The sequence below is a fragment of the Musa acuminata genome, chromosome BXJ1-5 (assembly GCF_036884655.1).
Source record: "Musa acuminata AAA Group cultivar baxijiao chromosome BXJ1-5, Cavendish_Baxijiao_AAA, whole genome shotgun sequence".
NCBI classification, from domain to species: domain Eukaryota; kingdom Viridiplantae; phylum Streptophyta; class Magnoliopsida; order Zingiberales; family Musaceae; genus Musa; species Musa acuminata.
This window is the reverse complement of record NC_088331.1, coordinates 43,148,056-43,219,911: the sequence shown is the minus strand read 5'-3', so window position 1 is coordinate 43,219,911 and position 71,856 is coordinate 43,148,056. Positions and strand designations below refer to the sequence as shown.

Genomic DNA, 71,856 nt, shown 5'->3' with positions numbered 1-71,856 from the left:
CAGCAATGAGGCAGCCATCCATGCCCAGAACCAGGTAAACTAATAAAAAATCAAAAGCAAGCAAGATTTTTTTTTTTAAGCAACTACTTAAGACTTTAGAACAAATTTTGCTCTTTCTAATACTTAATTACAGCTAGGGCATGCCATAGAAATAATTCATGCAGAGCTTCTACCGGAGGACAAGGTAAGAATTATTGGAGATCTAAAGGCCAGAGAAGGTTCTATAGCAATGATTGGAGATGGGATGAATGATGCACCTTCACTGGCCATGGCAGATGTTGGGATCTCAATGGGCATATCAGGTTCAGCAGTTGCAAAGGAGACCAGTCATATAACCTTAATGTCAAATGACATCTCCAAGGTCCCAAAAGCTATCAGACTGGCCAGGAAGACATATTTTACCATCATTCAGAATATTTTCTTCTCGGTGATAACTAAAGTGGTAGTCCTTGCATTTGCCTTTGCTGGCCATCCACTTCTTTGGGCAGCTGTCCTAGCTGATGTCGGCACATGCCTTCTAGTCATCTTAAACAGTATGATGCTTTTGCAGTCAAAAGACAAGAACAAGAAACATTGTGCAAGGCATGAACACAAATTGCCTGGCAGTCATGAACAATCACAGAGTTGCAAACATGGGCATAGTTGCCATGAGCATGAGAAGGGAGACAAAGAAAAGACACATGAGAACTGCATGAATCAAGACAGTCAAATTGAATCATCAATTGCTTCTCATTGCTGTCATGAGTCAGTGGCAGACAAAGCAAATGCAACTCAGGAACATTCAATCTTGATAACTGATGGGAAGGTGCAACATGGAGATGGATTGCTCAAAGAGAATACAAGCAAGAATGTTGCGTGCAGCCACAAGCCTGATATCAGGGAGAATTGCTGTGAGAGTCATGTCATTTGTAGTTCCTCCAAATTTTGCAGAGGCACAGACAAGGAAAAGCATGGTGATTGTTGCATTACTCACCGGCATGTGTGTGGGAAAGAACAACTAGGTTGTTCATCTTCACAGGGGATCATAGAAAGGAGAATGATCGGTGGGTGTTGTAATAGTTACAGGAAACGGTGTGGGAAGAAAGATAGCTGTTGTGCAAATGGAAATGTCCTACTGCCTGAGATCATCTTAGAGTAGGGAGGAGAGTGTAGGGCAGTTTAGGTTAATTTAACTAATGGTGTCCGTCCTCAATTGGATAAAAATTCTGGATGTTGTCTAGATATATAACAATTTGGATTTGGACTGGATGGAAGAAATTGAGTCATGGCTTTCCTTTTCTTTTTCCAAAATCAAAGGAGTTTACCCAAAGTTTCACAAAGATCACCAATTATTTTGTAAACAGAAATGAAAATATAAAGAGCAATTTGATATATGAGACTCTGCTAACTGAGCCTGGAACGAAGAGATGTTATCTTCATGACTATTGAACCTTTACACCTAAAACAAAGAAGCAATCTTACTGTGATTATATCACCCTGTAGTAAACATTTTTTTAACAAAGTTCCTGTTGTTCAATTGCTTACCCACATGTTTTTCGACAAACCATTGTTTTCTCTGTAGGTCTCTTTGTTAGACCTCATGAGGTTACAATTAGGTCATTCATTATCAGGTGCCATTAGGGTGCAATTTTAGCCAAGTCCATGACATTAGACAAGGGATTCAGGAGCTTCTTTAGAAGTTCAGCCATTTGTAATTAGAGCATACATGATATAAAAGATTAAACTTTTTAAGGAAATACAGACATTAAATAACCACATTGAAAAACTATAAGATGTCGCTTTCTCTGTAGGTCTCTTTGTTAGCCCTCATGAGGTTACAATTAGGTCGTTTATTATCAGGTATTTTAGCCAAGTCCATGACATTAGACTGGGGGGCCAGGAGCTTTTTAGGAGTTCAGCCATTTGTAATTAGAGCATACATGATATGAAGATAACCTTTTTAAGGAAATGTATACATTAAATAACCACATTGAAAAACTATAAGATGTCACACGAGCAAGTACAACCAAGAAACCTAATACCATGGTACAAACACTATTTACTAGTCTGACCAGTATTGACACTGTGATAGCTTTCTACCAACTGGTGTAAGAGCAACATAGGGGTAATCATTTGGTAATCCCCTTGTACAACTTGCATAAAAATCATAATATTATGGCTTCTACTATGATAATCACAACATTAACAAAAAAAAAAAGAGCATTTATCTTGATTCTTTTTAGTCACCTACAAGAATCATTTGTATCATAATGCCTAATAAAAAAATTGGTCTTTTTCTCACTATACTACATCAAAAGTTTGCTGTTTCTTTTCTAGCTCACTATGTATCATAATGCCTAATTTGAGTGTTTGAACTCCCAAAATATCATCCCCTCATGCTATAGTCATATAGTGCTACCTCTATCCAACCTAATGTACAAAATAATTCTTTATTTATATTCTCTTTTGAAAAATTATTGAATCTTTTTGTTTAACATCACTTACTCATTTCATCATATTTATCTCAATTATTCTTCACAACATTATTCCACAAAGAATGCCTATTCTTTTAATAATCTCATTTACTTATACAACCAGGAACATGCAACTCCATTTAAACTATCATAAGAAATATACATGTACCTTCGATCAGGGAATTGATCCATGGTACCAAAAGCTTTCTTGTAAATTTACAGATTATAAGTATTAGGTATATGTGTAAAGTAACAATGAGATTTTCAATTACAAACATTCTGCTGTGAGATGAATGTGACTCTTTGGTAGAAATCCATCTAGATCATTTCCCAAGTTTGAACTCATCTTATATTGTTCATGTGGTTATTACTCTCCAAATGAAGCTTATTGAATTCTCTAGACTTTTAAAGAAAAAAAAGATATTTTTTTGCACATCCAGAGCAAGACCAAAATTATCACAGAAGTGACACAAGGTTAAATGCAACATGTGCCAACTTATCAATCCACCCTTGTGATTCCTCTTGAATCATATACCTAAAGGGTGGGTCCGAGACGGACAACTACTATAGAAATTCCTGATTCATTAGATAGAAAGATCGCCAAGATTTTGTAACCCCCTAGCGAACCTATTTCAATTTTAACAGGCCAGACTTTGATTGTGGAGATTGTAGAATTACTTCATATCAAGAGATCAGATACTTGGCAATGTTTGTCATGACGTGGTATACCATCCGATACGGGAAGTATGTGTTAGTCCGACAGGAGACCGGTATGCGGACCACCCTGTCTCGGGCGGTTAGTGTTATATGACCTTGTATCACCCGATACGGGATCTATACCGAACAGAACAATCGAATTTCGATCAATACCGATGGGTGCCAGGATTCATCTGTTTGAACTAAAAACCTCTTTCTACTCTCCATTCATTCCCCTTTCGCTCTCTCTAACTCTTCTACTCTCTCAATCTCTTTCTCACTCACATACTTTCCTCACTCTCTCATTTGCACTTAATTAACTATGTTAATGTTGTGATTATTATTTTATCATAATTTGACCTATATTGCAACAAATTTATGTATTTAATGCCTCTTGTAGTGTTTGACATATTTATAATAGTAAAATAGGGCTAATTAGAGTTTATTTAAGTTTTTTAATGTTATGGCAGCAACGTGGATAGTAGTGCCTCAACCGATGATGGCGACAACGCCTGAGAGTCGATGGTCCTGTCTATACATTTTGAAGGTGGTCAATGGACCGAGGAGTAGTATTTTACGTATGCCACCCAATATTCAAATTATACAACTTGATGAGGTACTAGTCAAGTTTATATTGGGAAAGGGAAGGGAAAGGAAGTTGATGATTCTGAGCAGATACGATAGAGCCTACACGGCGTAGACATAAAGTGGAGCTCATCATATTCCTAGCCATCATATTATGGAGAATTTTACTGCCAACATCAGTATAATGATAATTATTTTTCTCAGAGAAACAGTACAGTAATCGACCTTATGATATAGAGTAGTAGATCAATGATGAAAATATAAGTTATGGTATTCTCCAACCTCTACAACAATACATGCCATGATCGTACTTGCCTTAGGAGCCGCCTCGAACACATGTGATTCACAATGATCAAACTACGACCATCATCACATTGATGCATTAATAGCATACAATGTATCATGTATCAGTATACTATGTCATGGGATCAATTTTAAGATTGGGTCCAACAAACATATCAAATTAATATACATATACATAGGATCGAGGACCCCGATCCATTGCCCATAGAGCCTTATCATTCTTTTTTGGTAGTAGAACTATGTATATTCATTGATCGATCCATTTATATTTGATTCATTTGAATCTTAAAGTTCAACTTGTAATCTAACAGTTTAACTCATTTCTTTATAGATAATTCAATATCAATGGAAGGATGATCCGGAACGTACCACAAAGCTGCTCCTCAAAGCCCAAAAAAGATGTCACTCGAGGATTGAAATTTCGTACCATATTGGTGTACCGAGATTTGCTTGCTCGGTACGGTACGACGTACCGAGCGGTACGCTTAGAAAAAATATAAAAATCAATTTTAGTACTGAGCGATACTAAATATATAAATATATATGTAATTAATATATAAAAAAAGATATAAAATATATATCTTTTTATATAAAAATATATATATAAATATATATAAAGAAGATTACCAAGTAGTAGCCTCATCATCGTCGCCTCGTCCTTCTTTTCCTTGTCCTTCTTCTCCTCGTCGCCTCATATGTGACCTTCGACGCCAAGGTGGTGAGGAGAAGAAAGACGACATCAAAAGGTTCTTCTTGCGGTGACAGTGGATGAAGGAGACTGTTCGGAGATGAAGAAGGTCGAGGTCTTCGCTGCCTTCCTCACGGTCACCTCTTCTACTGCTCTCACCGCTGCATCTCCTGATCCCCGTGCCTCTAGCTCCTCCTCCAAAGAGGTACGACTCTCTTCGTCGTTACCTCTTGGATCGGGATCGTCGAGGGAGGGAGGCGCCAGATCGGGATCGAGAAAGGGCATGGAAGATAAGTTTGCATCGAGGTTTGATGGGCTCAGGTTCATTGAGACACTGGTGACGACGCATTGGTGACTCCACGGTCCTCTTTCTCGATGCTTCTCCCTCTTTCTCAATGCTTCTCCCTCTTCTTTGATGCTTCTCCTTCTTCTTCGAATTCTCTCTTCTTCCTCGCCGTAGCCAGGCTAATACCGCCTGGTAGTAGGCGGTCTGCGTGTCGGTCAGCTGGCGGACTGGTAGGTACCGCCCGGTACGTGTGGCATGGAACAATATTAAAAACCCTGGTGTCACTTTCTTTCCTAATTTAGAATATTTTTGTTAAAATTATACAAAATTTATATTTATTTTCAGCTTTAAAATCTTAATCTATGTTTTTTCTATTTTTAGGTATTTTTGGAGATATTTTTTTGTCATTTTTCTATGTCGTCGACATGCCCCACCATTTTTTGTCATTTTTCTAGTTCAAACCAGTAAGGCAAACCTTGATACTTGATATATCAACATTGATTAGATCTAAGATCTATTATTAAATTGTTTATTCAATTAGCATTCTCAATATTATGCCCTGATGGGACTTAGAATGTCCACACTCTTTAGCATGAGATTTTGAGTCTCATGTGTCGACCATTTCACCATCAAAACATCATGAAAGTAAATAGTACTTCATAAATATGATATCTATCTAATATGATATATGAAATATGTGACAATGCTGGAGTCTAGAAGTAACTACTACAACAAAAGTTGTAATGACCCAACTATGGCTAAAATTAATAACATATTTTCTGCAATGGTGTTGAAAGCATATTGACTATTAGACAATACATTAGCCCATAATGCTCACATTTGAAATATTAGTAAAGATTTTTATATCAAAATATCTAAGTATCTGGGATGAGTTTCATGATTCAATATCACTTTCCAACAAATAGCTTCTCCAATAAAAGACATATACTTCACTTAGATACAGGTATCAAAAGTATGGACTCAAATACTGGTTAATACAGTATCCACCGATATTTATTGTTTCTTTTATTGTTTCTTTTTGATGAACACGAACTTTATGGGCAATACACTACCTATTATACCAATACGGTATTGAGCTAGCAGATTACGAAAACCAGCGTTGGACTGAGATTCAAATCATTGATCAAAATATGACCTTTGAAATGGAATCGGCAATGAGCATAGTCCAAAAGACTAGTTTATATGAAAATCGTCATACAAAAATCATCATTTACCAATGGGGATTCCCACATAAAAGGTAAACAAGTGGTAGAAATGGATTATTAGTTGCCTCAAATAGCCTCAACAATCAAGTAATTAAAGTGAGTGTCACAGGCTCAAATAGTCTCAAACATGAAAACCACTTCTTTGATATATAGATGTGAATGTATGATTAAAAAGGCTCGGAAAGCACAAATTTATGTTATTAAAATAAGAATTGAAATTTCCTGACCTAATAAGAACAATACAGTTATGTTTAACCATGACTAGACCTCCTTTTTTGTCAGTTTAGCTATACCAGAAGGACATATATATAATATCCACAGAATAAGAAATTGTCTCAACGTCTAATACAACAATAACTAAGTGTAGAAGGTTCACAAGCCAAAATGAGAAACAATGCAATCTAAGCCTATCAAATCAACAGGAACTCATTCTCCTCAAGATGAATGCATTGACCAATCTCAAATCTCCTGAAAGAATCCTTTACCAGATTAGATGCCAAGAATAAGACCCTTCATGTTTGGCTCACATCAAATCAATTCTTATTCTTGCAACAATTGACAAACGGATAAACATTCCAGGATGACCACTCACTATGTAAGTAGTATAACAGTTATAACCTCCATAACCCTTTAGTTAATCTTCTTTAAATGTGACTATTATAAACCCACAGCAAATTGAACCCAAAGCAGATGTTTGACTTTTATAATTTAGATGCCTTCAGATGTTGCAGCACTGTCAGTGCAAGGAATATATTCCTTGAGGAATTTCTTCAGCAGAAACCAGTCCAGTTCTCAATTATCTAATGAGTCCATGTAAGAATATGTAAAGTACTGCCTATATATACAAACAGAAATACCACATAGAAACCAGAAGAACAAAATTAGAGGCAATGAGTCGTTCAAGAAAGCATAGATTGAATGATTGTTCAACAGACTGGTCTGCAAGCGTGACATGAAGATGCAGAGAGTGGAATAAAGCCAAGAATGAGTTGCCAATATCTTAATGTAGAAGTCCTACGCTTCAGCTTGTTGGCAAGTCATTCTTGGCTGTAGTCCGCTCTCTACTTCTCATGCAAGGCTTCAGCAACTATGTGGAAGGTCATTCATCAACCATCTTCATGCATTGCAACTAAATAGGAGAGCTGCCAAAACCAATTATCGTCCATGTATGGTCAAACATATCTTCCAGAAAGAAAGAAACCACAATTTATTTGATTAGCTTTGATATGATTGTATTTTCTTCTTATTATTTTTCTCCTTTTCTTCTTTTAATTGGGTCCTATAAAACGGGACAAAGAATTATTATATAAATGAAAGCTTTAGTTTTCCCACATAACGTGTGTGCAGTGTGATGTCAAGAGTTCCCCTCGATGTAAGTCGGAGGACTCAAAGCAAGTCTTAGGACTAACTATTTAACCTTCTCCCCTCTCTTCCTCAGAATAGCCTAATCATCAGCAACCTCCATTGAAACCCTAACATTTTTGGAGCCCACTTGCAGCACAGGCTTGTGGATCAACATCTCACCAACTCCAGCTGATCAAAATGGTGGTTCAATGTCTCTCTCCCTCGACGAAATCAGTATACGTTTGAACTTGCAACACTTGTTCTTTCATTGTTAAGTTCAGATTTCTACAAATCATCAAGTGTATTATTGCATCCTCTCTCTATGTTAGCCTTTCTTTCTCTATCATCATTACCTACTGTGTTCCCCAATTCTCCTATCCCATCACCCTTTATGTCGTCTCATGTCAGGCATCATCAACAAGATGAAGCTGCAATACATCAAACTTAGGATCTTCATTGCAGGCTCCATATCTTGCACCCTCTTGAGACTTTCCCCTTCTGTCTAGTATCTTATTGCAGGCAACATACTTTGCACCCTCTTGAGACTTTCCCCCTGTCACTTGTGTGTGTTCATACCACCTGTTATCTTTTGCATATAGGGAAACCTAATAAAGCAAGCACACACCAAAAAAGTTTAGCATGAGCACTAGCCCATACAAATTGTGGAAGTATACATCTTTGTCGGTAAGTTAAGATTGCTCTATGAAGCACCCCACTGCACCCGGGTGCAGTAGTGAGTTCATACAATTTCAATCCCAGATTCATGTAGTATAGTGTCATGTCCATTGAGAGTTTAACAAGGCATCAAATCTATATATTACTGAGAAAAAAAGTTAAGATTTCAAGAGAGCATAAGATAAACACCAAATAATTTAAGTTACTAGAAAATGAGCCAATAAATCACAATGTCACATCTATTGAAATGAACGCTGCAAGAACAAAACTCTTTTCCTGGTCATTAAGTTCAGACACATTCTGGTTATTAGTGTCACATCCTGATTTTTTTTTTTTTTTTCATATATTTTCACACCGGCCAAATAAATAAACATCACTTTATTCATCATCTATAACCATTTATTACAATTCATTTATTCATCAAATTACAAATAGAAAAGTTAACTTCAAGAGTCATCCAAGTGGCTCTACCTAGCGGTAGAGGAATGTTCGCTCTCCACTGGAATCCGATTTAGTACTAGAGGGAGGCTGCTCTGAAAATCAAAAACAAAGAAAATTCAGCAACGCTGAGTAGGAACCCCAAAAGTCAAATCAAGATAAATACATGACCAAAATTCAATCAATCATCCCATTGGCGTATATCAAGTACCCGAAGGAGCACTCCCCCAACAGCGGATGGAGAGGCTTTATCCTACGGGATGAGTTTGTGTTCTCCCAACAGCGGATGGAGGCAAACTCATATCACACTCCCAACAGCGGATGGAGTGGTGTCCCACACCCGCCAAAGTGGGGACACGTTCCTCCCAACAGCGGATGGAGGAACCGTCCAGCCGCCACGTCTGACGGCCCGCTAATCCCCGAAGGGAATCGCCCTACCTGCTCTCGGCAGGAATATAATCTCACACTGGTCATATCCATTTCGGGATGAAATAACATATTTAAAACATCTCTTTCAAAAATCATCAATATCAAATAATATAAATTAACCCTCAATTGACTTGAACTCTAGTTTAATCGATTCAATTGAACTCGATTTACTAGAGCCTAACTGAACTGATCTCTAATCCTTATTTAACTAGTCTGGAACCACCCTAGACTAGTATAATTTAGACTAGATTAAGTTCAATTTAGGTTAAACTAACTTGAATAAGTCAATCAATTCGGAATCACCCTGAATTGATCAAGACTAATCAAGTTTAGTTTAATTCAATCAATATTTGGGCTCAAGTTCAACAATAATATTGGGCTAGATTGAGCCGGTCCATCTACTGGTCATGTGCATTATACATGATTGAGCATGCATTACATAAAACTGCTCCAGCCTTAGCCCATGGACTAGTCATAGCATATACCCATTAACAACATATATGAAAACATAATAATGCATTAAAAGATAGATGAAGAGAAATGTTTTAATACAAAGAAATAACATTCTCAATTTGACTAGAAATCATAAGACATTAAAAGAGGGACTAGGAGATAAGTTTTTAACACAAGGAAATAGCTTTCTAAATTCAAATAAAAATCATGTTTTCAACACATAAAATTTCAACATATTCTAGTCATATTTTAAATCATTCAGAATAATATATTTTAAAATTCAGATCAAAGAATATCAAAAAGAGATTTTAGATAACATATTCTAGTCTAACAAGATTTTAATCCAGATAAGATTAAAGATAAACTGTAATACAGAAAATATATCATATAAAACATATACCTTTTTAACATATTTAATTCTACAATAAAAACCTTAATCATGGGTTAGAGAATATTTTGAAAACTTTAACTGATTACTTTAATACAAAAAAATTTGACATTTAAAGAATTGATACACATTTTTCAAACTATAAAACTTTCAACATTTAAAGAATCAAAATAAAAGCTAAAACTTTTAAGAAAGGTAGGGAAAACCTACCTCTTGTCAATAGGGTGTAACTCCTCGTTCTCTTGTCAACAGGGTGTAACTCCTTGTTCCTCCCGCTGCCAGGCTCGACTAGGTGAGGAACGAAGGAGAGAGAGATCCCTCCCCTTTAAATAGGAGGTGAGCCTCTATTAAGGGAAATAAATTTTAATTTTCGTATTTATTTAATATAAATTATTTCCATTTAATATACTACCAAATATGATATCATCATATTTGGAATACTTACTAGTTATTTCCTTAATTCATATCAACAAACAAGGAAGTAGATTAGGATTTCCTTAAATTATAATAACAAGTAAGGAAAGAAAATCAATTCCTAACTTAAATATTTGATGTGATTACATTTCTCCCCTCCTATAGGAAATTTGGTCCTCAAATTTAGCTTACCTTAATAGAATAGATGAGGATACTGCTCTTGCATATCTTCTTCTCATTCCCATGTTGCCTCTTGGTCTGAATGGTGTTGCCAACAAATCTTTACCAAAGGTATAATTTTGTTCCTTAGAACATGTTCTTTTCTTTCCAAGATCTAGGTTGGTTGTTCTCTAAAAGTGGCATCATCTCGTAATTGTAGAGGTTGGTAAGATATGACATGTGATGGATCCCTGATATATCTTCGAAGCATAGACACATAAAATACATCATGGATACTAGCCAAAGCCGGGGGCAATGCCAATCTGTATGCTACAGGCCTAACCTTTTGTAAGATCTCAAATGGGCCAATAAATCTTGGGGCTAACTTTCCCCTTTGACCATACCTCATAACTCCCTTGGTTGGCGACACCTTTAAGAAGATGTGCTCACCAATTTCGAACTCTAGATCTCTTCGTCTTCGATCTGCATAACTTTTCTGACGACTTTGAGCTGTTAATAATCTTTGGTATATAATTCGAATATTATCAGCATCTTTTTGAATTAATTGAGGCCCCAAAAGCTTCCGTTCTCCCACCTCATCCCAATATACAGGTGATCTGTACTTTCTTCCATAAAGAGCTTCAAATGGAGCCATCTGTATGCTAGAGTGGTAACTATTATTATAAGAAAACTCAATTAGATGCAAGTACATATCCAAACTCCCACCAAAGTCCAAAGCACATGCTCTTAAGAGGTCTTCAAGAGTTTGTATTGTCCTTTCAGATTGGCCATCAGTTTGGGGGTGAAAAGCTGTACTAAACTTTAACTGCGTGCCCAAAGATTTTTGTAGACTTCCCCAAAATTTAGAGATGAATCTTGGATCTCTATCTGAGATAATGCTAACTGGCACCCCATGATATCGAATGATTTCCTTAATATATAAGCTTGCTAGTTTATCCAATGAATACTTCTTGTTAATAGGAAGGAAGTGAGCAGATTTAGTAAGTCTGTCTACTATTACCCAAATTCCGTCATATCCTTTCACAGTCTTGGGTAATCTTGTCACAAAATCCATAGTGACTTGCTCCCACTTTCATTCAGGAATCGAAATCCTTTGCAACTTTCCCGCAGGTACTCGATGTTCTATCTTCACCTGTTGACATATCAGACATTTAGAAACAAACTCTGTTATATCTCTCTTCATACCACGCCACCAATAGTTTTGGCGTAAATCTCGATACATCTTAGTAGTCCCGGGATGGATATTAAATTTTGATCTATGTGCCTCATCCAATAATTGCATCTTTACTGGATGGCTTTCGGGAACACAAAGTCGATTATGGAATGTAATAGAACCATCTTCGGCTTGGAGGAATTCAGGTCTAGATCCTTGAGCTATATCCTTAACTATCATTTGAAGATATGTATCTTCCTTCTGACTTTCTTTAACATTCTCCACCAAATATGATTGTGCCATCAGACACGCAAGAAAACCTTTATTTGTCTCCGATAAAAGTTTAAGTTTTAAGTCTGCCAACTCCGTCATCATAGAATTCCTTTGAATATTCATATAGGCTACAAGACTATAGGTATTTCTGCTTAAGGCATCAGTAACTACATTAGCTTTCCCAGGATAGTAGTTGATATTAAAATCATAATCCTTTAGAAAGTCCAACCACCTTCTTTGTCTCATATTTAAATCTTTCTGTGTGAAAATATATTTGAGACTCTTATGATCCGTGAAGATTTCAAAAGTCTGTCCATAGAGATAATGCCTCCAAATTTTCAGTGCAGAAATGATAGCTGCTAACTCTAAGTCATGAGTAGGATAGTTCTTCTCACGAGGCTTTAATTGCCTCGATGCATAAGCAACTACCCTCTCGTTTTGCATTAGAACGCAACCAAGCCCTTGTAGTGAGGCGTCGCTATATACTACAAAACCTTCTCCCCCCAAAGGAATCACCAATATAGGAGCACTGGTTAATTCCTTCTTCAATTCTTGAAAACTTTGTTGACATTTATCATCCCACATGAACTTTATATTCTTTTGTGTCAATCTGGTCAATGGTGCTACTATTTTTTGAAAAGTCTTCTACGAATCTTCTATAGTATCCAACCAAACCTAAAAAGCTTCTAATCTCTGAAACATTAGAAGGTTGCTTTCATTTTATCACGGCTTCAATCTAATGAGGGTCAACAGATATACCAGCACTTGAAATTACATGACCGAGAAACATAATTTTGTTGAGCTAGAAGTTGCTCTTGCTTAGTTTGGCATATAGTCTCTCTTGCCTTTGGACTTCCAAAACTATCTTAAGATGGTGTTCATGCTCTGCTATGCTTTTAGAGTAGATCAAGATATCATCAATGAACACAATTACAAATTTATCAAGATAAGGGTGGAACACCCTATTCATAAGATCCATGAAGGCAGTCGGTGCATTTGTGAGTCCAAAAGGCATTACTAAGAATTCGTAATGACCATATCTTGTTCTAAAAGCAGTTTTTTTTTTTTTTTTTTTTTAGGTACGTCTCCTTCCCTTATCTTCAATTGATGATACCCAAATCTTAAATCAATTTTCGAGTATACCTGAGTACCTTGAAGTTGATCAAATAGGTCATCTATTCGGGGAAGGCGATATTTATTCTTTATGGTCACTTGAGTTGTCTATAATCGATATATAGTCGCATAGATCCATCTTTCTTCTTCACAAATAGGATAAGGGCACCCCAAGGTGATACACTGGATCGAATAAAACCCTTATCCAAATGCTCTTGGATCTGTTTCTTTAACTCCTCCAACTCAATTGGTGTCATTATATACGGAGGTTTAGAAATAGGTGTAGTGCCAGGTAAGATCAATTGTAAATTCAATCTATCTATTTTGTAGTAGTGCAAGTAGATTTTCGGGAAAAACATCTGGAAAATCCCGTACAATGGGGATGTCTTTTAATATTGGCTTCTTAGATTCTTCTCCAAAAATAAAGGTCAAGTATCCCTGACATCCTTTGAGTAATAATTGGGTAGCACTCAAAGCTGAAATAATATAAGGGAACTTTTCCTGAATCCCAATGAACTTGAAAGATGGTTGATCTAAGGGTGAAAAGTAATAGTCTTCCGGAAACAATCGACACTTGCATGGTATGTTGAAAGTCAGTCCATACCCAAGATAACATCGAAATCTTGAAATTCTAGTATAATAAGATCTACTAGCAAATCATGACCTTTAATAGTAATAACACAGTTTCTATATATCTGATCAACTGTCAAAGAGTTTCCAACTTATTATTTGTATGAACACCTCTCCGAGTGCGTACACTAGTAGCATTACGACCATGAGCACCCCGAGTGATAAAACCACTAATCTTTGGAATTGGCTCTATTACTCTTATAATAGGTTAGAGACAATCATTGGTTAAAGTCAATCAAGGGACCTAATACACCTACAGGCCCTAGACCATGCTCTGATACCATAAAAATTGTCACATCCTGATTTTTTTTTTTTTTTTCATATATTTTCACACAGGCCAAATAAATAAACATCACTTTATTCATCATCTATAACCATTTATTACAATTCATTTATTCATCAAATTACAAATAGAAAAGTTAACTTCAAGAGTCATCCAAGTGGCTCTACCTAGCGGTAGAGGAATGTTCGCTCTCCACTGGAATCCGATTTAGTACTAGAGGGAGGCTGCTCTGAAAATCAAAAACAAAGAAAATTCAGCAACGCTGAGTAGGAACCCCAAAAGTCAAATCAAGATAAATACATGACCAAAATTCAATCAATCATCCCATTGGCGTATATCAAGTACCCGAAGGAGCACTCCCCCAACAGCGGATGGAGAGGCTTTATCCTACGGGATGAGTTTGTGTTCTCCCAACAGCGGATGGAGTGGTGTCCCACACCCGCCAAAGTGGGGACACGTTCCTCCCAACAGCGGATGGAGGAACCGTCCAGCCGCCACGTCTGACGGCCCGCTAATCCCCGAAGGGAATCGCCCTACCTGCTCTCGGCAGGAATATAATCTCACACTGGTCATATCCATTTCGGGATGAAATAACATATTTAAAACATCTCTTTCAAAAATCATCAATATCAAATAATATAAATTAACCCTCAATTGACTTGAACTCTAGTTTAATCGATTCAATTGAACTCGATTTACTAGAGCCTAACTGAACTGATCTCTAATCCTTATTTAACTGGTCTGGAACCACCCTAGACTAGTATAATTTAGACTAGATTAAGTTCAATTTAGGTTAAACTAACTTGAATAAGTCAATCAATTCGGAATCACCCTGAATTGATCAAGACTAATCAAGTTTAGTTTAATTCAATCAATATTTGGGCTCAAGTTCAACAATAATATTGGGCTAGATTGAGCCGGTCCATCTACTGGTCATGTGCATTATACATGATTGAGCATGCATTACATAAAACTGCTCCAGCCTTAGCCCATGGACTAGTCATAGCATATACCCATTAACAACATATATGAAAACATAATAATGCATTAAAAGATAGATGAAGAGAAATGTTTTAATACAAAGAAATAATATTCTCAATTTGACTAGAAATCATAAGACATTAAAAGAGGGACTAGGAGATAAGTTTTTAACACAAGGAAATAGCTTTCTAAATTCAAATAAAAATCATGTTTTCAACACATAAAATTTCAACATATTCTAGTCATATTTTAAATCATTCAGAATAATATATTTTAAAATTCAGATCAAAGAATATCAAAAAGAGATTTTAGATAACATATTCTAGTCTAACAAGATTTTAATCCAGATAAGATTAAAGATAAACTGTAATACAGAAAATATATCATATAAAACATATACCTTTTTAACATATTTAATTCTACAATAAAAACCTTAATCATGGGTTAGAGAATATTTTGAAAACTTTAACTGATTACTTTAATACAAAAAATTTGACATTTAAAGAATTGATACACATTTTTCAAACTATAAAACTTTCAACATTTAAAGAATCAAAATAAAAGCTAAAACTTTTAAGAAAGGTAGGGAAAACCTACCTCTTGTCAATAGGGTGTAACTCCTCGTTCTCTTGTCAACAGGGTGTAACTCCTTGTTCCTCCCGCTGCCAGGCTCGACTAGGTGAGGAACGAAGGAGAGAGAGATCCCTCCCCTTTAAATAGGAGGTGAGCCTCTATTAAGGGAAATAAATTTTAATTTTCGTATTTATTTAATATAAATTATTTCCATTTAATATACTACCAAATATGATATCATCATATTTGGAATACTTACTAGTTATTTCCTTAATTCATATCAACAAACAAGGAAGTAGATTAGGATTTCCTTAAATTATAATAACAAGTAAGGAAAGAAAATCAATTCCTAACTTAAATATTTGATGTGATTACAATTAGATGTCTACCCTTTCTCGAATATTTACCAATGCTTATTAACATGTGTCTATATTTCTGAATGCTTGCAGGCCCACGACGGTATCTATCGACAAAATAGTATCAAATCTATGAATTTAGAGTAACATAGTACATTCTTAATTTTGTTGGCAACAGAGTCAAATTCAGCCGAAATTTTCTACTACCTAGTTCATCCAATGACTGCTTGAACGAGAATGAAGGACCTGCCTCCAGCCATTGTCTGGGAACCCAACGCTCATGAGCATCACTACCATCTACTCGGTTCAGTATGTCCAAATTACCCCGAAGTTTGAAGAATGAAGAAATCAGAGGAGTCCATTACGTCCTTGCATTATCTATTCCCTCTTATATCCCCTTTTCCTTTTGCGTAACATCACATCGATCGATAAAGAATGCAATCATTAGAAACGATCAGCAATCAAAATCCACATTTTATCGTATGCCAGGGAAAGTAACTCACCGAGGAACTAAATTTGGGGCGCAATTCCTGCGTTAAGAATCTAATAGCCACAGGCTACACACACACACAGAATGACATCACCGTCCCGAGCAAGAGCAGTGGCGTCGTATGCAGTGCGGCGGGACGTGGACGAAGACGGCAGTGAACGGCGTAGCGGCGGCATGGATGTCCCAAGAGACACACGCAGCCTGATCTTGTGAACCGTTCTTTCGAGTTCTGCTTTAAAATCTGTACTAATCGAGAGTTTACTGCAAACACTTGATGCAATTGTACGTGTCGGCTTGCGGGTTCGAACCCTCGCGGGATGCCTTCCACTCATTACCCGTTCAAACCCGTAAATAAGAATATAAATATAAATATATATATATATATATATAAGTCATTTCTGTAAAACAAATTAATATAATCTTTTTCTCAAACAGCATTCTAATGTTAGTTTTTAATATTATTTTTAAAATAATAAAAATATTCTCAATTATTCTTTTATTTTATTTTATTTCTTTTTTTCAAACTCATTCAATTAAATCTGTATATATATATATATATATATATATGTATATATATATATACATATATATATATATATATATTACTTAGTTAAATGAGTCCAAAAAAAAATAGTTTATCTTGACACATATGTCAACGTTGCCAAAAAAGCATATTAAATTTGTCCAATTTTAACTTTTGTATGTAATTGGTCAACGACTTAATTGTACATTTAATCTTTATAAAAAAATATATAATAATAACAAAAAGACGTAAGTCCCAATCATCTTCTTACAAAGATCTAAGGTGTAAAAGGAAAACATCCTTAGGAATTGGTGTAAGACATCAATCAAAGGTTTTAGGACAGTTTCCAATTGCTTCAATGTCGAGACACAGACAAATTGGCTGCCCTAAAAGAATTGCATCCCTCATACACACAGTCTCATCTGCACTTCACACATTGCCTGCTGAATCAATCCAAAAGCTGTGGATTCTGTTCATAAAATATTCTAATCACCAGCTCGACCAAATCACATCTTCCTTGTGCCACTCAATGATGTATCAACTGCGGATGAACTGCACCTTCTCATGGATGAAGTATTTGACTGCAAGAGCAGTTCAGCCAATTAACAAGTATCTCTGGTTCATGCTGATCTCAGTGCAGCCACTAAATGCTTATAGAAGTCCCTGTCATGCTTATCTTTCTTTGAATCCGTGTGGTTTGAAGGTGGAAGAATCTGCCACTGATATGTGAGGAAGAATATGAAGCGGATGGCATAGTCTGACATGTCAAACCTGTGTAGGCAAGCATGAGACTCTGAATGCCATGGAACACTCATCAGAAAGTTCAACATTGCTCGTAAGTCTCATTTTGGCATTTCTATATTATGATAAACACAGCCATCATCTGACAGCATAGAAAAGAAGATTTTGTTCAGTGCTTTTTCCTTTGATCATGTTGGAGTGGCTTATCATTATCTGTGTCTACAAACAATGAGATATTATGGCACCCTAATTTAGTTCCACTAAAAAATGAGAGAAGATTTCAATTAGTTTGATGGGTTAAATTGATATATTAGTATTATTTTGAGCTTAAATATTTCAGACTAATTGTCTAAGCTTATAAAATCAAAGAAATCGATTATTAGAACAGATCGTCTTAAATGATCAAAAATCTCTGACCCAATTTATGTTTTTGACAGTGCACCCATGACTTTCATAGCAAGTTCTAAAGTAGTGTCCTTCCTAAATGTTCATCTCCTTCCAAGGCAGATGACAGAGCCAATGAAAGGTCCCTTCAGTTTCAAACACTAGATGACAATTTCCCCTACATCAGAAGGTGATTGATTTAAGGTGCTCCCAAGATGACAGGTCTATCAACTGCATGCAGAAGAAAACTCAGGAAATCAAGTTCAAGTCATTCAACTCAGTTTGGTTTGAGCTCCAGTTTTCTACAGAATGTCACATCATACTGTCTTCACTCTTCTGCTGCTTTTCCATCCCATCTCATTCAACAGAGTAACAGTCCATAGTTAGTCTCCTGAGGAGATGGGAAATAAGAAGGAAAAATGTTTTTTAGGTAGAAAAATGTAGAGCAAATACTAAAGGTAATTTGAATTAGAAATTAAACCAAACTCTAAATCAATGCTAAATTCAAGTTTTTCCATGAAGGTTAATCCTTGCCAGAAAGTGGTAAAATTGTAGAAATGGACTTAATGTATCAAAAAAAAATGTTTAATGGATTCTCTGCTTTTTTTTTTTTTTTGTTGTTGAGAAAATTCTAGTTTATTCAAACTTAAAACATCCTTTGTAATATTATCAAATATATTTAAAGTTAAAGGCTCAAAATATCATCAAATATATTTTTTTATAAATATTAGCTAACCTACCTAATAAGAATTTTAACCATTAATAACAATCCTCACCATTTATCCTTTGTAACAATAAAACTATCTTTCACTTATCATCTATTGTCAAAAGATGGTTAAGATTAATCATCGTTCCTCCTCTTACTATTTGTTTGTGATAAACTACAGGGATGTTTTTCTCATTTCCTATTATTTCTCTTGATTCTCTGTCTTCCCACATAAAAGTATGTCACACCCTTTTTCCATTGTATATTGCAGCCAACTTGATCCCACTGTGCTAATCTAATGTAAAATATTTGGACTATTTCTCAATCACTTTAGCTCTTTGGCCCCTGTTGAAGTATCACATTATTTTTCTTTTTAGAAAAGAAAACGTGAAACTCACTTTGCTCTCAAAGTCAAAGTCAAATGAATGACAAAAAAAAAAGCAAGAATACAGTGAGGATTAACTTCAATTTGCATATGATTAGGAACCCTAATCATATGCCCCCACATGCATAATAAAGCTGATGGAAAGTTACTAATATGATTAGGACTTTAATTAGCATTTAGATATGAGCTAATTACATATTACGTATTGTAATTAACTATCTTTAGTATTTTAATTTTTATATTTTCAAAAATAATATTAAGATTCATGTATTTATGAAAGTAAAATATTTAATCTTGTTTCTCGCTTATGTCGTCAATTTTGTCGACGAAAATACTACACGTACTTTATGATAAACGAAATAAGATAAAGTGAATATAGGCTCAATGATAAATTTTATGATATTTTTATTAATAAAATTGATGACGTGAGGCGAAATTGATTTCACTTTCATAAATATAAACAATCCAACATAATTTTTAAAAATATAAGAATTAGGATTCCGATGATAACTAATTACATAGATAATCTATAATTAACCCTTTAAATAAAGATATTTTCAAAGACAGAAAAACCCTTTGTTAATTGCATCCATTAATATCCATGAAAGCATCATTAGTAATTATTAACATTGTGATCTTTGACTACCAACTCCTACACCATTTCAAACAGGTAGGTGGAATGTGTGTTATTGCTGAGATCTAATCCATTGTTGAGAGGCAGCAGATTGGCACATCACACCCATTCCAAGTTACTTCCACATCTCACTCAGCTTGGATCATACATACTCTATCACCCCAACCCCACACGACAAGAAATTTTAACACACGCACACACACACCTATGAAGTGCCCAAAGTACCCTTCGTCCCCTCAAAATGTGCAGCTGTTTATAGTAGAAAATATGAGGTTAACATTGTCATTTCATTAGAAAACGCATGCAAGCAAAATGCACTGCACCGTCCACACGTTATCGACCCGTCCTTGGCTTTTTGAACGAGTCAACTCTCTCTCTCTCTCGTTCTCTCTCTCTATACCCGGTCTATCTTGCTGTGTAGAATATACATGTTGGATATCTTAACCAGTTCTTTCTCCCCTTCAGATTGCTCTGTCTTCTCCTTTTGTTGTTCTTTATCTCCTCGCTCTTCTCTCTCTTTCTTCTCTAAATCTATGTACTTTACGCTGTGTTACTAGATCGATCTCTCTCTCTCTCTCTCTCTCAATCTTTCTTGCAGTGCAGTATATACATAGTGTATATATTAACCTGTTGTTTATCCCCTTCACATATATACTTCTGTCTTATCCTTTTGTTCGTCTTCTTCTTCATCTGTTAGAGAGAGACTGAATTAGAGAGGGGAGAAATGGGGGGTTGTATGTCGTGCAGGGGAGCGAGGACGTTCAGCTGCGTGCGGGTGATCCACATGAACGGGTACGTGGAGGATTTCGAGGCACCCGTGACGGTGGGGGAGGTCACGGGGAAGCCGCCGACGCACGTGCTGCTCTCCTCGGCCCACCTCATCGCCTTCGGCTCCAACCTGCTCCGGCCCGACGACTGCCTCGAGCCGGGCCGCCTCTACTTCCTCCTACCCCACGCCGTCTTCCAGTCGGAGTCGTCCCCGGTCGACCTCGCCACCCTGATGACCCGGCTCACCACAGCCGCCAAGAGGGGCGGCGTCGCCGCGCCCCCCGCGGCGCCCCCGCCGCCTCCGAGCGGTCCCGTGTGGCTGGGGCTCGGCCGGGGCAATCCCATGGCGTCGCGAGCCCGGACGTGGCGCCCGGAGCTCGACGCAATTGAGGAGCGCTCCTTCGGTCGGTCCATGGGAAGGGACTCCATGAACAGCAGCATGCGCTCATTCATAGCTCCGGAAACCTGAAACGTGTAGGGTCAGGGGAACGACTGCTCTCTCTCTCTCTCTCTCATCTACTGTGGACTTAAAATGGTCAATTAAGTTTGCGTTCTTCCACCATATGTCAAGGGATGTTAGAGTTTGTTCTTTGTTTTGTCTTTCCAAGATTGAGAGCAGTAGAGAAGAGAGGACACACTGTGGTGAACATGAAATAGAGAAGAAACATGATATTTCCATGCTCCATTTCTTTCTTCTTGATCCTCCAATGGTGATCCCAAAGTTGAAATTTAGATATTGATTGCATCATATGAAAGCTAAGCTAAAGCTCCAACCTTTTGACTTCTTCTTCTATAGAGCTTAGTCAGATACATTTGTCTTCAATTGTGCTCATCTTGTTGGGTGTCACTTTGCTGCTGACTCTGTCAACACAGCAGATTACTATGTATCTGCTTGTCCTCAAGTGTAAGATTTATGAATCAATCTTAGTCTTCTTCTGTGATGTAATTGAGCTGAAGTCAACTACAACAAGAGCTGCTCTAACCTTCCACCACCCAGTAAAAGAAAGTTGTCATGCAATTCTCCAGGAAACAAGCATCACCAAATGGGTCTGGTGTGATCATATATGGCACTTGTGTAAATTAAATGATTCCTTTGCTTGTAGATTTGGTTTCTAAGATTGATTTGTTGGTTTCCTAATGATTGATAAATAGGTCCATCATAATGGACGACTATCAATTAAAGTTGCTTATGTGTTACTTGTCTCCCAAATAGTACCTCAGCTTGCAAATCCTTCAGAGTTAGTAGAATAAGTTATGTGCCATATGGAGCAAATGTGCCAGCACAAGCATAACCCAATCAAATCTCATATGAGTTGTGAGAAAAAGACAGTAACCGATGCTACCTTTAGCCTGCATTACCTCATTCATCAGCACACTGTTAACATGCAGTATTAATTTACAGCCTACTGGTTCGCACTTAATGACCTCAACAGACTCTCCCTATCGCTTGTGCTGAATGATTGTTTTGTGCCATAAAAGTGGTTGGGATGTCTTCACAAGTGGCAGCGGTGGCCTCTACTAAGAAATTGATTTGACCTTTTGTAGAGTCAAACACCAAGAAGCTAATGCATTTATTAAGAGAGATGTAGCAGCAGTACCTGCACCAACAGCAGAAAGAGTTAGTATCAAAAAGTCAATTAGCAGAAGGTCCAAGGTGAAGAATTTGGAAGTGTAAAGCTTCATGTTTATGACTTCAATCTTTAGAAGACTCTTGCATCCATCACCAGTTGTAACTCAATCTTGAAAGCATATGGGTTTGCAGGATGCCAAGTAACAACCATGGGAACTCCTGTTTATAACATAAATCAGCACATCTTGTTTCTGTCAGGCAAACAAAGATTACAAGAGCTGATCATTTTCTAATTTAACAAGCAGTAAAAGATCTAATGTCAAGCTGCAAACAGCCAGAAGAAATAGCCTATTCTTGAAATTCATGTCTATGAATGATGAAGTCCTCTATCCTGAGACAAGGTGTAATCCAACAGAAAGTGTAATCTGGGAGTTGAAGCAAAATAATTCTATCCGAGCCTATTGGATCACTTGGTCAAGAGATAAATCTTTCTTGAGTCATTAAGGTCTAACTTTCATGATCCTCCTATAGATGGTTTATTGAAAAACTCTAGCCCTGTTTGTATTCAATAATGTCCTATTTATTCTGAAAGGAAAAAGTCCATAAAGCATAGTTGAAGAAGCCTCCATATTACACTTATTTTGTAACCTCAATAGGTTACAGAAGATTAAATGCTTAAATGATGAAATATTCTTTTTAGATATTTTGTTAATATGAGATGTTGAGTTTACTAGTTGTCATATCCAAGATGACAACTTTGATAGTCATATTCTCATTGGTATTTGGGGTATAGAGTGTGATTGATTCTTCTCTCTTTTATTTATGTTTTGTTTCAGGAGTTTAAGAGAGGACCATGAGGATTCTCAAATATGTAAGGCTTAAAACCTTTCAGATGTGAATGTCTTATTCGCTTCGCACAATTAATGTCTTTGAACAACTAAGAATTTCATTCTTGGTTGGAGGTCTTGTCTTTATACTCGATATATGCCCGCGATATTGTTTCAGGTGCTTTTGTCAAGGAAGATTTGAATGATCAAATTCGACTTAAGTGAGTGCCTCTATTGAAAAACAAATAGAATTGAATTTACAAATATTACCTTTGACCTTTCATCTTATATTACACCAAGGAGAAAACTCCCCCTAACAACACCTCATGTCTAAGGACACTCACTAACAGCCCTTAGCACTAGCATTGATAATCGAATGACAACAACTAAACCTACATGGGACTCAAAAAAGCTATCCTTGAAAGTGACCCTTAAACACCATTCCTAGCTACTCTATATTGAGATAAAGAAAGAGATTATTCCACCATTTAAGGTTTCGCTTGTCAAATCTTGATTGATCAAAGATAGTGACCATCTCAAGAGTCTACTATTCTTCGAAAGAAAATTGTGTTGTTACATGCATTACATTACTCAACAAGACGGATGAACTCTTCAAGAACCTACATCGATTGACCGAAGTTTGTCAAACCCCAATACATGATTCATGGCCCAAGGTATATATTGATAGGCTTTACAACTCAACTACCTCGCTTACAACTCCATTAGTGGAAAGATTAATTTTAGACACTACACAATTAGTGCTTCAAAATAAACTAGAACATGTATCACCGCTTTAACTAAAGTGAGATCATTGGATACTACTTGACTTAACAAACAAGGAACAATGAGTATAAAACATGGTCGCTAGTCAAATATGTCAAAAAGAAGAATTAAGGCCACTAACACCAGTAGCAATTATAAATTACTTTTCAACAGTTTATTGGGATGAGAAATGGAAATTACTGCAAAATGATAAAGAACTTAACAAATTGTTTGGCATAATGCATAATGCTGGAAATTATTTCCCAACAATCAAACGATAATTGACTGCATAGCTAATAGAGAGAGCTCTTCAATGTTCTTCATAGCAACACCTGATATGGCTTGAGAGCACGAAGAGCTGGGAGTAGCATAGCTTCAAACTCTGTGATATCCATCATGGAAGAGTTTTGTGGCTAAAAGTTATCGTAATAAGCTAGTCAAAGATTTCAAAATCATTTTAGCTACTCATGATAAATGGAACTCAAGACAGGAAAATACTTACTATTATAATTGGTAAATATTTTTTAATTCCTTAGTCGAAATTATATTTTTTGGAGGATATGTTACTTGGAAGAAAAGAATTTAAGTTTGGAAAGAGTTCAAAAGAAAATTTTAAAATTCAATGGTTGATTGATCTATAAGTACTCTGAGCATCTTAAAATTTTAGTATCGATGTGAAGTTAAAGAAACACATTTTATATACTCTTAAGGTATTTTTCTAATAGATTAAGTGGTCATGATTTTTTATCATATGGTGTACAAGGAACATTAGAGCTTGATTTGAGTTAACTCAAAATGGAATTTTCTTCCTATTTGTATTTTATCATTCTGGCAATAAAATATTTGAGTATTTCTGCACAGATGTAGGCAAAAGTTATCAAACCATATAAATCTTGTCTCCACTGTATATGCATTTTCATTGTTTCTTGATATAAGAATCCTATTCCCCAAGCTCAACTTGGTAGTATATCTCAATGGTTTGGAAGTTTGGGAAAGATTTTGCTGAAATAAACTTGGAGAAATCAGGAGTTGTAATTCCTATTTAGTGAGCAGGAGGATAGATACAAAAGACAAACATAGTTGTGGTTGCTTTGAGGAGTCTTAGCATTATTCTAGTTATATTTATTCTCAAACTTGTTACTTGAATGGGATATATTTATGGTTGTTATGTATAGCAAATGAGCATAGAGGGTGTATGTACCCAGTGCATAAGGCTTCCATTAATGCAGGATCTGGAAAGAATCAATATACATAGTCTTACCTCTAAATATGAAAAGGTTATTTCCGTGACTTAAACCCTAATCTCTCAAGGTGCAAAGAAGCAACTTACTGTTGTACCAGTACCCACCCTCTAATGTTGCAAAGGAGCAACCTTATGGATAGCAAATACTTGAAAGAAAATATTCAATTTCAAAATGATCTTTGAAATTGATAAGATCCATCACAAGCAACTAAGCGAGAAGGAGATGAGCTGAACTCTTCGATCCATCCAAATTGATAAGATCCTTCTTAGAGGGGAGGAAGAAGCAAGGTATCAAGAAGACTCCTCAAAGGGGAGGAAGAAGGAAGGGAAGTTTGTTCTTAAGCATTGGACCTCAAAGGTTTGCTTGCTATATACTTCCCCCAAAGAGCTCCCATAAGTGGGACTCATTATCTTCAATTTGTTCGAAGATTCAAAAGTACATGTGGCTCTCATAAGTCATAAGTCGGATCGACTCTCCTAGTTAGTTGGTAAAGCCCTTGATGTTGATAATAAGGTACAGGGATCAAATCTGTCTTTGCAACTTATTCTGTGCAAAAGAGAAATAATATAGAGCAAGTCACAAGAATATAGTCTATACTCGACCTGATAGATTTGGAACATCTTGATATTGTACTCTTCCATACACAACAGTTTCACTAATCAACAATACTTCCAAGTACTCATGATGCCATCAACAATCCTTCATAGCAAAGTGGGCTTTCTTCTAGCCATTAGGTAGAAGGAAAAATTGATCATGGCATTTGATGAAAGATGGACTCTGTCCACCATACAGGAGAAGAAGAAAAAGAAAACAAGCACAACAAAAAGTGAAAACAACTCCTGTCCAGGCTAACTCTGTTTAGATACTGTCATCTACATATAAACCCATCGGAGACTGACCGATGTAACAAAGATATCAACTGAACAAATACTGGGTATTTTGATCATTTAAAGCCTCCATACAAGCCTAATGACACCAAGGGTCACACTGTATCATGTTTGGTACAAGTTACATGCAAAATTTAACACTGTACACATGATGTTTAGCAAATTTGATTCAACCCAAAGCATTTTCCAAGAAGACTTGCCCAATCATGAGCTGAAAATTCTTGCCATGTCGATCCGACAAATGGAAAGATACCCAGTAGATCCCAGGTATGATTACCCACCAAATTGTGACCGGTCGATCAAACACCAAATTTGTATTTTCCTTTGGTAGATTACCTGATAGATATCGAAGTGTGATGGCTGAAAAAGACTTGTCTAAGATAGCTTGGTAAAGTTGTCATGATCAATTTTGTTCTTAATTCCTTTCCTACTTATATTCTTTTAAATAATTGGGTATCTTACAAAATTATTAGGAAGATGGTTGGTTGCCAAGGGAGTTCTATTGGAATGAAAATGATTTTAAAAAAGAAATATGATATTATTAGTTAGGATATGTAACTATTTGGGAGGCTTAGGAATCCAAGATATAATTACCATTAAAACTGCAATATGATTCTCCAAATGATATCTTCTTTTATTGTGTCTATGCTCAAATACTCTGGAAACGTTTTAGAAAAAATTTGAACCTTAATCTTCCTTAATTTATGTTCTTTGACAATTGGAGTGAGAGGGTCTAGCTTTGACAATTAGAGACTTCTTAAAAATTTACTTTGGGTTTTATGGCTCAAAAAAAATAATTATCAATATCCCGACCACCAAATCAAATTTTCTCCATATTATGCAAAACAATTGCAGTGACTAATGTTGATAACTCACTTAATCCTATGTCTCATACTTAGTGCATGTAGCTCCCATCAATCTAGGGTCTAGGAAATGGTTAATGTATGCAACCTTCTAAATATAGAGACTGTTTCCGTAACTCAGATTATGATCTCCCAAATGAACGAAACTACCGTTATACTAAAGCCCACACTCTTGAATGATATAATATTGTTTCGAAAAAAGTTCTTGGATGCAGAGGATATAAAATGGAGGTAAAATGAAGAATAAGAAGATGGTAAGATAACCCTTGTGATTGTATTTTAATTATATTATAGAAGTATATTGCATATTAAAATTATTATCAATGGGGATTCTTATAAAATAGTTCTACCATTCAATCATAGCACAGTTATGATAGCACAACCGTCCAACTGAAGCATTAATGGGCTCACTTAATGACATTTAAGAGACATCATCCAAATGCCCGATCATTTTGTAGGTGCGTTGTATATAAGGTGCATATACGGAGTCCTCTGGGTAATACACTAATTCCTCATTTTTGCTCTTTGAATTAAACAACTATAAACACCAAAATCATATTGTTTTTCGGAACAGAATTCAATGTTCAGCATGGATGGAGTGGAAATAAAATGAATCTGGACAATGAACTTGTATGGAGTCCCATCACAAATCATTCATGAACTCTATAGCCCAAGCTATTGATAAGGTTTATTATAAATATATTAACCTGTCACATCAATGATTTACAATGTTGATTGTCATCTGCATGACAGTAAACTTCACTTGGAAAAAAAATTGTAAACTTGAAAAGCAAAATTGACTATCAAACAATAGATATTAACCTTTATGATTAAAAATCCAAAAAATTCTAAAGATGGATGCCACATATAAGATTTTATGATCAAAATTATTCGTAAGTTGATCCAATAATTTTTTCATCTTTTTTCTTTTAATTTATTTTAGTTGAATTGTACTTATGGAAGTTTTAGTTGATAGAAAATTTGCTAGCAAAGCTCATCTTTTTTATGGAAGCATTCATAATTTTACATATGTTTTTGGTGGAGAAACCTAGGAAAGAAAATCATACATAAGGCAAATACTCAAAAAATCTGATTCCTATATTTTTCTAATTATGTAAAATAGTTAATAAGTAGTCTAATGCTTTCCATGACTTGTAATTCTATTCTTTTTTTACAGAATTATTACAAATCATCCAAAATTTATGAGTACTTTTTTTGTGAATATTGACCATGTGATTTTGGTTTTGGATTTTCCTGGTTTTGTTATAAGCAAATAAAGTTTCTAAGACTGAGAAAGATTCTTGTTTGCTTTGCCCAATAACCTCTCCCTATTTTGACTTTTAAGGTTCAAGAAAAAGACATGCACCTGGCATATATTGCAACAGGAAGATAATGTAGGTGGTTTCCACCCATCCCAACACTAAATAGAAGCATTACTGATAAATGTTACAATAAAATAAGTGCCACATATATCAAGATATAAGATTCAAAATTCCTTATTTGATGAACACTACTGTATTAAAAAAGAAAATCCATGATTCTACTTAATTAGAGCTGTCAATTTTTAATCTGAATCCACCAGTTTATTTGCTGGATTCATGTTAATACTTCTTAAGCATTAGAAAAAAATGAAAAATTGCAACACTGCTCTTGGAAACCTAAGGTCAAATCCAGTAGGGATGACCAAATTAATTGGATGGCAGAAAAGGACAGGCAACCATGCAAAAACAGTGGGCAAGTTGTGAAACTTGTCAAGACCTACACCTACTTATCCATTGTCATCAAACTTTTTAAAGGGGCTGTCCATGATTTCCTGTGTTTTCTGGCACTAGGTTGGCAAGGTTTTGATGTCATATGGGCCCAGCATTGTATGAATCTTCCAGGGGACAAGACACTAATTGGAAGGTCTCAACAAGATAAACATGTTTTCATTGACTGGGAAGACTGCAAAGATAACTTTTCTTTTAGTAGGTGAGATGAGACAAGTGCAAAACACAAGAAGGAACTGCAGCCAGAATAGCATTAATTAAATAGAAGCAAATTGACATAGACATGCAATATCTCATTGAAAGTGACACTAACATTAGAAAGAAGAAATGAGACCTCTTAGACGTCTGTTATTGAGCTCCATCCAACAAAAATAAATTGCAGCAGCAACCAGAACAGTTCATTTGAATCCATTCCCTGCCTGTGAAGTTGAAACCATTTGATCTCTTGTTTCTTTGTAAACCTGCAGCAGCAATCATACAGTTACACAGCACATTGTAAACAACTACAGCAGCAATCAGAAACGAGGTGCAGTATCTGTGAATACCTTCCCTGCCTATGAGGTTGAAACCATTCGACCTCTCGTTCCAGAGTGGGTCATGCCCTGGTGATGCCACAGTGCAGAATTGTTTCTCCCATATGCATTTGATCAGCTCTTGCATAAAACACACAGGTGGAATACTTTTCCATGCATCTGCAATCATAATCCATGGAGAACTTGTGGAAACAAGAGTAGCTTTGTCGCTCTGCTGCAAGTGCATGGAAGACTGTTTTGCTTCCTCCCAAGTGCATGCAATGACTGGGCCACCCAGCAGAAGCCAAAGACCATCTTGGGTCCATAAGGAGATGCCTGACTCTATCTTGTAATTATACTATTTCAGCTTTCTTCCGCAATAATCTCAACCTTAGTCAATAACACAGTTGTCAATACCCTAACAAAGTCATGATATCCACCCATAAAGCACTGTATTCTGGTCATTTTGAACAGAAAAAAATAAATAAGTTATACAAACAAGAACCACAACAGTAGCAAAGAATTAGTATCTTATTGTGTTGCTGGTAAAGAATTATTATCTTCAAAATCACTACAGTCATATTAGGTATTTCATGTTTTGTTCTTTAATTTTCTACAAGACTTGCCATGCATTACCTTGGCATGCTCCATGAATAATTATAACATTCTTTCTCCTAGTATGACTTTGAAAATATATACTATCGAGCTGATAGCTGATATATACTATTATATCTTTTATAGAACTCAACGGCAAGTAATGATCTATGTAGCTGATCTCAGATAAAATATATATGCACTTCTATGCTGATAGTTGACATTTATATTTTTCTTACACAAGCATAGTGGTGATGAGATTTATGTAATTGATCCTAAATTGCTGGAACATTGGGCATTATGGTTGGTTGTGGCAGAAGTCTTTTTAATCCTAAAAAGTATAAAATTATCCATCCTTACCGAGATCAAAGGCCAATCAAAATAATGGGAAAATTACATGCATGAGCTGATATGAATTTTTTTTTTGTGACATTTCTTTATGGTTATGTAGCATTACCTCGTCACTTTAATGATCGATTGAATTTATTAACAATGGAAGTAATCAAAGTTCTTGAGGATCCATCAGTCCAAATGAGAAATTAAAAGCATAAAAAACAATGCTCAAGTTCGCTATGACACTATTAGGCCGTCCATTTGTATTGCCATTAATATATATATATATATATATATATATATAGGAATTTGTTCCTCGTCTAGAAAAGGCAAGTGGGCATTGGCATTTCCTCTACAGTCATCATCATGCAAGACCCACAACCACCCACCAGAATTAATATATAATTCATGACAGAAAAAGACACTTACTAGTGGGCATGAACTATGCATATAGATCAAGTTGGAAAATTGTGAGCACGGGAATACATCTTTCTACACTTCGATGTCTTCATTTGGTTGGCACAAGTCAAATTTAGATAGTACACTACAATATCTATGTCAAATCTACCAATTGAAATCCAATTAGTTTTGGCAAAGTAATCAAAGCTTCTTCCACTATCCATGTAGTAGTCAGGTAGGTCAAGTCCCACTAATAGAATGGTCACCTCAACCATTGCATGTGCTACTGTATTCTCCATTTCAAGTATTTTATCCAAAGAGTTTCATCGTAAAAGGTTTCACAAACATTTGTAGTTTATATCAAGTAATTGTCAAGGAATCCTTTCGAACCCAAATTACTCATGCCAATAATTTTCTTTCTTGTTCCTAAGAGTATCTTTTTTTCTTAAAATGTTTTACACCATATATATGTGAATAAATCCAGACTGCTAGATTGCACACAATCATTAAACCATCAAGTGTCTCCTCAGAGTAGAAAATAAATGTGATTCTTTCAGCATACACAAGTTCTCATGATTCTATGGAGTGATCCTCCATTCTTTATACAGGTCCTATTGTAGAACTGTAAGATCTTAATAGACTCCCTCTTTTAGAAAAAATGATTATTTGTTTTTCCTTTGTCAGGCACACACAGAAACCTGATTCCAATAATATCTCAAATGTAATTTTTTTCACCAGCAAAATTTAAATATATAACCCTCCAGCAACAAAGAAATTGTGTAGCCAGCTAGTGACAAATTAAACCACTAAATCACTTCAACCTTGAGATGCATGTCAATTATCTGCACAGTGAGATAGCGCGGGTTGATCTGCCACCATTTAAGTCCTCTATTACCAGATTCTTAATTGTGGTTCCTACTTCAACTTCCAATCTCACCCACTCACTCGAACAAAGAAAAATAAAAATGCCGCCATCAAACCGTACCCTCTTCAGCCACCATCAAACCGTACCCTCATCACAGGCTCCCACTTACACCCCACCGCACCAGATTCGGTCAAAATTTTCTCGGATTTCTTTGGGGAACATGGAAATATTGTACATAAATATATCACAGGAAAAGAAGGAAGTAAAAGAAGATGCATATGGAATGAGCGGTCGTGATTGGAACTTGGAATTAGGTGGACGACCTTAGATGGCGGCGGCACTGTGGCGGTGCTCTCCCTCGTAGGTCACGATCAGCATCGAGGGGTCGTCCGGCGCCCGCTCCACGTGCTTCCTTGCCGGGCAACCCCGCAGGGTGCTGCACTTGTAGTAACTCCTGCAACACCATAAAGGAGAAGAGGGCGTTAGATCAATCTGGGGCCGTTGGTTCGAGATCGGACGTGCGGAGAACGAGTCCTTGCCTGGGGTAAGGTGATCCCTTGATGGGCTTCTGCCCGTACTTTCGCCACGAATACTCGTCGGCCGGGATATCGGCCGCCTTCAAGCCCACCGCCGGCACCCGTATCGTCCGCTTAACCCGCGGCTTCCTGCTCATGCACGAGACTGGTGATTTAGTTTGGGGCACAACCGCGGCGTAGGTTAGCTAGAGCGCTGATCCAGGCGCACGAGTTGCTACCATAAGCAGGTAGCGGATCTGCTCGATTACCTTCTCTTGGAGCAGTGGCAGCGAGTACCCGGGACGGCGTTCTTGCCGGCGACGTGACCCGAGTGGGCATGAGAGTGCTCATGCCGCCGCCGCTTAGGCGCGGACGAGAGGGGCGGCCTGCTGGCGGAGGCGGCGGCGGGCAGCGGGAGGAGGAGGGAGGACAGCGCGAGGTTGCCGTTCGACACGCTGCAGTCTCGGGTGACGGACGACACGAACGAGGACGTCATCGGCATTGAGATGCTGAAGTACTCCTTGCCATATCGAGTGGGCGGGGGCAGCTCGCCAGCCGCAGCGGTGGAGACTGGCCTGGTGAAGTCGAGGGTCAGCGTCGTCTTGGGAGGCGGCGGGAGCGGGTGGTGAGGGTGGATGACGCGCAGCGGTATCGGCGCGAGGGTAAGACTCTTCACGGCGGCTGGCAACGACGGCTCGGCCAGAGGAAGCGGCGCCACTGGGCCGCGGCGGAACCGGGCGTGGCCAGTGCCGTCGATGATGGCGATGACCTTCTTGAACTTGGAAATAGCGAAATCGGCGATCTCGTGGCAGTCCAGCTGCTGCTGGCAGTGGGGGTTTGAGAGGTGACGGATGAGGTGCTCCATTGAGCGAAGCCCCGCGGCGGTCGCCTCCTGGATGGCGATCCGGTCGTCCATCTTTGTGTACCCCACCAGATCAACGGCCATCACTCGCAGATAAGTAAGCGAACATCAGAATAGAAAAACACAGCCGAAGCGAGCGAACGAAGGAGAAGAGCGGGACATTTTATAGTGGGTGAGAGGAGGAAGACAGAGACCGTTAAGATTCGTGTCAACGGTGGCCATCCATCCATACGTCCATCCGACGGCTAAGATCGCTCGTTTTCTCTTCCGTTGAGACCGAAACTCGCAGCAACACTCTCGTCAACCCCGACAAATCTCCTACCTCAGTTGCTGTTAAATAGAAACGGTAGACCTGATGGGGGACCCACCTTTAGACAGAGGTACGTGCGACGGTGGATTCTTGTCTTTCGTGTTTAAAAAACGAAGAAAATACAAAAGAAAAAGAATAAATTAAAATAGGCAATATATTCTTTCATTGTCATCCCCTCTTCTACCTGTTAGGTGATTGGGTAGTAGTTGGGGCTTGCCTGCAGAGCTCTCGTTCTCCAATAAAAAGGCAGGTAGACATCGCGTGTGTGATTTTTAAGTAAGAAAAGCAATTGCGAGTAATAAAAGCCGCAGTGGTACATCGACGTCAGTCCTTTCACCAATCACGAGGTTTCAAAACGCTATCAGCCGTTCGATGAGTAGACTTTGTCTGACTTCCTTTTTGCTGATCCGTATGCTCTTATTCAACTTCTCAATAAATTATAATAAACCTACAAAATATTTAAAAAATAAAAAAAATCATGCAGATTGTAATCCAGATGATGTATTCAATTTATTTATGTTAAATAAAAGAAATTGTACACATGGGATTTGAATAGCTAATATTGAATGGCTTGACTTAACCTTGATTGAGATCTAACCAAAAGCAATGCATGGAACATGCAATCACCTTATAAGCAATAATTCACTTAAAATGTCATCATGGTCTGAACATCTTATCATGCACAAATGAAATTATCATGTTATGCAGTACAAAATGGTACCGTTTGATATTGACGATGCGTATCAGTTTGATAATATATCGGTACGCGGATCGCTCAATATCGGATGGAACGTGCAATAGTATTATAGTGCTACAGAACTATAGTAGCAGTGTTACGGTATTACAGTAAAAATATATATATATATATAATTATTCGGTATGTCCTTATGTACCATTTGATACGTCGGTATTATACCGTACCGAGTCAACATCGAAATATCAGTACGATACGATATTGTATACTTTAAAAATTACATTAGAATTCTAAAAGACTTTATTCCATATTTGAAATAGCTTTTTTTTTAACATAATTCTATTTTATTAATTCAAATATGCAATTTGGAAATTCCAAGGGAGGGAGTTATTTTAGGATATTGTGGTTGCTTGTCTCACTCTACTATTTGTATGGCCATTAAATAATATGTCCTTTGCTCTCATTTATTGCTATGCAGATGAGCCTTAAATAGGCTGATATGCTCAAACAAGCCCATGGACTACCCTGTTAAAAGATTCAATTATTTGTATGGTCAGCAAGTACAAAGTAATAAAATACAATTAGGCCATGAAATCTTCCTACTTTATTGGGAATCAAATTCTTCATCTTCTCACTTTGGTTCTATTAAAATTGGCTATTTCAAATGGATTGCTTGGAGGAAAAAAAAAAGATTTTGGTAAGATTTCTATATAAGTAAGAAGATAATCTATTGTTTTATAAATTCTCTATGTATCTGAAAAATTATTGTATAGATTATTTTGATCATTGACACACCACCAACCAACCTCTTGATGTCCTCAAGGGTTGCATAGACTCCTCTTACAATATTTTTCATATGCTGTAGGGTACAACAGTGTGTCTTAACATTGAACTTGACACCTAGTTAAATGTTTCCATAATTAGTTGCTTAGAAGTGGTTGGTATGTACATTCTTCTCAGTCTCTTCACTCTTCTTCTTTCCTGCATTTCATGTGATCCACCTTGCTATCTCAGGTTCATCATAATGTGGGTGACAAGGAGAGGATGGCATCTACCATGTGTTCTTAGGATAAAACTAATCATGTAATCCCTTCTTCAAGTTAGATCCATGAGTTGACTGCTGTACAAGGCACTGCATATAAAATTTATCTTTGGCTTGGTAGTAGCCACATGAAGTGTTTGATATCATTGCCATCTCTAAGAATCTTTCCCACCTTTTGACGTAAAGAAGGGGGTGCAGCAATTAACTACTCTTCGGTGGGAAGCTTAATCCCTTCCAACCCTACAAATCCCATGTGGTTGGGGTAGCTTTTCTTTGTAGATCCAAGGCCTTCAAGCTTTACCCTAAAGACACCCACACCAACTTGTTTAGTGCTATGATTGCATGTATTCTTCAAGCTTGATTCATTTCTTTGAGGATGGTATTGATAGAGGAGCAGACATGCATGGTTGAGCAGCAAAGTGATCCAAGGCTTCCTCTGAGTCTTTCATGCATTCAGTAAATGATACCTTTCTGTCTTTCTACTGGCCCTCCTTCCTCATACAAATCATTCCATCATCTCATCATCATCTTCCTTTTCATGGACGTGACTATTTAACTACTTGTCCTTCCCTCTATCTCTCTCTCTCCTGTTCCCCACAGAGACTTGTGTCTTTGTGTTCTCTTCTCCTCCTCCTCCTCGGGTTCTCGCGTCCATGGGATTAGAGGTGGTCGTCATGGGCGAATTGCCTTTGCTTCCGGCTATAAAGACGTCCTCCTTGATACAAGAAAAGCCCGTCGAAGGCGGTCCAAGAACGAAGGACGGCGAAGAGGAAGAGTGCGTGACACCGGTGGCGGAGGAACACACGCTGAGGCCGGCCGTCGTGTGCCCGCCCGCCCCGAGAAAGCGGAGACCTGCAAAGCGGACGGTGGAGGCTCCACCAAATGGCTTTTACGACGTGCCTTGTGATCTCACCTCCATCTTTCTCGCCCTCCCTCTCAAGAAGAAATCCTGCGTGGAGTGGTTACGTCTACTGTAGCTTCTTTCCTTGTTTCTTCTGATTTCTTCTTTCTTCTTGTGCATGGACGTGAATGATTTCATGGTCTTCATCTTTTTCTCTGTTGTTGGGGTGAAATTATATATATATAATGTATGTATGTATTGAAGCAAATAGATGTAATAGATTCATGCTACAATGCACAGGTTCTTCTTTTCATTGCAGTAATGTGGGAGTAATCTCATGACTTCGATCTGTAAACACTTGAAGAAAACAGCTTCTGTACTTCCTCTGGATGAGTGTCATCAAGTTGTAGAAAATTCTCTCAGTGAAAGACTGCAGCCAAAGATCTGTGGACATTAACATGTCCATGAGAAGGGAAATTAACATGGAAGGGATGAGATTCCTGCAGACAACAGCACATGATGATCAAGTGCATTCTAATGCAGCTTCCAATTCATAATACCACAGAGGACAACCCTGCACTGTGAATCAACAGAGGCATCCTTCGTCATCAACACAGACATCCAACATACCAGCATCTCTTATTATTCTTCTTCTTCTTGGACATGCCTTTATGCTTGATTAGTCTAAGCCATTTACCTAATTCAATGATGCAGTAAGCTCTCAGATGATAGATAAGCAAGGACATGGTCAGCATTAGGAAGAATAGTTGTGTCAGTGGCATAGGCTGTCCATGTGGTTGAGTGACCCACCAATCGCCACAGCTCAGCTCAGTGGTCTACATTTTGGCTTACAAGCAATGCCATCTTTGGAGCTTTTAGCCTTTTTCTTGACCACTGTCTTCTCCACTTTCCACCATATCCATCATTCATCTCTTGATCCACACTCACTTTCAAGAATCTAAGGCTCCATTTCTTGTGCAACGTACCATGAAGCAATATAAGAAGAATTCCTGCCTTCAAGTTGCAACAATCTTAGGTCCCATTTGTTGTAAAAGGTATCATGAACCAATCCAAGAAGATTTCCTGGCATCAAGAAGCAGCAGTGAGGGAACATCAACAGCTAAATTGCTACTTCTCCTTCAGCTGTTCAGGTCTTATTATCTCAAGAGCTGAATTATAACAGTCTTAATTTAGTCCTATGTTAAAAGTGGATAGAGGACTTGAATTGACTTATAAAAGCATGGTGAAAGGTTCCTCGAATGCTCAAGTTAGCTGAGATATATTGGGAGTAGAATTCTCGAGATGAAATATAAGTATCTAGAGAGAGAGAGAGAGAGAGAGAGAGAGAGAGAGAGAGAGGAGAGAGAAGAACCATATCATGGCCGGAAGGACCCTTACTAAGTTTGACTACCTGTAACAATATATATATATATATATATATATATATATATATATATATATATATATATATATATATATATATATATATATATATGTGTGTGTGTGTGTGTGTGTGTGTGTGTGTTTTCTTCGAGAGACTGTGCTCTATTTATTTAGAGTAGCATGGTGAAAAGAGTTCATTGTTTCTATCTGCCTCTAAATAGACCTTGGAAAGAAATTAAAGCCCTGCTATATATTATTTTGGTCCATGATTCCTTAGTTTCCTTGTTGCCTTTTGGTTTTCAAGTATCATGATACTCTTTTATTTACCTTATAACTTTTACAGCTAGTGAATTTGCATGTTCTTCCTATGAAAAGTCATGTTAAGTGAAAGAAAGAAAGTACTTTCCTTCATCAACAAATGGGTTGAACAGTAGCTTTGCTTAACAATACTCATTTGGATGATGCTGCAGTATGTTAGCTTCAGGTTTGCTTTGCATGGGAGATGATCACAGTCAACAAGTCATCCCTTGCTTATATACTTCTTATAGTAAATTGTTTTGAGTTTGCATCAATCAAAGAAAAGTTCATGACTTGACTCTATACTTTTGATTCCTATTGTAATTAATGTTGTAAATTGCCTTTTTGTTCTTATGATACTTCTTCTGTCAATGAAGTTTCTTATGTGGATTTATGCAATCCATGAGATGCATGCAGCTGGTCTTAAAGATCATCACTAAGCCAAGAATCTAAGAGCTCCTGTGGCTCAACTTCAAAGAGGGGTATACGAGCTTTTGCAATATGTTGACCACCGTACTTGTCTGCACGATTGCACTGTTCTACCTTTCATGAACAATGATGTGATACCAGCTTGTGTTTATTTCAGAGAGAGCGAGCACTCATGGCGTGATTGAAGAACGCCAGTCCAAGCTACAAGGAGCTGTCAAAGATTGCTGTGTGCAGAGCTTGGAGAGAACCACCAATTGAATTGTTATGTGATGACTATGAGGGAAGTGACCACTGCATGCCAGCCGATCTTGGTAGCAGCAGTAGCAGTACCATTCAACTTTCCCCTCCAACCGTCACAATGCAACGCAGTACTCCAACCATCACATTAAGCACTCTCCCTTCTTCTTCTTCCATTGCATTCTCAATTCTACGCTTTCTTGTCAGGCCTGTCTTATCAGCTTTCTCGTTTGCGTCGCCTCGTTTCGGTCCGCACGGCTCACAGTCCAGGATGCAGCAGAAAGCCACAAGCAGACGCACCACCGCCTTCGAAGGGGAAAGCGGAACCATCCACATCAATGCGAGGGACGTGATGGTGTTTTGTCCTCTTCCACCCCCGTTCGATGCATCATCATCCACTTCCGCTCCACAATAACTCGCAAGAGTCCATCACACGCAACCATCCACCTGCAACATCCACAGTATTCGGCACTGCAAGCAGTAGCTGTATCAGTAATAAGAAAATGATGCAGTATCCCCGAAATCAGATCTGCTGTGTAGCTCTGCAAGCATTCTTTATCCACACATGAAGCACGCACGCAGCGCTTGGCCTGCGTCGAGACGTGTGCGCAGTGGAAGTACGCGTAGCATGAGTTTGAGTGGGGGAAGGTCATTTCGTCGAACATGTTGTGGGCAGTAGTTGAAGTAAAGAAGTCCGTAACGAACTCGTTCCCATCGCGTGTCGAGAAGCTGACCATTGCCTTCGAGAGGCGGGAAACGTGGCAGAGCCTGGTAAGCCAAGATTGTCGTTGTGTACGTGCTACTTCACATCCGATCTCCGGCTTCGCCACTTGCTTCCCGTGTCACTCTCTCTCTCTCTCTCTGCGGTAATCGATTGACAGATGACGCCAGTGGTCGGCCGGTGTCGCTCAGCTGTTTGGGCCGTACAGGGTTCAGCTTCCTCGGTAACAAGGACTTCAATCGCAAGTCTCCTCCAGAATAGCAATCATCGAATCAGCGTTTCTCATGGGAGTTTTTAGCCGTGACCCTACAGTTGGTGGTGGGACCCAGCTTTTGAGCGACACTGTAAGTTTGGGATAAGCTTGACTTTTATCGTACATAAGACGGCTAATCCCAAACGAATGGTAATTTGTCGTGATTAATGCCATCTCCGATGGCAATATGAAGTGCCGTTCTTGGCTCCCATCGCGGAGCACACGGCGTCGCCTTCTACAAATATTTGCCTGCCGTTTTGGTTGGACGAGGAGGGAGGGGGAGAAGACGGTGAAGGCGTCATCGGCGGAGATGTGCCCGACGACGAAAAAACCTGCTGACACAGCCGGCCAAAGAGGAGGAGAGCCGCCTCCGCCAGAGCCCGCGAGGGCCGCGGAGGACCCCTGCTACGACTGGCGGCAGGAGGCGATCGAGGGCGGGTCCCTTCGACACGTTGACCTCGACACGGGCACCAACGGCTGGGCCTCCCCGCCCGGGGATCTCTTCCACCTCCGCGGCCTCAACTACTTCGCCCGCCGCCAGAAGTGCCCCTCCGGCGAGTGGCTCCTCAAGCCCGCCGGCGTCGACTGGCTCCGATCCGCCTCCCGCCTGGACGACGTCCTCGGCCGTCCTGACAACCGCGTCGCCACGGCCCTCCGCCGCGCCCAAGCCCTCGGCGGTGCCCGCAAGGCCTTCCTTTTCGCCGTCAACCTCCAGGTCCCCGGCCGCGAGTGCCACTCCGCCGTCTTCTACTTCGCCGCTGAGGAGCCCATCCCGCCGGGCTCCCTCTTCTACCGTTTTATCCACGGCGACGATGCCTTCCGGAACTCGCGGTTCAAGATCGTGAATCGGATCGTGAAGGGCCCATGGATCGTGAGGGCCGCCGTCGGGAACCACGCCGCCTGCCTCCTGGGCAAGGCGCTCACTTGCAACTACCACCGCGGGGAGAACTACCTCGAGATCGACGTCGACATCGGGAGCTCCGCCATCGCCAATGCCATCCTCCACCTCGCCCTCGGCTACGTGACGGCGGTCACCATCGACATGGGGTTCCTGGTGGAGGCTCAGGCGGAGGAGGAGCTGCCGGAGCGGCTCCTGGGGGCTGTCCGGGTGGCGCAGATGGAGATGAGCTCGGCCACCTATGTGGAGACTAAACCCAAGGCTACGGAGGCCGGAAAGACAGGGTTTTGGGGACCGGCGAAGGTCAACCACCATCACCAACACCACCCTGATCGGTGCTCGGGTGCGAAGCCATCAAGGTCGGGGGTGGGCAAGGACGGCGACGACGAAGGTTAGGGCTCTCTTCTCTTGATCTTTGTCGAAAAATGTGCGATTTTTAGATGTTGTGTTAAAAAGCCCAGCTTTTTAGGCTACGTAGATAATAATCTGTCACTGAGAGATGCTTGGAGCTGAAGGGGATTTCATGTCTTCATCTGCTATTGATACATTTCTTGGTTACTTGCTTTCTCTCTTCAATAAGTGCGGGAAAGAATGAATGCACTCATATGTTGATGCTCAATCAGGTTTCCTGTTATTTATTGTAGTAAATTACTGTTGGATTGGAAATTCATGAATCATTTAGCTTTAGTGCTTCCGGTGGATGCTCTCAATTGGTCTTTGAATGCATTCTCTCCCGTCAATTCTCTTTGCATATTTGAAGTCCTAATACTTTGCGTGTAGTAAAAATCTTGCGTTCCTACATACCAACCCATTGGAGCGATAACGAGAGCGGATTGGTGATCTTAGCCTGTTTAAGGAAATACAAGAGAGGAAACACTCGAGTGTGAGTTGATTTAGGTCGGTTTCCTTTTTTGTGTAAAATGCTGAGCAAAGAGCTTGAACGAGAATAAGGACCACTGGTGTCATTCTTTTGATCCTTTGATATGCTTTCTAGTATTTTTGCTTATGATTTAGATCTCAACATGCATTGAATTAGTACAGCTACATCCAAGCCTTGCCCTCATGATTCATTTGGCTTATAGATTTCTGCAACATCGGTATACTGAAAGAGGGATTCAGTTGAGGGAGTAAAACTATCAGAATTAGATTATGCTAAACTCACTTCTTTTTAACGTATATTGTGGGCAAGAAAGCTCTCAAAACATAACAAAGCTAGTCATCCATGCAATTGGAGATGGTATGAAGTTTTGTCCATGACACTGGAGTTACAGAGGCTTGCAAGACATTATACATGATCTATTCTTTTCTGTTAATACAATCAAAAGTATTCTTTTCTTGCTCTAAGAATTATACTTCTTTGAAGTCAGAATCTTGCTGACTAGATTAGCAATCACCATAATCTAGATATTTCTTGGTTAAAGATGTTTCTTTTACCTATACATTTCTTGGAGTACAATCTGTTTTGTGATACTTGATTGTTCTTTTGTGGTTGGAGCTGCTGGCCTTGAACCTGACAATCTTATTATATTTCTCTGGAAACAATGAGAATTTGAGAATATTGAACTGGACAGATAAACAATTATGCAATCAGTGCACCTCATTGGCCTATAAATCTTATATACTTGCAAGTGGATTGTATAGTGCATACATGTGGAACACATGCAATAAGTCTGATCATTTTCTAGTGAAGCAGCACCGGAACCCATGGCTGTGTTGGGAAAGAAGCAGTTTTTTTCTTCTTAATGCAAGCAAAGAACATTTACTTTGCTTGCATGCCTAATTCTTTTCTTTCAAGTTTTATGAGAATCATTTTCAACTTGCCTAAGCTTGTCTCTCTTCTACTGATGCATCATATTTCAACACATCCTTTTTGCAGATAATTTCCCTCCATAGTAAAGCTATTCTTCCTTCACTCCATGGCCCATGTACATGCCAAGCTTCTGAAAGTTTTTGAGGTTCTTGTCATGGCTTCTTCACCCTTCAACTTAACAATATTATGATCAGTCAGTATCATCAACTGCTTCTTAGTTTCATTGTTTTAATGAACTTCTTGTTTGATTCATTTGATTCAGAATAATCATGCTTCTGACTGATGTGAACATTCTTTATTGCTTCTGCTGTAGAATCGCTATCTGTAATTTCAACTTACTTGAAAAGCACATTTCCTGTCCTGTTTCAGGACCTCTTTGACATTAGAGTTTGTTGATGTCTGCCATAAACAAAATATGTTGCTTCACCTTGCAAATTTGAGGTTTATGAAGTTTATTCACATTAGATAATATGCAGTTTTCTTTTTTGTTTTCCTGTCAAACTGGACCTATTTTTCTTTCAGTATTGATTTTATATGGAATAACATTTTCTATTCGTAGTGTTCTGAGCGACTCAAATGGACTTGGACTTATAAGCTCTTGATTCTGTTATTCTTCAATCAACATGAGCTAAATATTCTCATCACTTTTTCCTTTCCTCCTCATCCATCTCTTTTTTTGCTTTCTCATCCATCACCTCCTCTCGTTTCAATTCGTTTTTATCTTCTCCTCTGTTCTCTTTTTCTTTAATTTTTTTTAAAAGATTTAAATTATAATTCTTTTAAAATTATGGAAGAGTATCTAAATCATATGTGAGTGCGGTTTTAGATAAGTTCGTGGAAATGCAGTCAATTTTGAAGTGAAATATATAGTGGCTCCTCATTCGGAAGTTTATATGATGGTTAATCAATTTCTTAGTGAACGAAAGGTAACCAACATGAAGTGATCCATGGCCAGCGTAAGATGATGGAGTCATCAACCATCTTCTCCATCCCTCTTCCACTTCATTTGGCAGTAAAATGGAGTCATCTACAGACGGAGGTGTGAGTCAATCATGCGTGTGTGTGTGTGAGAGAGAGAGAGAGAGAGAGAGACCGACTGGGTGTCCGAGTGAAGGAGAGAGAGAACGAGCTATGAAGTCAGTGCCTACCTGTGTCTGTGAGAGACAGACAAAGCGAGTGTGTGCGCGTGTGTTGCGTCTGTTTGTGAGAGACGGTGAGTGTAGTATGCGTGTGTATGAGAAAGAGATAGAGAGAGAGAGTGTGTGTCTGTGTGTGTGTGTGTGGCTGTGTACGAGAGAGTAAAGTTGACCATAGCAACAACATTCAAGTTAAGCTGCAGCAAGCCGTGCAGAGGACTCATGTGCTCACTGACCGTCCTTTCCCCCCTGCCGCCTCTCCGCTGACCTGTGGCAGACATACAAGCAGCCCCATTTACTCCCCCCACCTATCTACTCCACATATATCCTGTTCATCTTTCGACCCAATAAACAGATACATTTCTCCTTGCTTCTTCTCTTTTCTATGACCTTTTACCTTCTTCTCTCTCTCTCTCTCTCTCTCTCTCTCTCTCTCTATAGATATATATATATATATAAAGTCTCACTTGCAATGACATGTTAAGTGGTTAAGAGGCTTTACTCCCTCCGTAAACAACTCCTCCATCTGAGACCTAAAGGTTTAATCTGAATATATATTGAAATGATTGCAACAAGAGGAAATAGATAAAGCCCAGGTTTCAGATCTTCATATAAATCTGTCAGAAATAATAGAAGAGAGAGAGAGAGAGAGAGAGAGAGAGAACTGAATCAACTCCCTGTAGTTAATAATAATAATAATAAGAAGAAGAAGAAGAAGAAGAAGAAGCATGCAGATGAGGAGACTTCTGTGAGCTGTACACATCACACTTCGGCTGCTTCATGCTTTCTTCACCTGTTGTGCAAAGGGTTTGGACCAGTCGGCACCAGCCGCTTGTCTTCGTCGACCAAGCTCCCGTTCTTCTTCGGCTGCGTGAAGGGGCGGCCGCAGAGATCGACACTGTTCCTCTTCAACCTGCATCCATGGCGATGAATGGTGGCAGCAGCCACACTCAACTCCATCGCTGATGTCTTCTCTTTCGCTTTGTGACGATGGTGGGTGTGCTTCCAGTTGATCCTTCGAGCGCAACCGCGCGAATCGGCGAAGAATAGAATCAAGCACGCCACCAGGACTGCCCGAGCCCATCTCTTCTTCATGGCCACCGAAGCAGTACTACTCTCTCAAAGGAAGATGGCAATAACGGAGCTTCCTTGGATCTACAGATGCTTATGATCCATCCACATCTCCTCGATCATTGCCGTGCACCAACCCGCATTAATGGATCATCAGTTCTCTTGGACAAAAGAGAGCATCTTTACCAAAGAAACCAACGTACACAGACCTGACCGCTTCACACGCTAGCTTAAGATGGAACAAACGGCTAATAACAGGCTTCTTTTCTGCTCTCTCTGGATGATGATTCTGGGCAACAATGGCTAGGAAGGTAAACCAAGAAGAACAATGGAGAGGGAGAAGCAGAGGAAGGGGGAAGAGATCTGACGAAAGCTAGAAGGAAGGGTGAATCGTGGAGACTTCTCCCGTTATACCCGTGGGGGTTGGCAGCTCAGTTCTTCGGCCTCTTCTACTTAAATAGAGGGTACCGTCTGCAGAAGAAAACAACACCTCCACTTTGTACACTCGTCGTACTGTTTTGCACTCAGATCTAAGCAGTATACAGAGTGTTTCTACATGCATGTTAGGATATTGTTTTCATGCATGTAATGCACAGCCGGTTGGGTCATGGCCATTGAGGCAGCCAAAGGAAGAAGCGTGGCATGCATCAAACAACATATACAACCTTCCCTTGGGGATAGGGCAGCAGACCATGGAGACTTGCAGTGGAATTCTCTGTACATGGTTCCAAAGGATGTTACTGCTGCAAGTTTCGTCACAGGGTTTGGGTTTGTGAGTGGTGAATTATACATTGCTGTCTCTCATGAAAGAGAGAGAGAGAGAGAGAGAGAGAGAGAGAGAGAGAGAGAGAGAGAGAGAGAGAGAGAGACTGTCCCCATCTTCACATACCATTCTTGCGCTCTACAGGGAGGGCTACCAGAGAAGCCAATGGTCAAACTCCCACTTATGTCACAAAGCTTTGTAGGAGCAGAACCTTTCACCTGTATATTTGTTCTCCTTTTTCCTTCATGTAAGCTTAGACTCATCTCTGCAGTTAACATCAGAAGCTAAGCTTTGAAAAAGCATAATGAAGCTAAGAATAGATCATCTAATAATTTAAAGAAATGAAAATAAGAACATATCTTAATCATCGCCATAATACTTCACTTATGTCCTGTACAGTTGCAGCAAACAGATGTGATATGAGTGCTTTACGTACAGGAAAGCTACAGAGAGAATCTGCATTCTGCAGTTGCAAGTGCAGAATGTTACTGATTGAAATCAAAGGATATCTTCTGATGAAGCAGGGGAAGAACACTGGCATAACTCTAACCCTACGCCAAAATCAAACATTGGAAAGCTCCATCCCAAGACCAGTCTCGTGATGACAATAAGAGTTCCTGAAGGCAGCAGTGACGAGCGCCTGCGACCAATCCGTCTTCACCAACTGCACCCCTCGTCGCCCGGTCATCGGCGTCCCACAGGCTCGAGTAGACCCTCATGGCGTGGCTCTTCAGGTACGGCACGCCGGCGTGCCATCCACGTAGAATCTTCCTTCGTCCGAAGCACCGTCAGAAGAAGCTTCACAGCACAAGGAGCAGTTGACTCAGACGACATGTCCAGGATTCCACGAGAGGGAGTAGGTGCGGAAGTTCCCTGAGGGCAAGGCCATCGCCATGAGAGAGCTTCGGGTGTGGATGAATTGGTGGAGGGGGGCCATGACCACAAGAGGGGGGAGGTGGGGAGGTTCCCTGAGCGCAGTAGCGGAGGGAGATGGTTGAGCGTGTTCACCTACTACAGAGGTAGAATGACGTCCCATATAGTTTTCGTTTTTCCAATAAAGCAATGTTCTATTATTCCAAGAAAACTACCTAAAAGATGGAGAGGTCGATTTCCATGTAAAAAATCTTTTTTTTTTTCATTTGATTTTTTTTAATATCCTAAACGCCTTTGGTCGTTGCCACCACCTCCTCGTCCTAAGTAGGTTGTTCTCCTTCAAGTGGACATTATCGACTATCGCCTTTCTCACCATGTCCCCTTCTGTTTTATCACATTGTATCTACTATCACCCTCCCCCAACTGTCCCATCGTGTTACTTCTGTCGTCCCTCGTCGTGCTGCCTCTATCTCTATCATCCTTTGCCTTGCTATGTTGGCTCCACCAATCCCCATTGTGATCAATGTCCATGGCATACCCTCAAATTAGTAGTTTGAAATCCTAAATAATGTCGAAAGCATCAATGTTCCGACTTTAAGGCACGTTCACGATGACGAATCAATGGGGCATCCATGAATTGGGGCAAAACTCTCCCGAATGTTCTATACCTTCCTTGGGTCGAGTTGGTGATGAGGGTGTGGAGGGCAACTTAGAGAAAGAGGGGTTTGAGGACGAGGGCAAGGATGAAGAGGTGTGTGAGGTGTGGGCAGGAGACCATCTCGATAAGCCATGCGTTGATCTATCGACGAACAAGCATGCAACCGTGACAAAGCAAAAGACAATTATGATGAGGTGGCGAGGTAAGAAGATGATAATAAGGAGAGACATTTAGAATCTTGAAAGAAAAAAAAAAGCTACCAAATGAGAAAAATGAAAACGGAGGCACCTTTCAATAAAAACCAAAAAGAGAATTTTTTTCAGAAAAATCACTATATATATATATATATATATATATATATATCAAGAATAATAAAAATAACAAATTGACTAAGATGATGTATATATTTACATCATTTTATGTGAAGTGACAAAGGCTTTTCCGTTTTTTCTGATGTGGATAAAAAAAATAGCTTCTTGCTGAAGTATTATGTTCAATGCATTGTGGTAGTGCAGATATACCAGTCTTCTGCTAGATGATTTATCATCTCCCTGACCATTAGAGCCCATAGCAAAATGAACCAGTTGTTGTTTGACAGCATGATAGATTCATTGGAAGTGCTTCCTTGGAAGAAATCAAAACCTGGGATAATTTCCCACTCACAATCTGGCTGCTCAAAGGATTAAAACAATGCAATTTAAAGTGAATGAAGAATGAGGAAAATTTTATTTAAAAGCTTATCTAATCATTGAAGTAGCTGTGTTGCAGCTTGAATTAAGCTTAATATATCTCCCAGGTTTTCCTTTAAAATAATTATGATAGTAAGAAGAATATTAATAACATTTTACCTATTTCAAATTATTAATACCTGCATAGAAACTTAGCACTCTTGTTCAGAATGTAGACATTCATCATAAGAATATGTGAAATGCCAATGTCTATCGCAGCCTGCAAGCTGTACATTACAAGAGTCTCACATAGGAAAGGGGAATTATTACTAACTGCAACCAAATAATGAGCAAGTAAAATTAACATCATGTAAAATATTCTGATAGAAGGAGCTATAAGGAGATTCAAGAGCCTTTCAATCTATCTGATTCGAGAAAATGCACTTACCAAGTGTTCAAATAAATCGATAAACAATATGTCTTTGGCTTTATCGCTAATGGCCTTCTGAATCCATTTGTCATCATTGTAAACCCTAACACATAATAAGTTCCAAGCGCCATCCCAACACATAGAAGGAGCTATAAGGAGATTCAAGAGTCGTTCAGTCTATCTTATTCAAGAAAATGTACCCATCAAATGTTCATATAAATCGATAACCGATATGGCTTTGGCTTTATCGTTATCGTTGCTATCGGTTTTCCGAATCCATTTGTCATTATTGTAAACCCTAAATGGCTCAATAGTATCAATCCTGCCGATCACCACAGTTGCAAGAGACATCCTGAAGAAGAATAAATGACAAGCATACATTCACATCAACAAAAACAAGCTTTAAGGAAATGAACAACAGTGTTCAAGAGAAAACCGATGAAATGATTACTGAAAACAAGGAAAAAGGAATGTAACAGATGTGTCTCGAATGGTTAAGGCATATAAAATAAGAAAATAGGAAATTATGTGCATAAAAAGGGTATACAGAGGAAAGGAAAAGATATGGAAATTACCTGAATTCATTCATCGAGCTCATTAATTTTTCATTGTGAACCTAAGCAACAAGGGATTCTAACAGTACAGATGTGAAGTCACAGCATGCTTTTGATTTGTAACAGTTGAAATGAACATTTTATAAAATGGCATCCAACCAACACTCACAACACAAAAGATAATATGAAGCACTGTAAAGCTGAATTCTGAAGATATGCAAAGCCAAAATGAGAATCCAGTACCGCTTAATTCATGTGGATCTATACCAAAAGGCTCTGCAACTTTCTAAGACGCTTGATAGCAGGACTCTTAACACCCTTCCTGCTCTTCTTTACAGAGCTTGCCTTCACCTTAATCTTTTTGATCGTTGGAGGGGTTTCCCTGATGGGCCCAGGTGGAACTCCTTGCTTAAGTGCACTACCTTTTGGAGTAACAGACGGCGGTAATCTCAAGCTATGTGGAGGCAAAGGATTATTAGGCTTCCAGACCAAGTTACTCTTCATAGAAAATCTGACTTTCTTAGCACTCTTATCCCCACTCTTCTCAACATTGCCTTCACCATTAGCACTACTTCTCTTGTCATTGACCTTCACATCAGCACTCTTTGCCCTCCTCATCCTTTTCAAGGCAGCACCAGCAACAGGTCTTGCTGGCATAACACTAAATTGGTCGTTATCATCTGTCATGCCTGCTTCAGCAGCAGCCTTCTCGAATTGTCTCTGTAGATTAGAGATCATGCATTCGTCAAAATCCATCAATCCATGGGTTTCCATCACATCCCCATTCGAACTTACATCATCAACAACATCGATACCCTCGGTTGTGGCTTCAACAACATCACTTCCCATAACTGAATCCATGGACGACTTCTTTTTTCCAGACTTTTTCTTTTTCTTCTTGATGCTATCTGAAGATTTCTTTAAATTCTTCCTCTTTTTATTGCGCTTATCATCAGAGCCACCATCACCACATCCGTTCTTCACCTCAACCTGCATCTCTGTAACAACTGTACTGCTCACATTCTCCGAGCTCCCATTATCCAAATGCTGGACTGAGATATGAATTCCAGATTTATCTAAATCGTTCTCCAACTTCAGAAAGTCTTCATGCAAAAGGAACAGAATTTTCCGGTTTCCCTGAAGAGTCTCTGAAGCAGAAGCAGAATCAAAGAACTTCTTTGAAAATGCCAGCAACAAAGCAACTTTTCCAAGTTTCTCGACTTCATTGCCAGAGTCGACCTTATCTCCAGCCTTCTCGAGATTCAACAGCTTCCTCCCATTCTCAAGTAACCGGTCAAAGACATTTATCTTGATCTTATTGACGAGCACCTTATCCGCAGACTTCTTCAGCACCGAAACGAAGGGATTCAGCATCAAATCCAGCGTCTCCACCGCGAGAGGGAGGAGATCTCTGATCTCGTCCAAGAAGACCTCGGCGACATGGTAGTTAACGCCGTTCGCCGGGTAGTTATCAGCAGAAAGGAGCGATTTTTCCAAGAGGATTCCGGTAAGCCGGGTCGTGAGCTCGGGATCCCACGCGTTCTTCCTCAACAGAAGGAAGGCGTGGCAGAGGAACCTGCGGATGAGGAGGTAGAACTTATCGAGGCGGAGGAAGTCGATGCCGCTCCACTCCCGACGGATGGTAAGAAGGAAGGCCTCGAAGTAGCGGGCGGCGAGGGGGGCGGAGACTGACTCGAGGAGGGTGGCGAGGCGGCCGGCGAGGTCGGCCTGGACAGGGAGCTTGTCGGCGTGCCACACACAGTAGAAGATGCCCTTCCAGATCTTGGCGAGGTCGGCATCAGAGACGGCGTCGTCGGACTGCCGGCAGAGCCACGAGGAGAGGACGCGGACGGCACGGTCGCGCGCGGCCTTGTTGCAGGAGGCGAGGCGCTTCGCGATGTCGGCGCCGGAGAGGGGAGCGTCCATGGGGGCCGCCGAGCGACGAACCCTAGATCTGGCGAGCGGCTTAAAGACCCGAGGCGTCTGATCGAAACCCTAGGGAGGCCAGAGAAAGAAGCAGCCCGGTGACGTTACCGCCGTGCGAATAAAGCTGTTGGCGATGCCAATGAAGCAGCACCTTTCTCCATTTGTTTCCAAACTTACCCATTTGTTTACCTGCATCTTAATTGGACGAATGGTTAGGGTCGACGTGCCACAGTCAACAGTTATATTGAGTACACTTATTCTATGTAGGGATGGAAAATGTTTTCGATGTTTGTGTTAGCGTCAGTGTTTTGGAATTTATTATGGGACTTATGAGGTTAATTAAGGAATGTTAATCATGTTTATTCGCCAAATAAATAGAAATAATAGGATGGCAGGATTATGTTAGAGTTAAATCCAAGTCTAATTTTGACCCCAGTCTCTAGCATCCTATTTTTTCTTCCCTCTCTTATTCTATCTAATCTTGATGATTGGGTGATGCCATTTGAGCCATTAACTTGTTTATCTCAAATTATTCACCTCAAATACTAAAATTTAGATTAATGATAATAGATGATGTAAATTTAATATTTTGAGTTGATATGATTTTGTTAATTATGTCGATTAAAGATGTGAAATCTTATAATTAAGACTTTTGGGGTCTACACTTTACATTGAATAAGTTGATGGTAGTTAAAAGAGGGAGCTAATTATATATTACTTTTTATAGTTAGTTACTTTTAACAATTAGATCCGTAAAATATCAATATAACTTTTACTAATGAAAATATGATAGCAAAAAGATAATAAAATAATTTTAACATTTCAACTGGTAGCGGTGGACGACGCTAACGCAGTTGCCAAGCAGCTCTTTCGGCACTCTGCATTTGCGTCGATGCTCCGTCATTAGAGAATCAAAATCTATTATCGAAGCCATCCATGACCTGTCAAAGCAAGACATGAAGATGCATGCCCCCCTTATTAACGTTGATGTTGTACCCCTCCTTGCCACCCACCCGCCTTCTCAACCACCACCACTCCTCCGCGATTTAGTCCTAGAAGAACATCATTGTTGCCCTCCTCACCCTCTCCATCTCCACTTGCAAAGACGCTCATGTGCATTTTGGGCATCCTCGATGCCCTCGCTATCGCCCAGCATATCGCCATAATCCTTTATAGCCTCTCTCCATTGAAACGTATTGTTCCATCATATGGTCAAAGAAGCCCCTCATTGCCACCCTTGTGGACCTCCTCGATGCCCTTGGCGCATTGACTAAATCCATCAAGGACATGCTCCGGATCCTCTTCGGCTTAGCCCTTTATTTGTCAACCCCATTGCCCATGTCAAGCTGGGCACTGTGTTGCCTTTCTTCATGCTAGTGGTGAAGGACGGGTGGAGAGGGGTGATGGAGGACACGATGACGATAACCGCCCAAGCGACAAGATGCGATGAAAGTATAGAGGTGTTTCGGAGGGTGGATGGCGTCAGCATCCTAGTAGATCTAGTGGTTGGGGGGAGCAAGAGGGCAAGGGAAAACAATGTAATTGCATTGTTGAACCTAGTAAAGAGCGATGAAGACAAGACGATTTGGGACATCAAGGAGGTGGACAGGGCAGAGGCAACCATGAGGGCTTTGGCTAACAACGACAACGGGGTGAGCGCGAGGGGAAATAGCAAGATGGAGGCGCTACTAAGAGTTTTGGAGAGCAGGCGAAGGAGCTAGCTATAGGGTCTTGATAATTCTAAGACCAGGGAACTAGGCGCGAGGGGAAATAGCACTGACAACTCCGTGTCACAAATGTCATGTGCTCTATCATCGCTCTACATCCACCACCACCAATTAAAATATTAAGATTAAATTTTTACCCTTTGATTTAGTGTTTTCCTTAGTAAATCCGACGACATTAGGATAAATGGACCTAGATGTTTCACTTTCATAATTATAGGAATACCAATATACTTTTTAAAATATAAAGATCAAGTGGCTAATAACTAACTATACTAATAATATAATTAGCATTAAAGTAGTAGACATGTAAATGAGTTTCAAGAGACTTCTATCAAGCGAAAACAAGAGGCAAGAGAAAAATAAGTGCCACAAGGTTTTATTAACATTAATGCCGGATGAACATGAGTTAGAGCTAGGAAAGCCAAAAGAAGCAAGTTTCTCCGAAGTGGGGAGATGGTGGTGCAACAGTCTCTACAAAAATTAATCCAATGAATAACATGAAGCCGCAATAAACAACATCATCGAACCCCGTCGAAAGAGGGAATAGTGTGCAAGCAGAGTTTATAGTCAATATGTAGTCAGAGCTGTCTAGTCTCTGACAACAGGGTTTACATGTTTCGCTTGGTCAAGAAAGATAGCGAGCTTACTCCTTTGTAGCGATTGAGTGCGATAGTTTGAGTCAGAAAAAGTTCAGCCGAAGTGATTTTAAGGTGAGTGTTGAGCATCCGAAATGATTCCTGAGTCGAATGGAGGTTGGCTCCGACCTTTTCGGGGTTATGAGGCTGAGTCAAGACGAGTTTGGTCTTCTCGGGGATCCTACATAAGTTGTCAATGTCGGGGGATTTTTTGATTTGACCTTTTCAATGATAAAGTTAATCTTAATGAAGTGGGAATAATAGAGGATTCAAGTTTGATCCCTTGTTCAGGTCTTGAGGATTGCCCTGTACATCCTCTTATAGCTTATTTATGCGGATAGTCGACCCGTATAGTTCCTTGAGACACGTCCTTAGTGAAGAATGACTACAAGGACGTCGCTTACGTGTGAGCCGACCGCAGGGGCAAACAAGCTTTGTCACCAAGGGGTTATTGCCCTCGACGATCAGTCCGTACCTTCCATCGAGTCGTGATCGACTAGGGGCAATAGGTTTCCGTCCTATCGTTCGCTGTTGGAAAAGGGTGATCCGAGCATTTCTCTGCCCATATCAACGTTTAGGTGGCTGAGTTGATGTCAGGATATTCCCTATCAATTAGTATGGCTAACTCTCGTTTCAACATGTTGCAACTTTACAAGAGAACCTTTTCAGTCTGGAAACATATAAGGTTATCAATTTGAAGAGATTGTTTAGATGAATGTGGACTCTCAGTCTTTTAATGGTTGTTGATCATTGCTTATCTAAATTGTTAACTATCAAACATGAGCTTTCAAAGTGAGTACGTTCAGATCATAAAATTAATTTGTCCGGCTCCAAAATCTTCTCATGAATATAAGCCGATGTGTGCTTTCATTGGTTGTGTTCTACTCGCTATGCTTTTGATAGCTCTGTTCTACACGCATAATATAGCTTTTTGACAGTAGACTACAGCAAACATGATGAATCAAAGAATGACACTGCTTCTTCTCTCTCTGTTCTCTCAGGCAATGGAGCACTCCGGAGGTAGGCCCTGCGAGAACCTCTTGAGGTCACTGCAGTAGTTGTAGATCATGTAGTTCTTCTGCACCCACTTCATCCTCTGCTGGCCCATCGAATCCAGCTCTTGGTTCCACCACCCACCATTGCTGGGAACTGAGTTGGAAGCACACTCGGTGGTAGCAGACGATGGAACGCAAGTGTCAGCCTTGAAGTTTCTGTATGATGCAGTGAAGGGAGCTTTCGACCAGTCGGTCTTGACGAGGCCGCCTCGGGTGGCCCAGTCATCAGCATTCCAGAGGCTGGAGTAGATCCTCATGGGCTGGCTGTTGGGGAAGGCGATGCCCCTCGATTCCAGGTTCTTGAAGTCTCTGATGGGTGTGCCATCGACCATGAAGCTGGAAGAAGAACAAGATCCATGGTGAGCATGAGAATTCGCATTGACTGTGTTGAAATGATATAGATTAGTAGTAGTGCTCACATGACGTGTCGGGGATTCCAGAGGATGGAGTAGGTGTGGAAATCCTCGGTGGGATCGAACCAGAGCTTGAACTGCATCTCCCTGTTTCCCTTTCCCTGGGTGAACACATTGGTGTGGAGCGTGTACGGATCACCGCTGAGGTTGCCCAGGAATTCGAAGTCGATCTCATCATGCGTCGGCCCTTGCGAAGACAACTGCAGGTAAACACACCAACAACATGAGTTCTTCCTCCGTAACTGACGAAAGTTGCAAGCCATTTAAAATGATGGAACTCACGTAGTAAGCGGTGACGGTGCCGGCAGAGTTCCCGGGGACGAGTTTGATCTGCATGTCGATCTTGCCGAACAGGTACTGGTTCTTGGACTGGAATCCGGAGCCGGAGGCCTTGTCGAGGGAAAGGGTGAGGAGCTGGCCGTTGTCGAGATTCTTCGCGCGGTCGCCGCCCCAGGTGACGTCGAACTCCTGGTAGAAGTTTCCAGCGGAGGCGATGGCCACCAAGGAGCAAGCTACAAGGAGAAACCGCATCGCCATAGTGGTGATGATGGTAGTAGTAGTAGTAGTAGTAGTAGCGAGAGTGGGATAAGAGGATGCAGTGTGGGGATTGGGTTGCGATCGAGGGTTCATTATATAGGTGAAAGGGAAGAGAGACGGAGCCATGGATGATGGGTTGGCAATGGGCTGGAGACAGCAGTGGTTTGAGCTGCTATGAATTGGATGGGGAATTCAGGGAGTGTGAGTGGAAGGGGAGGAGCGGCTTCCCATGGCCAGCTTGCAGCGCCTGAGGGGGTCCGCTCCTCGGAGATGGAGCCATGCGATCATAAAACCAGCATTTTGCTGGTTTCATGCATTTCTTTTTCCTAATTAAATCTTTTCAATTCGAGGACGAGTTTTGATGCAATGGTTTGAGAAGCTGATGTTCAATGGATCGGGAGAGGTTGGAGACCACACACAGCTGGGTGTGTAGAGGTTTATGTGGACAGGTTGGTGTGGGGTGGGACGTGGTGTCGTCCTCCTTGGGTGATCATTTTGACCTGGACTCCTTGGGTGTCGTTGTATATCCACTCACTTCTTGGGTATCCTTCTCCTTGGGGAGATTAAGTTGTTAGACATCAACTCCGTATTTCTCATGTATATATATACACAACTGTTAGCAGATTCACTCACAAAAAAAAAAAAATTCATGATAAGCAGATAAGATTTGAGGAAATCTCAAAAATCTTTCATGTTGAATGTGTATTGTAGAAGCTTTATTGTAGAAGCTTATCTGCTTATCATGATTTTTTTTTTATTGTAGAAGCTTTATTGAAGAACAATTATTGTAGAAGCTTTATTGAAGAAGAAGTGAAGAAGCTTTATTGAAATAACTTTAGCTTGAATACATTAATATATTCCTCTCCTATTTATACAAATTAGGAGAGAAGATTTTCCTCAACAGAACAGAGGATCTTGTCAAGGATACCAATCTTGGATTGATGCAAAGAATGATTTACAAGCCATAATCTTCGTAAGAAGGGCAAGAGCACATTGCTGCTATTATTGCGATTACGACGATGATGGCTACAGTAGAGGAAAAAGCTGCAGTAATAGAAAAAGCTATAGCATTAAATTACAATAAAGGAAGAAGTTGCAGTAGAGGAGGAAGTTGCAGCGATACTATAGCAAAGGAGGAAGCTACAATAGAGGTACAACAGAGGAGAGAGAAGAAAGCTGCAATAGAGGTACAATAGAAGAGGAAGCTGCAATACTAAAGACGCTATAGTGGAAGGGAACGAACATTGGTGCAGAGTGGCAATGGAAAAGATAGTTGTCGTTCGTCGAAGAGGAAAGATTTATCGCATCGATGGTATGACTACAGAAAAGCAGTAGTAGAAAGTTTTTTCGACATTGGTGCAGAGTGGCAATGGAGAAGATAGTTGTCGTTCGTCGAAGAGGAAAGATTTATCGCATCGATGGTATAACTACAGAAAAGTAGTAGTAGAAAGTTTTTTCTTTTACCGTCGGATATGAAGAGTTGACAACGAGAAGAGAGCTTGCACAAGTAGCTCTGATACCATGATAAAAAGAATAAAAGATATAAAAGATATAAAAGATAAGAAGCTTTATTGAAGAAGAAGTGAAGGAACTTTAGCTTAAATACATTAACATATTTCTCTACTATTTATACAAATTAGGAGAGAAGATTTTACTCAAGAGGATTTCCTTCAACAGAATAGAGAGATTTCCTCGTATAGTTGGAAAAATCTTCTGTGCATTAGAATGAAATAGATAACAAAATATTTAAAATAAATTTGATAAGATAAATAACAAACTTGTTACAAATATCATTATCTAAGTTAACTTATACCTTCTAAGATCTGAGGACATCAGTTGTCTTTTCTCTCTCTTCTATCAAGGTGACTCAACCATGTCTAATTTGGGTAGACAGTAAACAAAAAAATCCTAATTAGAGTGACCTTAATGGTTATTAGTTCTGATGACAGATTCTATTAGAAGCATTCCGTTCTCACACAATGCATCTATTCTTGTGATCGATTAAGGCGACTCACAAACTGATCCAAGATTGACCTGGTCTTCCCCTCCTCACCTTAGAACATGGGGTTGGACATCCGGCTTTGTCTCCCCTCACTTCTCTCTCCTCTCCTCCAAGCCTCAAGTAAAAAGGCACTGGCATCTGCTTGGATCAAATGCCACAAACTCCACCTCTCCCTTGCCATTCCTCTTCCTAGTTTGCATCTGAGTTCTTCTGTGAAGTATGTACTGATTAATCTTGTCAAGGTAAAGTGCACAGAGCTAACAAGTCTTTCCATTCCTTTCTGTCACTTGTTTCAAAAGAATCGACATGCTTGCTGCACTGTGATCCCTTTTTTTTTCCCTGTAGCTACAGTCTAAGAACATCAAAATTTAAGAGTGGAAATAAGGTTATGTGTTTCTTTTTATTATGAGCATGGATTATTCGAGTGCATGAAATTGGATACTAATAATATATTCGAGTGCATGGATTATTCACTTCATTTGGTAATGTATTTTGATACTATATTCTCGTGAATTCTTTCACTTTGTTATCTATCATACGATCTAATATATATAAGTAGCTAAATGTTCGTTTCGATTATAAATAGTGATCGTAAGACTAATCATTGAGACAAGTACTATTATTTTATTTTCCTCCCTTTTCCAAGAATGCCAAATTGGATTTTCTAATGGAGTAAACTACAAGTGGATTAATGAATCTATTGTTTATCTGAAGGAAAACAAAAAGATAATACACTAAACACAGTTTAAGACAATAAGAGAGAGAGAGAGAGGAATTGATAACAGTGTGATATATATATATAGGTCAATAATTGAATTTGATTATCTCATAGACCCTGAGATTAACTGGATAAATACACAACTAGAACATGGCACATTGGGGACAAATGAAATTGAATTGTTTCAATTGTTTTCCTTTGTCATGCTTGTCGTTGACCTATGTTGATATTGATGATATCATTGATACATTGCTAGGTCAAACTTATATGTTGCTTTTGTGCACCCTGCTGTCTTCATGCAGTCAATACCACATGGCTACGTCAAAACCAAGTACTCGCCTCAAAGAGAGGAGCAGCCTCGTCTCCCACGCTCGTAGCACCACCGACGATGGTGCACGTCGGCGACGAGCCTCGGTCCCCAATTCTCCTGACCGAGAGGCCCGGCCGCCGCAGTGCAAGACGCTGACGAGATCGAACAGCGACGTCGGCAAGAGAGAGAAGAGCGTTATACACCGACCCGCCACTGCCACTGCCATTGTCAATGTCACCAGATCACGTCTGCCTGCAAGAAAGCCCATCGAGAAACCTCCGTCGCCCTCCCACCCGTCTCAAAGAACACCGCCGTCTGGCGCCGTCAAGGAGAGAGCTCTCAAGAAGACTCCCTCCTCCATACCACGAGCTGCTATCTCCTCAAAGCCGGCCGGTACATCGATCTCCTCAAAGCCGACCGGTACATCGATCTCCTCAAAGCCGACCGGCACATCGATCTCCTCAAAGCCGGCCGGTAAATCGGTCTCCTCAAGGACAGCCGGTACATCAAGTAAAGCAGCAACGACGCTCAAGACCGCGAGGACGCAGCCAACGGTGAGAGCAAGGAGTCCAGGGAGTGTCATCCCCAAAAGAAAGGAGACGACGAGCGTTGCTGCTCCAAGCACACACGAGGAGCCAGTCGTTGCAGCTGAGCAAGACGAGAAAGTGGCACCGCCAGCCCAGGTCGAAGAGAAAGAACCTGTAAGCGTGCCGTCGTCGGAAGATCTCATATCTGATGAACCGATGGACATCGTCGAGGACGAAGAAGTTCTTGAAGTCACTGAGCAATATGAACCAATCTCTCCCGAGCAAGCTCCTCCGCCCACTCCAGTTGACGATGGGAACGGTGGTGATCGTGGCGGAGACGAAGAGCAGGACGGCGCCAACGACGATGAGCTCCCGCAGGGCTCCGAAGAGGAGTCGGTTGCAGATATCACCGATGAGGAGCCTGAAGAAGAACCAAGCGAGACCGTGGAGCAGGAAGATGAGGCGGAGGAGGAGGACATCAAGACGCCAGAGGCAGAGCCGAGCACCGCATCGGCCGTGCCGGAGAAGGAGACCGTGGAGGAGGCGCCGACAGTGAAGACTCGCAAGAAGCCGGCGGTGGCGCAGGAGGAGAAGAAGGAGACGCAGATGAGCAACGAAGTGATCGAGCAGACGAGGAGCAGGCTGTTGGAGAAACAGAAGAGCAGGGTGAGGGCTTTGGTGGGCGCCTTCGAGACCGTCATGGCGCTGCAGGACCCTGGAGGTCAAACTGGTCAACAAAACCATTACAACGCGACAAAAGAGTCAACAGAGTCAACCTAGATGGGAGAAAGTGAAGCTCCAATGGTGTCATTGTCCTTCCTACCGAACTTATTAGTGGGAAGTAATGCACAATGGAATCACTCTTTGGGGTTGTATTATTAGGTTACATGGATCATGTATTTTATCTTTCTCTAATTGTGTTTTCTGGTTGAAATATTTCTAGAAGAAATATAAAATTAAAATTATTATCTATAATGGATGATAAATATGGATCGATCATCTTTTATCTATGGTCAGGATACGATTACGACGTGAGAATTTTACGTGCGAATCATTAATTAGTATTAATTTTTATTTCTTTGGAATAATAGAAATAACGTCAAGCATCATAATCATTTGATCGATCCCTTCTCATTGATTATAAGAGGTTTTTTCTTTACTAATGATATCTATCGAGTTGTTTATCCCCTTGAGGACTCCCTAGAGAGATAGGACTGAAGCACTTCAAGCAAAGATAAGGTGAGCATTTAACTTGAAAGCTGATAGCTTATTCATGTCTTCTTCATCGTCTATAAGATGTGGACTTGTCTATCATTGGATCCAAGGGAAGTTATCTCACTATTTCACTCCTCATACTAGCTGAAGCTAATATTGTTCTCTATGGCCTAACGAAGACGACAAACCTAAATCACTCTATTATTTATGTGAAGATTGATTTCTTCCAACTTGTTCATTTTGCTACGAGAACCTAATGCCAATGTAAGTGAAAACCAAAACTTGCAATTAGTCATCCTTCCAAGTGCACTAAATTGTCAAAAAATAAATTATAGTCTTGTGTTATAGATAAAAAGATAGTTTGAGTTCCTTTATAAATAGAGAAGTAATTTAATGCATCTTGAAATCAAGAGAGAAATAAAGAACAAGAGAGGTTGAGAGATTGAAGATTTAAAAGATTGAAAGATTGTAAATGATTATATGGAATATATATATATATATATATATATATATATTTATGATTATCTATATTCTTCTCCCATCTTCCTTTCAAATTTGTCAGCAGCCCATTGATGCTTCACCTAAACATTCAATTAAGACATGGGTCTCCAAATCAAGTCAGGCCTCATCTTTCAAGCCCTCATCCAAAGGTGAGTGACCAATGTAGTATTCTTTGGCAGATAAAGTGAGAGACAACGATGGAAAGAGGCAAATGGAATCAGTGTTTTTGACATGCACTGATATGGATATTCTGCTGCACCAAATGCCAGAAAGATAAGAACAGAGGTGGATGGGGTCATCGGCAGCGGTCTAAATGATCCTATCTTGTCATCAGTGCCTTGTTCTCTGTCTCATGTGTCAATTCTGGTTTATCAATGGTGAGAACCGATTTGCAAACAACAGGTCACAACCATGTCTCTCAGTAGATATCTTATTGGCAGAAGGCAAATATGACAACGTGGTTGCTTGTCCTTTCTAGAATCTGAAACTTTAAAAAAATATTATATATATATACACGAATTTTATAAAATAGATCAATAAATCTAATAAAAATAATATCATATTAGTCTGACTACTAATTATAATGTTGGTTGTTCATAAACTCAATCATAAAAATATATATTTTTAAATAATTTAGGTTATAAGTCTTAAGTGAATGAATAAGTAATTAATATAGTAAAACTCAAATTATTAATTGATATTAATTATTTCTAGATTCTATTTTTTAACCATCAAGTACCTTATACTGCATATAACTACAAGAATACTTACCATTCTTAGATAAAAAAAACTGTTATAATATGTTACAAAGTATCTTTAGTGACTCAACAATTGAGTCTGATCATACCAAGCCTTAAGATAATATTTTACAATCATAAAACTTGATTAATGATCTCTAAGCATATCACAAAATTAGTTTTTATTATTAATAATATAATAATATATTACTTTATATTTTTTTCAAAAAATTATACCTCCGTATAAATATAAACTGTAAAGTAGACTTCTTATTATCAAGATAATTTACAGAATTAGCATATGAAAAATACTATCATTTCAAGCTGATCTAATATCATATATGCGAGAATATAATCATTCATCCCTTTCAGTTATCTTATTTATTTCTTTGTAGTCTTTTTATGTTTTTATTCCTACGTAACTCTAATATCTACCTAGTATTTTAATTGTAAGTTGATATATGATATGACATAAGCTTAAACATATAATAGACTTCCAACTATGCATACATAAAGAATATTTTTTTTTTATTTTTTTTAAAGTTATTTTAAAAATACTTATTTTGATTGAAATCTTACTTTTATCATTTGCTGAATAAAATTGTATACTAAATCTCTTCAAGACTTAGTCAATATATCATTCTTAAGACACTTGTAGCAATTCTTGAGATATATCCCTAAATATCTTAATGCTAATAACATAAAATACCTCATTCATATCAACCATCTTAAAATTCTTAGTGAGAAATTCCTTTGTTTAGTATATATTATCAAGCAAGCAAAATATTATCTATATATAAGACCAATATAATAAACTTATTTTCACTGATCTACAGATATAAATACTAATCAATAATATTTTTATTAAATATGAAAGAAATAATGATATTAAGAAATTTTATATACCATTATCTAGAGACTTGTTTAAGGTCATAAATGGTTTTCTTAAATTTACATACCAATTTTATATTTTTTATTTTCTTTGTGAATCATTTAGGTTAATCTATATAAATCTAAATCCTCATTCAAAAAACTTATTTTCACATTTATGATGTAATTCAAAATCATAATAACCTACTAATGTAAAAATAATTTTTAATGACTTTATTAGAAAAAATATCTCATTATGGTTGATGTATTCATTATGAGTAAAATCTTTAACTATAAGTCTGACTTTTATATTATTCGATATTGACCTTTGATTTATGTTTATATGACAAACTCTTTTATAGTTGTTAGGAAAAAATATCATTGACATCTTCGCCAACTCAAAGTGGCCCTGATCCATATACGAAGAGTCATCCGGAATAGAGCATAGTCTCTCTAGACTCATTACCTACATAAAGACCGAGGTTGGGGGTTGCTTCTCGAGTCAATCCATCTGATGCTTAAGTTAGTATCGATGTCTCTCTACCTTAATTTGGAGTTAAAGGTGCGTTTTTCTACTAACCTTGAGGAGAAGAAATATCCTATAAAGATTCCATAGGGGTAGTTCATAACCAACCCGAGCTACCTCTTGGACTTTCAAGAATATTTCTACGAATTTTTCATTAGGGAGGTAGTTTGTAATTGACTCAAGCTACCCTTGGACTTTCAAAAATATTTTTATGAATACTCTGTAGGAGAGATAGTTTATAATCGACCCAAGCTACTTCTTAGACTTTTCAAAATATTTCTATGAATATTTCATAGGGGAGGCAATTGATAGCTTGGTAACTGACCCGAGCTGCCTTTTGGACTCTTATCTATATGGGTAGGAGGGTGTTGGGCTTCTTGCCTTTATCTTCCTATGGGCTTTACATGGTGTTGATGTGATAAATGGTAGTCAATTGAGATTATATTCTCTATCATTTGTTTCCCCTGAAATCATTGTAGATTTAGAAAGGGGTTGGAAAGGTCGGGGGTCATCTTGCACAAGTTTAGATACCTGATCATCCTAGCCCATTTCAAGGCATGGTATTTTGAGTTGGAGCTTGAGGATGACTCATTCATCGACTACCCCAAGGACTATAGTATTTAGATGAAAAGTAAAATACATTTTAATGATAATCCTGACTCATTGCCTTGTTTGGATGCCTGATCCATTGGCAAGCCACCTTTGAGCTTGTAATATTAGTTCTTGGTTCTCTTTTGTCTTTTTGTAGATTGATGTCTAATTTTAGTTATATAGATCTGATCTATCTAATGTAATTTTTTCTTGGAATAATAAAAAGATACCTTCTGCAAACTTGAAATGTACCTCAATCGGACCTGAGGGGGGCTTTAAGGATAAAACTTATTTAAGTTAGAGATATGTCATATTCTTGATAATGCCACACCTTTTGATATCTCGAGGCAATATATCTTATCTCAGACAACTTTTACGACTCGATATGGTCATTCTTAGTTTGACACCAACTTTCCTCAGGATTAATTTGAGTCACTTATATTAGCCTTGCGTAGCACCAAGTCTCATAGCCGAATTTTTCAAGGGTGAATATCTTAGTTGTAGAGCTTGTCTACTACCTTCTTATATCTTAGAATTCATAGATATGTAGTTGCTCGGGTTTTATTGATTAGGTCGAGTCTGACTCAAAGTACTTCTTCAAAGGTTTCCTTATCGAAGTTCTCAACACAGGGTATCGGGAAGACTATCTCGGGTGGCAGAACAGTCTTAGTAATGAAGGCTAAGCTAAAGGATGATGCTCAATAACTTATTCATCTATGTACCCTTCGATTTAATGATTTACTTTTTAAGACATTTGAGGATAGATCGATTGGTAACCTCGGTAACACCATTGGTTTGGGGGTGAGCTACCGAGTTGAATCTTAGCTAGACTCTATAGGACTAGGCCTAGCAAAACTTTCTGAATTTTGAGTTATTAAACTAAGTCTTATTATATGTGATGATGGCCTTCAATATCCCGAAGCGAGTGACGATATTCTTCCATACAAATCCATCGACCTATTTATTAGTTATTGATCCTAATGGCATGACTTCTACCCACTTTGTGAAATAATTGACATCCATGATGACGAACCTTTATTGACATAAGGCTAGTGGAAAGCGCCCAAGAAGGTCCATACCCCATTGAGCGAATGACCACTTGCAATTGATCGGGCTCAAGGTGACTACACCTTGACTACACCTTGACCTAAGCAAATCCCATCTTTCTTATAGCATACGATCTCACCTATCCAATTTGGTTCCTCCCCAACCATAGTCATGTTGAGTTTCTCGATAGTTCAAGTCGATAATGTCTCGACCAATGGGCAACCTTGTTTAGGAGTTTGGGTAGATGCCAATCAAGCAAGTGCATTTGCTTGGATATTTTCTTCATGTGATATTTGAAGCACATGGAGTTGGGTGAAAGTGTGAGCTAATTTTTGCACATTAGTGAGGACTTCACTATGGTTGTATCTAAGGCATTATAGTTTCCTTTCACTTGGCTCATGACTAATTGTGAGTCACTGAACACCGTTAGTTCTTGGACTTGGAGTTCTCGTGTGAGTCAGAGTCCCAAGAAGAGCACCTCATATTTGACCTCATTGTTAGAAATTTTGAATTCAAATCTAAGGGCTTGCTCATACATATGTTAGTTCGGGCCCTTTAAGATAATGCTGATGTCGCTTCTCTCCGATGTGGCTCACCCATCAACAAATAATGTCTATGCTATGAGAGTATGGCTATCATCATTAGGTGGGAGAGTTAGCTCTGAGATAAAATTTTCTAGGGCTTAGGCTTTTATAGTAGTTCTGGCACATATTGTATGTCAAACTTACTTAACTCTATGGACCATTTCAATAGTCGCCCTACGACGTCGAATCAAAATAAAATATGTTTGAGTGGTTAGTAAGTAATGATCTGTATGGCATGCACTTTGAAAGTATGAACAAAATTTTCTTGTCACGGGCACTAATACAAATGCTAGTTGCTATATAGGCATCTCACCTTGGGTCCACTTAGGATATGGCTAACATAATAGATAAGCCTTTGACTTCCTGCGTTGTCTTAGACTAGCATGGAGTTAATGGCTAGGTCGATGATACTTTAGTCTTTTAAAAGCCTCCTAGCATTCCTGTGACCACAAGAAACCCTTTAGGTTCTTAAAAGTTTCTAAAAAAAGTTGATATTTGTCATCTAAAAGAGGTAGGAATCGATTCAGTGTTGCCATTCGCCATGTTAGTCGTTGGACTTCTTTAATCGTCTGAGGTGAGCACATCTCTAGTATGTCTTATATCTCCTCAAGATTTGCGTCTATCCTCCTTTAATGTATAATGAATCTGAGGAACTTTCCTTAGTGGACTCCGAAATTACACTTGGTCGGATTAAGACGTATGTTGTATCTCTTTAGGATTTAGAAAGTTTTAGCCATGTTTGTTAAGTGTAAGTCAGTCATTTTGCTCTTGTCTATTATGTCATTTATGTATACTTCAATATTTCTCTTGATTTGGTGGTTGAAGATTTTATTTACCATCCTTTGGTATATTGCCCCTATGTTCTTCAGCCCAAACAACATAACTTGGTAGCAATGTCTCTATCAGTAATGAAGGATGTGAGTTCTTGATCTTCTAGTGTCATTCTTATCTAGTTATAGCCAGAAAATCCATCCACGAAGATAAAGAGATCATGACCTAAGATGACATCAATCAATTGATTTGTTTGAGGGAGCGGATAGTTGTCCTTCAGACATACCTTGTTGAGATCGATATAGTCAACACATATCCTCTAGTTTTTATTTGATTACTTAATAAGTACAACATTACTAAGCTATAACAGGTATTGCAACTAGGCAATGAACCTTGCTCCTCATAGCTTGTTGATTTCGTTGCTAATATTCTATTGGCATTTAGGGGCAAATTTGCGGGGCCTTTACTTAATTGGTTAAGCTTCGGGAGAGATGTTCAGATGATATTGAGCCATATTCGAAATGATTCTTGACATATCACCCTTGGCGACCATGCGAATGTCTCAACGTTATACTTAAGAAAATTGATAAGTTGTACTCCTTATCAGGTAATAATGCTCCCATCTTGATGGCCCGATCGAGGCGAGCCTTGTCTAGGGGTGTTTCAATCAATGGCTCCACCAATTTCGAGTGTGAAAAGGGCTTGGCAAAATCTCTAGGGTCCACAAGTGGTACCTCGGGTCGGACCTTCTTAGGTAAGGAGACCGTTATGAGGTAGCACCGTTGGGACTCCCTTAGGTTGCTCCTTAATTCGTCAATACCGATGTTAGTTAGTAACTTCATCATCATATGATAGGTCAATATTTACTGCATGTAATATGTTCAATATAGGTCGACATATGATGACATTATATGCCAAGAGAATATTAACCACCGTGAACTTAATCATAACTGTTTTGGAGTATGGCTCATCTCCAAATATGACGTGTAGGCTCACGATCCCAAGAGGCCAGATTGAGTCGTTCGTGAATCTTGTTAGCGAAGAAGCCATAGGGGTGAGGTCATTAATCGTGAACCCAAGTTTTTGAAATGCGTCAAAGTTGAAGATATTAGTAAAGCTACATGTATCAATCATGACCCTCTTTATGTGGGCGTTGACCATTTTCACGAAGATCACCAAGGCGTTATCATGGTTTGGGTTGAGGCACTTTATTTCTTCCTTTCTGAAAGTTAATTCTTGGTCATTGTTAGTCTTGGGGCACTTTCTAATAATGGCACAGGCATAAGCTTTACAACATGAGGTGTTATCTCCACCTAAGGCTAGACTATTGATGATGACATCGATCTATCTCTCAAGTAGCACCTAAAGTTAGGGTGATGGCTCTCGACGTCTTCGGATGAACTGCCCGAGGTGCCCTCATCGTATGAGCTCCTTAATCTATTCATTCAAATTGTAATAGTCCTCCATATCATAATCATAATTATGATGAAAATGATAATACTTGGATTTGTTTCTTTTCTTGAGTGGAGTTCTTATCAATCGAGGGTCTCTCAATAAGCCTTTTTCTCTTATCTACAAGAAAACTTCAATTCTAATCAAGTTCAGGGGGGTTAGTTCGGACCTCGTGTGAGGCAAGTCAGGTTGTTCATTTCTCTTTTGCCATGGTGACATTGGGGCTAGGGCGGATTGTGGTCACTCTTACCTTGGTCTCTCGTGAAATTCCCCACGCTTGCTCGAGACTAGTATATTGATGACAATGTACTTATTAGCTCTTTGAAATACTTCGAGTACCATCATTAGTGTTCTTTCTACCAACAACCAAAAGAGGTGGGAGGGCTTTAGTCTCATCATAAATGATTGAATCATGAGCAAGAGGTGAATCTTATCCACACCTCGAATCTTATTGGTGAATTGAGTGATGAAGTTCAAGGGTGTCTCCTCCTCGTGTTGTCATAGTCCGAGAAGCATCACCATTGTGGGCCTCGGGCATATATTCTTGAGGAAGTAGAGCTTAAACTCTTTTGCTAATTAAGAGAAAGAGCTAATAGAATGTGACTGTACCACTCTCTCATCGAACCTCTTAATGTGGTCGGGAAAGTGCAGCACATTAGGGCATCCGAAGTGTCATATAGTGGCATTTGAGTCTAGAAGGCAATGACATGCTCTATTAGGTTAGTAGCATCATCAAAGGTTTTCAATGAGAGGAGGCAAAAGTTAGTGGGGATCAACTCCTCCTAGATATCTTAAAAAAATGGTGATCGACCCAAGGTGGAGCCGATCTGCCCATCACCGTTCGATTGGTGAAAATCGTGAGGCATCTCTTCCAAGTGTCGATCCATTTGCTATAATTGGATCATTAGAGAATTGCCTATTGAATCGATTGAATGGGTCTCAAATTCAAGCAAAGTGAAGCGATGGTGGAGTAGCCTATTAAACTTTGCTGTCAGGGAGTAGGGCACTCCTTTAGTCGGTGGCTCTATAGGTCTTGGATGCCCATGAGATGTTGGTAATTAATCAGGCAAGATGACCCTAATGGGCGTTGATGCCGGTAGTTACCAAATTGTTGATGTTGGTTGAGGCGATGGCGTTACCCACTAGTTTGACCAAGGTAGAAGTGGGGTAACAGCTTGTATTATATCGGCTAATGCTTACATTTGTTAGGTAAGGTTCAATAATGCCTCGATAAAAACAAGTAGATGACTCAACGACACTCCCAAAAATGAGGGTCATTAAACAAGCACCAGTACTACATTGATACTTGTGATGAGGTGGACGTATCTATGTGAGGAAAATGGCGGTTGTTGCCCTATCTAAGTAAATGTGTCATAGGTTAGAGGTGAAGCCTCATTCGAATGTTTATGGATAGGGTCAGCCTACGAACGCTTCTACGACATCAGGCCATCTTTCTAGTACCAAAATATTAGAAAAAAATATTATTGACATCTTCGTCAGCATAACGTAGTCTTGATCTATATGCGAGGAATCATACAGAATAGAGCACAGTCTCTCTAGACTTATTACCTACACAAAGACTAAGGCCGAGGGTTGCTTCTCGAGCCAGTCCCTCGATGCTTAAATTAGTACTGAGGTCTATCCGCCTTTATCTAGAGTTAAGGTCGTATTTTTATATTGACATTGAGGAGAAGGAATATTTCATAAGAATTTCGCAAAAGGGGGAGTTTGCAACTGACCGAGCTACCTCTTAAATATTCGAGAATATTCTTATGAATATTTTGCAGGGGAGGCAATTTGTAATAAACTTAAGATACCCTTTGGACTTCTGAAAATATTCTTACGAATATTCCATAGGGGAGGCAATTTGTAATCATCCTGAGCTGCCTCTTGGACTTTCAAGAATATTTCTATGAATTTTCTATAGGGTCGACAACTTGCTAACTAACCTAAGCTACCTTTTGGACTCCTATCCATATGGGTAGGAGGGTGTTGGGCTTCCTAGGCCTTACATGGTGTTAACGTGGCGTATGGTGGCTAGTTGAGTCTATATTCCCTGTTAACAATTATTGAGCAATTCCACAAGTCCTTAGACCATTCTGGTCTATTAATTTTAACTCTTTTTTATTGCATCGTATGACTTTTCAGAATTATTATTTTTCATGACTTGTAAAAACAATAGGAGATTCTTTTGATTTTATATCATGATTTGATTCTTATAGATATATTACATAATAATAAAAAATAATAGGTCTCCTTTCTTTTTTAGATATTATTAAAATTACTGATTATGATTATTCTATAAGTTCATTAGAGTGATATTAATATTATATGAGAGTTCACTAATGTTATTTTATTGTTCGCTTTTATCAAATCAGTTAGTGATTTAAGAAACAATAATATCTTAAATATAAAACATTTCACTTCTATTAATTCTCTATTTTCTAGGAATATTATATCACTGGATTCAACTATTCTTGTATAGAGTAATAAAATATATGCCCTTTTGAATTTTCTTATATAACCAATAAAATATCCATTATAGTCCTTGAATCCATGTAATTTGAAGATCTTTTAACTCTACAAGATAATCCCAAATATGTAAATGTCTCAAGTTAGGTTTCCTACCAATGTATAACTCAAAAGAGTTGATGTAATTAATTTACTAGGAATTTTACTCAAGATATACATAACCATCATTAGAGATTCTCCTCGCATTAATTCAGGTACAAAAAAATAACTTATTAAGCTCCCATAAATAGTATGATATTTTTTCAAGAATCTTATTATGTTGTGACACATCTAGTAAAATATATTTAGTATAAATACCATATTTTTCTAAGAATCTAGCAAACCAATCAAAATTATGATCGGGTTTATCATAACTACCATAAAATTTATCACCCTTGTGATAATTTTTAATTTTTTTTATCTAATTGTCTCTTAATTTTATTTATCTACGATGTTAACAGCTTGAGACCTTTGATAGTCATATTTCAATAGGTAATCTATAAAGGCGATAAAAGATCTTTTTTCACTAAAATAAGAAACATGAATTGACCCGTAGATGTAAGCATGTATAATCTCAAAGAGTTAATCAAATTATGTTTCATTTCAATATTTAATTATAGGATTATTGTAAACTCAAGATTCACATTAATTATGTATATATCATTATATAAAATTTAAAAATTAACTTCTATTGAATCATAAATACATTTAGTTTACAACCACCAAAAGGAAAACAATATTATGATAATTTCGAATAATGAATCTAAATTTATAAAATTGTAGGAACATAATATGCATCCTCAAAATGCATCGAATGAATTGTCTCTAGGTGTAGGTGATAAATATTAACTACTATCACTTTCGTTTTAAGATGATTTTTTTGTAACGATAAATATTTTATTATTTTTTAGTTTCTATAATAAATTAAATATTTATTATTGGTAATATACGTTAAAGTATCAAAATCAATCCATTAAGTATTAGAAAATAATTTATATTATGTTTGATTTGAAACATACAAATGTCTGACTTATATTTTTCCCTTTCAAGCTAAATTTTATAGTTTTCTTCACGTGACTTTCCTTGCCAAAAAATAGTACTTTACAATGAAGTTTTTTTTTAATGAATTTATATAGTATTTATAAACTCAAGTGATTTATGTTTCAACTTTCTTTTATTGTTACTTACTTCTTGAGTAGTACTCAAAATATTATTAGTCTTTCCTATTTTAATCTTATTTTTTTGTAAAACATATATACTAGTTGATTTATTTAAATTTCACATATATATATTTTTTTATAATAAATTTAAATGAGCTAAACTAATAAAATAGAATTAAAAATAATTACATGAGAAAGGACTTAACTACATTCATGCTCATTATTCTTGAGCTTTCAACTTTGTTAGTCATGTTGAGAATATAATTTTTGAATTTCTCAAATACTATCATACTAAATTTCAATCGGTTCTTTCATTAATATATCATCTAGTGACTTGTTAGTAAATTTAAATTGATCTTTAAATATTTTAATACACTAATTGTTTATTGTAATGAAGTCTAAATATTATTAATAATTATCATAAAATTGAGTCTTTTAAAACTTTTTTGATCATTTATCTCAATTATTTGTTTCACAAAACATTTAGTAGTTAAGTCTGTGATTCTTTCAACTAGTCTAATCAAGGTTTGATATGCCTAGTGTAAATTATATATGCTCAAGTTATTTATAATAATTTAATCCAAACATAAAGATATTTATCAAAATATAATGTATAAAGTATCACTATAATAAAATAATATAATATTAATATTTTAAGTTTATAAATAAATGTTGAACTATTGATATCATCTTTGTTTTATATTTAAGTGAAATATTGATATATCTAATATTCATACAAAAAATATTTATGAAGGACTGATATCATCCACATGGAATAGTGTTATTAGCTTTGGATATATAATTCTAAACTATAAGGTTATTCAAAATAGTATTATTCTACCATATCACATAATTATTCGAAATAAATTCTCCTTTAGGATTATTCTCCTAACCATATATATCATTATAAATATTATTTTTCTTAATATTATTTAGGATTCATTCCTTAATGTAATTTTATAAGTGATTAGTCTATGCCACTTTGACAACTAAAAGATTAATAAAATAATATAAATTATAATTTTAAATATCCTATAAATGATGAAACATTTATTATAATTTACATCACAGAAGCCTACTATCACAGACTAAGCAACCAGTGAAATAAAACTCAAGGATATGAATTACAAATAATGTTCATCAATTTTTTTCAATCTAATTTATGCCAAAATAGTTCAACAACAATAATAATAACCATAATAGTTGTTAAACATTAATCAACATAAAAAAAAGACTCATATGATAACTATAATTATGATGAAGCATAAATAAGAATAACCAAACAAATATCCAAGAATAATTGGATTTTTATTTACCACAAGTAGAATTTTATTAATATATTATATAAGAAAACTATCAAAGAAAATTATAATTTATATTTGTTTAAATTCTACGTGGAACCCTTATACCAATCATCTTTGTTTAATTTGGTAGGCCTAAAATTTGGTTACTTAAATTGGACTCATAGATTTGGGTAAACCATTCACCCAATTAGGCCCATTAAAATTAAAGTTGATCAAAATAAAAAATTAATCAACATTTAATTTTTTTTCCTCGAATTCAATCAAAACTTAATTGATTGAACCTAAATCCAATCAAGCAATCAAAATATAGTAATAATTAAGTTTGATCAAAATATTTAATTAAAATAAATCAAATTGATTAATTTTATAATTAAGGACACAACTCACTAAGTTTTAATTTCTCAAGGGTAAAACTATAATTCTTATATCTTAATTTCCTGAGATGTTATGTCTTTTTATAAGTGAGAGCAGAGGATTTAGAATAAGTAATTAAGAGTGTATCCCTCGTCAAGATGATCTTTTAAGGAATCGTATCATAATTGAACTTTTTTTTTATTGGCTAATAACTGTAATCAAAATTTAATAATATTCATAATATATTTTATCTAAATAGAGCCATGTAATCTAACAAAAAAAAGCATGAGATTAAGATTTGAGTGGATACATAATATTTATTGAAGCCAAACACATCAAAGAGATACGAGAGAATTTGTGTATGTTTTTTTAATCTTTAGGTAAAATTACACTATTAATTTGAATTTTCATACAAAATTGTAATTAGCTCCCTATTCTTTAAACTCACACTTGGTCTTCTAATATTGTAGTTTCAAGTTCAATCATGGTTCAAATTAACTAAAAAAAATAAAATTTAATGTGTCATATAAAGGCTTATATTTAAATGACTAAACCATGCACATGCACGTGCATGGGCCAAGCCATGCATGCACGTGCATACATGTAGCTCATCCAACACCATCCAATTCCTCCTCCTTGTAATCATACCTACATGCAGTCTAATGTATGCCCACCACTCTTCCCTTGACACAGAAAAATGAATGTGTATGACAGATAAAGTGAGAGAGAGCGAGAGTTACCGCAGTTTCGAGATCCAAAACA

General features: G+C 38.4%; 7 protein-coding genes across 11 annotated transcripts in view; 4 read left to right on the top strand and 3 right to left on the bottom strand.

Annotated features, from left to right (window-relative positions):
- The window catches only part of LOC135584770 (putative inactive cadmium/zinc-transporting ATPase HMA3), a 5,602-nt gene extending 4,345 nt beyond the window's left edge, over positions 1-1,257 (top strand). For both annotated transcript variants that reach the window (XM_065184231.1, XM_065184230.1), the window contains exons 9-10: positions 1-34; positions 134-1,257. The exon at positions 1-34 is cut by the window's left edge and continues 163 nt beyond it. In XM_065184231.1, coding sequence (XP_065040303.1) covers positions 1-34; positions 134-1,138 — 1,039 coding nt within the window. In that variant the 3' untranslated portion in view covers positions 1,139-1,257. The remainder of the gene's footprint in view (positions 35-133) is intronic.
- An 18,953-nt stretch (positions 1,258-20,210) lies between these two features.
- On the top strand, positions 20,211-21,236 carry LOC103985549 (uncharacterized). Its single transcript, XM_009403280.3, has one exon. It carries the CDS (start codon positions 20,508-20,510, stop codon positions 21,018-21,020), a length of 513 nt encoding a protein of 170 aa, XP_009401555.1. The 5' UTR covers positions 20,211-20,507; the 3' UTR covers positions 21,021-21,236.
- A 640-nt stretch (positions 21,237-21,876) lies between these two features.
- LOC135674411 (probable WRKY transcription factor 11) lies at positions 21,877-32,845 on the bottom strand. Of its 4 annotated transcripts, none has more exons than XR_010513611.1 (6): positions 31,961-32,845; positions 31,716-31,841; positions 31,500-31,630; positions 29,019-29,442; positions 28,808-28,934; positions 21,877-22,340 (listed from the first exon to the last, which is right to left on the bottom strand). XR_010513611.1 is itself a non-coding variant. In XM_065184228.1 (3 exons), exons 1-3 carry the CDS (start codon positions 32,635-32,637, stop codon positions 31,501-31,503), a joined length of 933 nt encoding a protein of 310 aa, XP_065040300.1. In that variant the 5' UTR covers positions 32,638-32,845; the 3' UTR covers positions 29,467-31,500. The 4 variants fall into 4 exon arrangements, 1 of the variants encoding a protein (XP_065040300.1); XR_010513613.1 differs by having other exon boundaries at positions 21,877-22,149; XR_010513612.1 differs by lacking the exon at positions 21,877-22,340 and having other exon boundaries at positions 27,557-28,934; positions 29,019-29,375.
- A 6,087-nt stretch (positions 32,846-38,932) lies between these two features.
- Positions 38,933-41,850, top strand: LOC135674409 (protein ENHANCED DISEASE RESISTANCE 2-like). The gene is made up of 2 exons (XM_065184225.1): positions 38,933-40,049; positions 41,535-41,850. Exons 1-2 carry the CDS (start codon positions 38,948-38,950, stop codon positions 41,549-41,551), a joined length of 1,119 nt encoding a protein of 372 aa, XP_065040297.1. The 5' UTR covers positions 38,933-38,947; the 3' UTR covers positions 41,552-41,850.
- Positions 41,851-47,033: 5,183 nt separating this feature from the next.
- On the bottom strand, positions 47,034-49,672 carry LOC135674407 (uncharacterized). The gene is made up of 2 exons (XM_065184222.1): positions 47,865-49,672; positions 47,034-47,419 (listed from the first exon to the last, which is right to left on the bottom strand). The coding sequence occupies exon 1, from the start codon at positions 49,545-49,547 to the stop codon at positions 47,883-47,885; it is 1,665 nt and encodes a 554-aa protein (XP_065040294.1). The 5' UTR covers positions 49,548-49,672; the 3' UTR covers positions 47,034-47,419; positions 47,865-47,882.
- A 3,047-nt stretch (positions 49,673-52,719) lies between these two features.
- Positions 52,720-54,184, bottom strand: LOC135674410 (xyloglucan endotransglucosylase protein 7-like). Its single transcript, XM_065184226.1, has 3 exons — positions 53,660-54,184; positions 53,384-53,577; positions 52,720-53,300 (listed from the first exon to the last, which is right to left on the bottom strand). The coding sequence occupies exons 1-3, from the start codon at positions 54,038-54,040 to the stop codon at positions 52,907-52,909; spliced, it is 969 nt and encodes a 322-aa protein (XP_065040298.1). The 5' UTR covers positions 54,041-54,184; the 3' UTR covers positions 52,720-52,906.
- A 2,762-nt stretch (positions 54,185-56,946) lies between these two features.
- Positions 56,947-58,251, top strand: LOC135673988 (uncharacterized). The gene has a single exon (XM_065183395.1). It carries the CDS (start codon positions 56,947-56,949, stop codon positions 58,249-58,251), a length of 1,305 nt encoding a protein of 434 aa, XP_065039467.1.
- Positions 58,252-71,856: the final 13,605 nt, after the last annotated feature.

What these genes read in the sequence shown, in the direction of transcription:
- LOC103985549 (XM_009403280.3), top strand. Translation starts at nt 20,508, where the DNA reads ATGGGGGGTTGTATGTCGTGCAGGGGAGCGAGGACGTTCAGCTGCGTG.
- LOC135674411 (XM_065184228.1), bottom strand. Translation starts at nt 32,637, where the DNA reads ATGGCCGTTGATCTGGTGGGGTACACAAAGATGGACGACCGGATCGCC. An exon ending in TGCCACTGCTCCAAGAGAAG is followed by an intron (nt 31,842 to 31,960) that starts GTAATCGAGCAG and finishes GTGCATGAGCAG; the next exon opens with GAAGCCGCGGGTTAAGCGGA. An exon ending in AAGGGATCACCTTACCCCAG is followed by an intron (nt 31,631 to 31,715) that starts GCAAGGACTCGT and finishes ATGGTGTTGCAG; the next exon opens with GAGTTACTACAAGTGCAGCA.
- LOC135674409 (XM_065184225.1), top strand. Translation starts at nt 38,948, where the DNA reads ATGAAGTGCCGTTCTTGGCTCCCATCGCGGAGCACACGGCGTCGCCTT.
- LOC135674407 (XM_065184222.1), bottom strand. Translation starts at nt 49,547, where the DNA reads ATGGACGCTCCCCTCTCCGGCGCCGACATCGCGAAGCGCCTCGCCTCC.
- LOC135674410 (XM_065184226.1), bottom strand. Translation starts at nt 54,040, where the DNA reads ATGGCTCCGTCTCTCTTCCCTTTCACCTATATAATGAACCCTCGATCG. An exon ending in GCACCGTCACCGCTTACTAC is followed by an intron (nt 53,578 to 53,659) that starts GTGAGTTCCATC and finishes GTTTACCTGCAG; the next exon opens with TTGTCTTCGCAAGGGCCGAC. An exon ending in TGGAATCCCCGACACGTCAT is followed by an intron (nt 53,301 to 53,383) that starts GTGAGCACTACT and finishes TTCTTCTTCCAG; the next exon opens with CTTCATGGTCGATGGCACAC.
- LOC135673988 (XM_065183395.1), top strand. Translation starts at nt 56,947, where the DNA reads ATGGCTACGTCAAAACCAAGTACTCGCCTCAAAGAGAGGAGCAGCCTC.